Source organism: Hyla sarda, chromosome 1 (assembly GCF_029499605.1).
Source record: "Hyla sarda isolate aHylSar1 chromosome 1, aHylSar1.hap1, whole genome shotgun sequence".
Lineage (NCBI taxonomy): Eukaryota > Metazoa > Chordata > Amphibia > Anura > Hylidae > Hyla > Hyla sarda.
The window spans coordinates 46,940,958-47,013,046 of NC_079189.1; the positions used below are offsets into that span (position 1 = coordinate 46,940,958).

Sequence of the window (72,089 nt, forward strand, 5' to 3'; positions counted from 1 at the left end):
TACAGGACTTTAATATAAGGGTCCAAAAAGTACAAAAAATAGGAAGAACACACATTTAAAACCACTGTGTGCAGTTAACCACCAAGATCTTTGAATTAGTGGGCTCAACTGTCTCCATTATTGCTGGTTATATGTAGAGGACACTTCTGCAGTATATGTCCCTTCACTACTATTAGGTGTTGCACAGGGCTAATTAAAACAAGAAATTGACCCCCTCAATGTTTCACCACTTAAGTGGCTTTGTCAAGAGGCATGTGGGCAATGAGGTCCGAAAACGCTGACCAGAGGTTTTAAAACCTCCTCTAATGATGTCATCAAAAACTGAACCAATCTAATCAGACACCCATGAACCATTGTGGAAATTGCACTAATCATTACTGAGTATTGGGTGAATGGCATCTCTAGAATGCAATTACAACCCTCCACTGCACTTACCTATCTGAGAATGCCACGTCTATGTGCCTAATTGCTGTAATTACCAGATATCTAGTGATGACGTCGGGTGTAAACAATGTGCAGTACAAGCTGCATGTTGGTAATAAAACGGCATTTAGCCAGGCTATGCACGTGTCTGTGCACGATCACTGCTGCGGCGGCTCAGTGATAACTAATTTAAGCGCTTGCGCCTAACACCTGTGCAGCATACTGATGCGCCCAGACTTAGAAAAATACCCTTTACTCAAAACAGACAGGTAGTGCAGGAGGTGACTACTATAACTTTAATAGTAAAAAACTGAGAAATTAAAGCAGCAATTGGTGTTATTATAAAAATATAGGATTTATTAGGTAGGTTCCTATTTATATATTGTTCTATTTCTATGGATCCTAGTTAAGGCCATTACTATTATAATATTGGTACTATGGGTATGTAAATATATAACCTTTGTAAAGTAAGGTCGGCTGTGTTAAGACTTCCATGTGAATTAGTACAAAGCATAATGTTAATTATATTTAGTATTAGTAATAGCAGGTATATAGGATTCATAAAAAGGCAGAGAAAGTAAAACCTTCATTGAGTCCTTTAGGACTCAGACTTTGTAATTTGGAAATCCATCTTGCCCCGGTGTGCAGTAACAGTTTTTCCAGGTCTCCTTTCCTGGGACCCAGCTTACATTTGATACATCCCCAGAACTGTAACTGGGATATATCTCCATTGTGGATTTCCCATATATGTCTGGCTAATGGTGTGCCACTTCTATTCTTGATCATACTGAGGTGTTTAGATATTCTTCTGCAAAATTACTGGATGGTTTTTCCAACACAGATTTTGTGACAACCACATTCTTCAATGTATACTATCCCTGATGTCTGGCAATTTATAAATTCTCTTATTTCATATTGCTGGTTGGTTGTCCACTGAATTGATGAAATTTTTCTTTTTCGGGACAAACTTACAAAACGTGTATCTTCCACAAGGGAAGGAGCCCACAACTGGAGAGGCCAACCAGTTATCAGAGATTCTTGCCCCTTCTATAGATTACTAAAGGGTATGCGGTGATGACTTCCTGAATTTCCAGATCAGCCAGAAGTATCGGCCAATATTTTTGCAGTATACTTCTCACTTGTCTATTGTTTTGGTCAAAATTTCCAATACATCTGATGGTATGTTTTGTCATATTGGTACTGTTGTTTGTCAATAATTCTGACCTGTCTGTCGCTCTGGCCCTGGAATAAGCTCTATGCAGTGTTTTCTTAGGGTATCCTCGTTCTATAAACCTCAGTAGAAGGAAATTACTTACTTTCCGAAAAGTATCATCCTTAGAACAATGCACCTATGGTATTGGTGTTTAAGGTTATGACAAATTTGCGAAAAAGTGATTCAGTGCCATCCTAAAAAAGTAAAATATCTTCTATATACCGACCCCAAAATAAAATGTGCTTAGTGAATCTAGAAAAGTGCTCAGAAAAAAACAGTGGTATTTTCCCACCACTCTAAAAATACATTTGCGTAATTTGGTGCACACACCGTGCCCGTTGCTGTGCCTCTTCTCTGAAAATAAAAGTGCCTATCAAACATAAAGGAATTGTAAGTGAGCAAAAATTGTAATAGTGATAAATTGGTCCCATTAATTCAAAATCATTGTGCCTAGCGGAAAAGAAATTTCCTGGAGTCTGGTGACAGTGTCTTTGGTATATCTGAGAAAGGATGGTAAATAGCACCAAAGGGGCCAAAAACTGGTCAATGTATAAACCAATCCCCTGAGTTAGGTTACCATTCCCCAAAACAATGGGGCGACCAGGGACAGGGTGACAAGACTTATGTATCTTGGGCAAAGCGTAGAATGTTGTCACAGTTTGTTTAGCATTGTACAAGACACAAAACTCTTAATCAGTAATGAGATTTTGGCTTTTGGCTTTTTGTGGTAACCTATAGAGTTCAGCAAGAAAACGCTCAGTTGGATTCTCTTCCAATCTGGTATAAGTCTCTCGATCTCGAAGTAATCAAAGGAACATGGCTTTATAGGCACATTTATCCATCAAAACAATGTAACCCCCCTTATTGGAGGGATTTATGACAATTGTATCATTCGTCTCTATTACACATAATGCTTTTGTCTCATTGGATGTTAAGTTCATATCAGTCCTAGAGCTAGAGGGCTTTAATTGTGTAAATTCCCAATTACTTCGAGATTGAGAGACTTATACCAGATTGAAAGGGAATCCAACTGAGCTTTTTCTTGCTGAACTCTATAGGTTACTACAAGAAGCCAAAAGCCAAAATCTCATTACTGATGAAGAGTTTTGTGTCTTGTACAATGCTAAACCAACTGTGGCAACATTCTACACTTTGCCCAAGATACATAAGTCTTGTTGCCCTGTCCCTGGTTGCCCCATTGTTTTGAGGAATGATAACCTAACTAAGGGAATTAGTTTATACATTGACCAGTTGAAACTCTTCATGGAGCGAAACAGTGCTGTCACCTTGTGGTACCCCCCTTAGTCTGTCGTCCTGATGTATGTAATATGTGAGTATTGCAAATAAAGAAGTTAAGAACGGAAGATATGGTGAGTGCCGACATTCATTTTTCTTGGAACTGTATATGATACAATATTTTCAACATTAATTAATGTGCAAGTAGATGGACACCTAGGAAATAGTGATTATAATATAATACATTATAACATGTTCTTCAATAAGGGAATCTCTCGAGGGGCCACAAAAACAATGAACTTTAGGAAGGCAAAGTTCGATCAACTCAGAGAAGCCCTTAACAATATAAAATGGGACAATGTCCTCAAAAAGAACAATACTGACACTAAATGGGAAACTTTTAAAATATCTTAAATTTTCACTGTAAGATGTATCTACCTTATGGGAATAAAAGCGTCAGAAATAAAAGAAAACCAATATGGGTGAATAAAAATGTTAAGGGGGCAATAAATTACAAAAATAAAGCATTTCAATTACTAAAACAGGACAACAGTGAAGAAGCATTAAAAAGTTATAGAGAAAAATGTAAAATATGTCAAAAAACAGATAAAAGCTGCAAAAATAGAGACAGAAAGACTCATTACCAAAGAGAGTAAAACTAACCCCAAAATGTTCTTTAACTATATCAATAGCAAAAAGGTCAAAAATGAATGTGTAGGCCCTTTAAAAAATGATGAGGAAGAAATTATAAACGGGGGTCAGGAAAAAGGAAATATATAAAACAAATTCTTCTCCACTGTATTCACCGAGGAAAATGAAATGCCAGGTGATATACAGTGTGATAAGGTAAACTCCCCAGTACAGGTCACCTGTCTAACCCAGGAAGAAGTACAGTGCCGCATACAAAAAATCAAAATAGACAAATCTCCAGGTCCAGATGGCATTCACCCCCGTGTTCTAAAGGAATTAAGTAATGTAATAGACAGACCCCTATTTTTAATATTCAGGGACTCTATACTGACAAGGAGTGTTCCCCAGGACTGGCGCATGGCAAATGTGGTGCCAATATTTAAGAAGGGGTCAAAAGGTGACCCTGGGAATTATAGACCTGTTAGTTTAACCTCGGTTGTATGTAAATTGTTTGAGGGTTTCCTAAGAGATGCTATTTTGGAATATCTTGTTAAAAATAAATGTATGACCCCGTATCAGCATGACTTCATGAGAGATCGATCCTGTAAAACTACCCTGATCAGCTTTTATGAGGAGGTGAGCTCCAGACTGGACCAGGGGCAATTGCTGGATGTCGTATATCTGTATTTTTCCGAAGCATTTGATATGGTTCCAGATAAAAGGTTGGTGCATAAAATGAGAAGGATTGGGCTGGGGAGAATGTGTGCAAGTGGGTAAGTAACTGGCTCAATTATAGGAAACAGAGGGTGGTTATTAATGGTACTTATTCTGATTGGGTTACTGTTACTAGTGGGGTACCACAGGGGTCCATCTTGGGTCCTGTCCTATTTAATATATTCATTAATGACCTTGCAGAGGGGTTGAATAGTAAAGTAGCAATATTTGCAGATGATACTAAACTCTGTAAAGCGGTAAACACTATAGAGGACAGTGAACTGTTACAAATGGATCTGGATAGGTTGGAGGTTTGGGCTGGGAAGTGGCAGATGAGGTTCAACACTGATAAATGTAAGGTAATGCACATGGGGAAGAAAAATCCGGGCTGGGATTATGTATTAAATGGGAGAACACTTGGGACGACTGACATGGAAAAGGACTTAGGAGTCTTAGTTAACAGTAAATTTAGCTGTAGAGACCAGTGTCTGGTAGCTGCGGCCAAGGCAAATAAAATCATGGGGTGCATCAATAGGGGCATAGATGCCCACAACAAGGAAATAATTCTACTGCTGTACAAATCACTAGTCAGACCACACATGGAATACTGTGTACAGTACTGGGCACCAGTGTACAAGAAATATATAGTGAAGCTGGAGAGGATTCAAAGACGGGAAACCAGGGTAATACGGGGAATGGGAGTACCCAGAAAGATTATCAGAATTAGGGTTATTTAGATTCAAAAAAAGAAAGCTTAGGGGAGACCTAATAACTTCCGTATTTATCGGGGTATACCACGCACTGGCCTATAACACGCACCCTCATTTTACCAAGGATATTTGGGTAAAAAAAGTTTTTTAAAATGAGGGTGCGTGTGTGCGCGTGTATACCCCGATACACCCCCAGGAAAGGCAGGGGGAGAGAGGCCGTCGCTGCCCGCTTCTCTCCCCCTGCCTTTCCTGGGGTCTAGAGTCCTGCTGCCGGCCCTTCTCACCCCCTGGCTATCGGCGCCACTGCCCGTTCTGTCCCCCTGACTATCGGTGCCGGCGCCCCATTGCCGGCGCCGATAGCCAGGGGGAGAGAAGCGGCGCCGACAGCCAGGGGAAGAGAAGGGGCAGCAGCACCCATTGCCGACGCCGCTGCCCCGTTGCCTCCCCCCATCCCCGGTGGCATAATTACCTGTTGCCGGGGTCGGGTCCGCGCTACTGCAGGCCTCCGGCGTGCGTCCCCTGCGTCGTTGCTATGCACGGCGCGGCACACTGACGTCATGCGCCGCGCCGTGCAGCGCATAGCAAAGACGCAGGGGACGCACGCCGGAGGCCTGCAGCAGCGCGGACCCGACCCCGGCAACAAGTAAGTATGCCACCGGGGATGGGGGGGAGGCAACGGGGCAGCGGCGCCAGCAATGGGTGCCGCTGCCCCTTCTCTCCCCCTGGCTGTCGGCGCCGCTTCTCTCCCCCTGGCTATCGGCGCCAGCAATGGGGCGCTGGCACTGATAGTCAGGGGGACAGAACGGGCAGCGGCGCCGATAGCCAGGGGGTGAGAAGGGCCGGCAGCAGGACTCTAGACCCCAGGAAAGGCAGGGGGAGAGAAGCGGGCAGCGACGGACTCTCTCCCCCTGCCTTTCCTGGGGGTGTATCGGCGTATAACACGCACATAGACTTTAGGCTAAAAAATTTTGCCTAAAAAGTGCGTGTTATACGTCGATAAATACGGTATGTATAAATATATTAGGGAACAGTACAGAGATCTCTCCCATGATCTATTTATACCCAGGACTGTATCTATAAAAAGGGGCATCCTCTACGTCTAGAGGAAAGAAGGTTTCTACACCAGCACAGATGGGGATTCTTTACTGTAAAAGCAGTGAGACTGTGGAATTCTCTCCCGGAGGAGGTGGTCATGGTGAACTCTGTAATAGAGTTCAAAAAGGGTCTGGATGCATTTTTGGAGAGTAATAACATTACTGGTTATGGATACTAGATTTATAGGCACAGAAGGTTGATCCAGGGATTTATTCTGATGTCATATTTGGAGTCGGGAAGGAATTTTTACCTCTAGTAAGAGTTTTTTTTTTGCCTTCCTCTGGATCAACTCAACTCCATAGGGACTTATTTGGGTTATAGGTTGAACTTGATGGACTCTGGTCGTTTTTCAACCTTATGAACTATGTTACTATGTAACATACAATATGGTCTTTTCTGGACCGTTGTAACTTGAAACCAGACTCAACATACAATACAACAGACAGTCCAGGTCTGCAAAACGTGTCTAAGGCTGGAAGAACAGACCAATCGGAATGGGCATTATACTGGTAAAACACTTGTATTCATAAAGGGCATATAATGACTGGCTGTGTGGTAGCGCCCACTAAAGTACAGGAAGGTACTACATGTTCTGTACTACTCTTTACCTGTGCCAGGGATAGCTGCTCCAGGTGAGGGCGGCTCCATGTTACCTTTTTAGGACATTGCGTGTACTGTACAGGTCCCTGAAGAAGCTCCTGTGTGGTATCCGGGACCGTATTGCATACCGTACCTAGTGTGGCGGTCCCCAAAGTCAGAGTAACTACGCTCAAGTAGGGTCCCCCAGGTGGGACAGCCCCTAGTCGCCTCTTCTCTACTCTAATTCTACAATGTTGATATATGTACATATTTAGTAATAATGTATATTTAATATAATGTATAGTACTTACCTTGTTTAGCGTCGCATGACCGAAGGCCATGTGACCATGTTAATATCCTCTATGCTATGTTAGAGGACCTTTGGAGGTCCTTGGGTCACGTGTTACCCATAATCCTTTGTAATGGTGATTGACACAAGTATTGGACCAATTAGCACTAGTCCAGCCCCTGCCCATATGAGGGAGCTGTAGTCAATTATCGCTCTCTTGGGTTGCTGCTCTCGTGGATGCTGGACTAGCAAGATGGATCTGTGCAACTTGCAAAGACACGCTAGGCCTAAACACCTACCGGCCTCAGCGGAACTAAACCGTGAGTTCTAAACTACCCCTGCTAAAGCTAGCGTGATTACTGGACCGCAACTAAATCCCCTAAATCCAGTGGAACAGGGCATATTACCCTAAAGACTCTAAACTGCTAAAGTTCCAACCTTTGTCAATCTCCAAAGAAAGCTTGCATGTATAGCAACTGTTCCGGTTATGAAGCTTGCATAAAATCTTCAGTAAAAGTTACAACTGTTTCAGAAAACTCTCCGGTTGTGGACATTCCATTATTATCTACCTCCCTATCGCTCTTGGGAAGTGTGGCGGTAGGACAAGCATTACTGAGGAGCCCCCACCCTGGCGTCACGAATAGCAAGGGTTAACAAGCACCCTTTAGTCACTGCACAGCCACACTCCCCATACCCTACTCCCCCAAGCTATCACACCTGTCCTCTACATAGACAGTGATATACAGCTCCCAACAGATCTTTCTTATTTTTATATGTAAGGATTTGCTTTATCTATATTAGTTATCTACTTATTTTTGTTTAATCCTCACTTTTTCCTATTTCGGGATGACATTTTGGGGGCTTCAGAACCAATTATCAGGTTTTCATAGAGTTATGGTCTCAACATACAATAGTTTCAACATACAATGGTCGTCCTGGAACCAATTAATATTGTAACTTGAGGGACCGCTGTAGTAGTGAAGGGACATATACTGCAGAAATGTCCTCTACATATAACCAGCAATAATGGAGCCAGTTGAGCCCACTAATTCAAAGATCTTGGTGGTTAATTGCAAACAGTGGTTTTAAATGTGTGTTCTTCCTATTTTTTGCACTTTTTGGACCCTTATATTAAAGTCCTGTAAAAAGTTCATTTGTTCATGAAATGGTTGGGAACAAAGGGGGAGATTTATCAAAACCTGTGCAGAGGAAGAGTGGTGCAATTGCCCATAGCAGCCAATCAGATTGCTTCTTTCATTTTCCACAGGCCTCTAAAGAGGCCTGTGGAAAATGAAAGAAGCAATCTGATTGGTTGCTATGGGCAACTGCACCACTCTTCCTCTGCACAGGTTTTGATAAATCTCCCCAAAAGTTTTTTGACCACCTCTGCGTGTCCATACATTTAATTTACCCTCCAACCATTGGTCTCTCCCTCTTTTTCAATAGTTTCTGTATTTGGCTCACAAATTCCACCTGCTCAGGAAGGGGTGAGTCCAAGGCAAGCACTGAGTCCCCCCTTACTCACCATGCATTCCCTTCGCCTGCTGCGCTGGGTCATTTCATCCAATCACTGCAGGCTGCTATGTAACCCCCTCCTTTTTGTTTTCAGACAAGAGACTGATAGACAGGACAGGAGTGAGCACAGAGGAGCTAGTCCTGACCTCACTGGGACAGACCTTAGCTGGGACAGATGCTGCTGCAGCCAGACGGGAATGTTATGGATGGTATGGGGACTCCTAGTAGTCTTTTTTTTTATAAGCCATGACTATAAACAGAAAAAAAAAATTCTAGAAAGGTTAATGTTTTTCCAACATATAACAAGTTTTTGAACCTGAGAGTGCCGATTTGCCACTGGGCATAAATACATGAATGCCCTGCTTTGCGCCACCATCATATGGGTAACTGGTAATGGATTTCTCAAGGACTCTGAGGAAAGTGATCTGGATCTGGAAGGGTCTATTCCAGGGGTCCTCAAACTACGGCGCGCGGGCCACATGTGGCCCGCGGAGCGCATTTACCCGGCCCGCCGGGTGTTTTTGCCTTAGGACATCCCTGTGTTCCGAAAGATGCTTTCGGAACACAAGGATGCCTCTGAAGTCCCTGCGGCCCGCATTTACTTTAAAAACGCGGGGACCGCCGGGAGCAGGCGCACGCAGCGACGTCACTGACGTCCCATGCGTGCGCCCATGGCAACTGAGCGCGGAGCAGAAGAGAAGAAGCAAGGACGCGCGCGCTGGTAGTAGGTAAGTGTTTACCAGCGGCGCGTCCCTTCGGTGTTCTGACCACCGATCCTCCGGTCCTGCTATGGCCGGAGCGGTGGTCGGAACACTGAAATGGGGCAGTACACAGGCATACAGCCTCCAGCCATACTTTATGGCTGGAGGCTGTATGCCTGTGGGGGAACATACTGCCAACATAATTTGGGGGACTATACTGCCAGCCTAATGTGGGGGAACATACTGCACCTAATGTGGGGGAACATACTGCACATAATGTGGGGGAACATACTGCACCTAATGTGGGGGACTATACTGCACCTAATGTGGGGGAACATACTGCACCTAATGTGGGGGACTATATTGCACCTAATGTGGGGGAACATACTACACCTAATGTGGGGGACTATATTGCACCTAATGTGGGGGAACATACTGCACCTAATGTGGGGGACTATATTGCACCTAATGTGCGGGAACATACTGCAAGCCTAATGGTGGGGTACTATATTGCACCTAATGTGGGGGACTATATTGCACCCAATGTGGGGGAACATACTGCACCTAATGTGGAGGAACATACTGCACCTATTGTGGGGGAACTATACTGCACCTAATGTGGGCGAACTATACTCCACCTAATGTGGGGGACTATACTGCACCTAATGTGGGGGAACTATACTGCACCTAATGTGGGGGAACTATACTGCACCTAATGTGGGGGAACTATACTGCACCTAATGTGGGGGACTATATTGCACCTAATGTAAGGGACTATATTGCACCTAATGTGGGGGACTATATTGCACCTAATGTGGGGGAACATACTGTAAGCCTAATGTGGGGGACTATATTGCACCTAATGTGGGGGAACTATACTGCCAGCCTAATGTGGGGGACTATATTGCACCTAATGTGGGGGACTATACTGCCAGCCTAATGTGGGGACTATATTGCACCTAATGTGGGGGAACATACTGCCAACGTAATGTGGGGGGACTATATTGCACCTAATGTGGGGGAACATACTGCAAGCCTAATGTGGGGGACTATATTGCACCTAATGTGGGGGACTATATTGCACCCAATATGGGGGAACATACTGCACCTAATGTGGGGGAACATACTGCACCTATTGTGGGGGAACTATACTGCACCTAATGTGGGCGAACTATACTGCACCTAATGTGGGGGACTATACTGCACCTAATGTGGGGGAACTATACTGCACCTAATGTGGGGGAACTATACTGCACCTAATGTGGGGGACTATATTGCACCTAATGTGGGGGACAATATTGCACCTAATGTGGGGGACTATATTGCACCTAATGTGGGGGAACATACTGCAAGCCTAATGTGGGGGACTATATTGCACCTAATGTGGGGGAACTATACTGCCAGCCTAATGTGGGGGACTATATTGCACCTAATGTGGGGGAACTATACTGCCAGCCTAATGTGGGGGACTATATTGCACCTAATGTGGGGGACTATACTGCCAGCCTAATGTGGGGGACTATATTGCACCTAATGTGGGGGAACATGCTGCCAACGTAATGTGGGGGGATTATATTGCACCTAATGTGGGGGAACATACTGCAAGCCTAATGTGGGGGACTATATTGCACCTAATGTGGGGGAACTATACTGCCAGCCTAATGTGGGGGATTATATTGCACCTAATGTGGGGGAACTATACTGCCAGCCTAATGTGGGGGACTATATTGCACCTAATGTGGGGGACTATACTGCCAACGTAATGTGGGGGGACTATATTGCACCTAATGTGGGGGAACTATACTGCACCTAATGTGGGGGAACACACTGCACCTAATGTGGGGGAACATACTGCAAGCCTAATGTGGGGGACTATATTGCACCTAATGTGAGGGAACTATACTGCACCTAATGTGGGGGAACTACAACCTAATGTGGGTGAACTATACTGCACCTAATGTGGGGGAACTATACTGCACCTAATGTGGGGGGGGGGAACTACAACCTAATGTGGGTGAACTATACTGCACCTAATGTGGGGGGGGGGGGGGAACTGCTACCTAATGTGGGGGAACTATACTGCCAACCTAATGTGGGGGAAGTATACTGCACCTAATGTGGGGGAATTGTACTGCACCTAATGTGGGGGAACTGTACTGCCAACCCTAATGTGGGGGAACTGAACTGCCAACCCTAATGTGGGGGAACTACAACTGAATGTGGGGGGATCTATACTGCCAACCTAATGTGGGGGGAACTGTGATTAAACTGGCCCCCCATTTAAAAAGTTTGAGGACCCCTGGTCTATTCCATCAAGGCAATCTAATCCTAAATACAATTGTATCCAGAGACGTGTGACATTCTGATTATACTAAACCCCACTTCCTGGCATTTTAGGCAAGAAGCTCTTCCATATTTAATGAATGTTGAGGATGTGTTTATCTGCGGTAATTTTGTTAAATGTTGCGCAATCACATCTTGCTAAATATTACATATTCCTAATCAATCACAATTAGACTTTGATTCTGTTTAGGTTTAAAGATTCATAGGACTTGGATTAAATTGATGTTACTATCATGTGTTTCTATCTATTGATGCTTTCGGCAGTTGATTTCTCATCCTTACGATCACAGTAATGCAGAGCTAGGTTTTGCGCCATTCACGGCAAATACAGGCTTAGGCTACATGGTGACCATTCAAATCTGGTTGCATTGAGACCTAAAAGGGGATAAGTGTCTGATCTCAGGGGGTCTGGCTGCTGGGACCCCCTACAATCTGCTACCTGATGCCCGGCTCTCTGAGAGGAGTTCATGCTACAGACGGCACATGCCCCAATCGTTTTTTATGGGAGCACCAGAAAGGCCCCAGTGCTGTACTTGGGCATCTCCAGGCTCCCATAGAAATGAATGGAGCGTGTGGCATCTGTAGCATGCGCTCTTCTCAGAGAGCAGTAGATCGCGGAGGGGCCCAGCGGTCAAACCCCTGTGATCAGACACTTATCCCCTATCCTGTGGATAGACGATAAGTTATTTTTCACCGGATTACCCCTTTAATATAACCACAGCGCAACAGCTGGCAAAAGTTCATACTTGCTGGATTTTATTGCAGCCACATTCACTAGAATGATGTGCCTTTGTGATATTTAAGGGGTTTTGTCACTGTAGAATAGGGGATGACCACTGGGACTCCCATGATCTTAAGAAAGAGACTCCTAAAGATCCTGTCTGAGTGTGCAAACTCACCATTAACAGGGCTGAGTATGTGCCCTAGTGCTCCATTCAGAAGAGAGCTTTGGGAATCCCATTCTCCATATAGTGGGGGTTCCTCTGACCATTCTGCGGATTGCAGATTGGGGATAAGTGTCCATGGTGGTAAAAACCCTTTAATGTTGTATAGCCATGTCACCATGTTGTCCTATTTTTATGAGCATGTGTGGCACTCTCTTCAGTAGTGTTTGGAGAGGCACCCTGCATGCAGCTGCACATCACCATATTGCCTTACCCTTATGAGGATTTGTGGCACTCTCTTAAGTAGTGTTTGGAGATGCACCCTACATGCAGCCGCACATCACCATGTTGCCTCAGCCTTATGAGGATTTGTGGCACTCTCTTAAGTAGTGTTCGGAGATGCACCCTGCATGCAGCCGCACATCACAATGTCCCCCCTAGCCTTATGAGGATGTGTGGCACTCTCTTCAGTAGTGTTTGTGTTATGATTAGGCTAGCTGGATGTGGATCCTCTGTGTCAGCGAGGGATTGGCGTGGACCGTGTCGGTGGATCGGTTCTAAGTTGCTACTGGTTTTCACCAGAGCCCGCCGCAAAGCGGGATGGTCTTGCTGCGGCGGTAGCAACCAGGTCGTATCCACCGGCAACGGCTCAACCTCGCTGACTGCTAAGAAGGCGTGGGACAGAAGGACTAGGCAGAGGCAAGGTCAGACGTGGCAGAAGGTCGGGGCAGGCGGCAAGGTTCGTAGTCAATGGTGATAGCAAGAGGTCAGGAACACAGTAATGGCAAACACAATAGACGCTTTCTCCAGGCACAAAGGCAACAAGATCCAGCAAGGAAGGGAAGGGGAAGTGAGGTTAGATGGACAGGGAGCAGGTGGAAGCTAATTGGACTGCTTGGGCCAGGCACCAATCATTGGTGTACTGGCCCTTTAAATCTTAGAGAGCTGGCGCGCGTGCGCCCTAAGGAGCGGAGCCGCGCGCGCCAGGACGTGACAGCCGGGGACCGGGACAGGTGAGTGACTTGGGATGCGATTCGCGAGCGGGCGCGTCCCGCTATGCGAATCGCATCCCCGCCGGCAATGTCAGTGCAGCGCTCCCAGTCAGCGGGTCTGACCGGGGCACTGCAGAGAGAGAAACGCCGCGAGCGCTCCGGGGAGGAGCAGGGACCCGGAGCGCTCGGCGTAACAGTTTGGAGAGGCACCCTGCATGCAGCTGCACATCACCATGTCGCTCTAGCCTTATTAGGATGTGTGGCACTCTCTTCAGTAGTGGCTGGAGATGCACCCTGCATGCAGAGGCACGTCCTAATATGCTGCCTGCTAGTGAAAACTGGCAGGCAGCATATAACTGCAATGCTTTGGAATACTAAGTATTCCAAAGCATTAAAAAGTGTAAAAATAAATAAAATAAAAGTGTAAAAATAAATAAAAATGTAATAAAAGTGTAAAAAAAAAAATATATATTAAAAATACATTTATTAAATTAATCTAATAAAAAAAAATGCATAATATGTAGGATCGCATTGGCGGACATCCGCAGCATGTAATATGCTGCGGATGTCCACCATGTGATCCTACACATTATGCAGCAGTCACGGTAATGAGCTCCCTGCTGCGGCTGGGTAGCTTTGTGTGTCCACTCATAGCAGCGGATTTCCCGCCAGCAGTCATGAGCGGACACACTGAGCTACCCAGCCGCAGCAGTGATGGATATATTTGCCATGAGCGGGTGCTTATTCGCACAACATGGCGGATATATCCATTAGGAGCCTTAATTGTCACAGACAGACGCGTTATACTGACAGCCGACCAAGGACCAATCAGAGAGGTCCCTGGTCCAGCCAATAACTTGTAGGGGTGCGTTATATAAATGGGGTCACTTGTGGGGGTGGGGGTACTGTTCTGCCCTGAAAGCCAAATGGCACTCCTCTCCTTCTGAGTCCCACCACAAGGCCAAGGAACCATATATGGCCAAAGCGGGGGTATTTCCGAACATGGGACAAGCAGCTAAATAAAATATAGGGTGCATTTCTTTCAGTATCAGAAGTGATGTACAAAAAATATGTCCCCCCAAATGATGCATTTGTGAAAAATTGCAAATTTCGAATTTTTAACACTGACTTTGTAATAATTCCTGCCAAAAAACTATGGTGTTAAAATACTCACTGTACCCCCTAGCGAATACCTTAAGGGGTCTAGTTTTTAAAATGGGGTCATTTGGGGGGGGGGGGTTCCTATGTTCTACTACCTTTTAATTTCTGCAAACCTTGCATAGCACACAAAAAAAGATGTACTTTTCAAATTTTCTAAATTTTCTAAATTTCAAGTTAAATTGTTAGGCTTCTAACTAATTTAAAATGTTAATTAAAGACAAAAAATGACCTCAAAATAAAGTAGACATCTGAAAGTATAAGTTTCATAAACTATTTGGTCAGTATGTATAAATATATGCACCCTATTAGTGTTAAAATAGCAAAAAATCGTAATTTTTTGTAAAAATTTCATGATTTTTTGCATTGTAAAAAAAAACTACAAATGATATCGGCTTACTTTTACTATGTACATGAAGGACAACTTGTGACAAAAAAAACAATGTCAGAATTATCGTGATTGGCAAAATGTTACCAGAGTTATTCTCTAATAAAGACAGACATCCCCGATTTGAAAAAACAGGCCTGGTCTTTCAGGGGCGTACAGGTTTATTTGCATTGGTCCTTAAGGGGTTAATTGCGAATCTAGCAGAGTGCTTAGGGATTGACATACTCACGGTTTGGTAACGATCAGCCGTTGCCGCAAGGCTCAGGCCTAAACTGACTGATGACAGCAGCGCAGATCCTTCTCTTATGAAAGCCCGGGAACAAGAGAGCGAGCTATGGCCGCCACTCCCTTATATGGGCAGAGACAGGGCCGTTTTAATTGGTCCGAATATCTTTCACTCACTATTACAAGGAATTGTGGGCGCAATATGTCACAAGGACCTCCAAAGGTCCTCAAGCAAAAACCAGATCACGTGACCCGCAGGTCCTGCTACGCTCCGTACAGGTAATTAACCACTTATATACATTTGTACAATTATATTTATATAAATCCTGAGTAAACTGTAAGATAACTAATATCTAGATGAGAGTTGACAAGGGGTGGACTAAATAAGAAGGACCCCGACGTCCTAGGGACTCTGGCTATGGGGACCTATCTACAGGTACCGTATAGGATACGGTACCGGGACACCACACCCATATATCCTGTCATTACAACATATTGCATAATGTCATAAAGTGAAAATTTAGCTCCAGTGTGACATCTTTACTCTTCGATCTTCACTTTGCCTCATGAAAAGAGCTTATGCAACTTTGTCTTGGAAGACATTGTACGGTTTTAATGTGACTCAACAGACCTAGTCAGTGTTCTGGCTACAATGAGTAGACAGCTGACATTTGCCTGGTGACTAGTACCAAAGTGACGACAGATAATAAAAACATACAAAGGAGAAATTGTAAAAATATATAGAATGTCGCAACCATATACTAATGTGGTGTTTCCCAAACATGGTGCCTCCAGCTGTGGCAAACCAACTGGGAGTTGTAGTTTTTCCACAGTCAGAGGCACACTGGTTGGGAAGCACTGCTCTAGAGCCATATAAAATATTCCGTTACGCAATTTCTTGATGCAGAGACATGGCAAATTTATGCTGTAGAATCCAATGTTTCCGCCGTGTGCACATTGAAAACATTGAAAACAATGGGACTCTGCTGCAATTGAATTTCAAAGCTGAATTTTTCTGCCGGATTCTGTTTGGAAATTTAGCCTTGTAAATGGGGCCTTAGGGCTCACTCACACGGCTAAATTTCTACACGGAATTCAGCAGAAAAATAAAAAAATTCTGTTGCAGCGGCCTCCCATTGTTTTTAAAGGGATTTTGCTGCACCGCGCATAAACATCTGCCACGGAAATTCTAATCCCGTACTCCACATTTCCGATTGGCCCTAGTGCCATCTTGTTCTGCCATCCCCTGCTGTCCATGCAATGTCATTTCCTTGTGGGTAGGGTCACACGTAGGGTATATGCTGCATATTTTGCTGCGTATTTCTGTGTATTTAATTTTAATGGGTTGGAAAAGACGCAGCAAAATACACAGCGTATACCTTATGTGTAACCCTACTCTAAAGGGGTAGTCCAGTGAAAAACAACTTATCTGCTACAGATGGCACATGCTCCATTCATTCTCTATGTGTTGTACTTGGGCATCTCCGGTGCTCTCATAGAAAAGAATGCTGTCTGTAACACAAGCATGCGCTCCTCTCAGAGATCTGGGGAGATAAGGAGAGAAGTTGTTTTTCCCCAGACTACCCCTTTAAAGGGGTACTCCGGTGGGAATTTTTAAAACATTTTTTTAACCAACTGGTGCCAGAAAGTTAAACAGATTTGGAAATTACTTCTATTTAAAAATCTTAATCCTTCCAGTACTTATCAGCTGCTGTATGCTACACAGGAAGTTGTGTAGTTATTTTCGTCTGACCACAGTGCTCTCTGCTGACACCTCTGTCCATGTCATGAACTGTTCAGAGTAGAAGAAAATCCCCATAGCAAAACTCTCCTGCTCTGGACAGTTCCCTTACATGGACAGAGGTGTCAGCAGAGAGCACTGTAGTAAGACAGAAAAGAACTACACAACTTCCTCTGTAGCATACAGCAGCTGATAAGTACTGGAAGGATTAAGATTTTTAAATAGAAGTAATTTACAAATCTGTATAATTTTCCAGCACCAGTTCATTAAAAAAAATTGTTTTCCAGCAGAGTAATCCTTTAAAGGTCTCACTTGCTTAGATTTCTTTGTTCCTTCGCACCCGTATATGCAGAAATCTTAACTGCCTGTCGCCACCACTAGGAGGCAGTCTGTATGTGGCTGTCAATATGAGCCATATACAAGTGGAAACAGATTGCCCCCCTAGTGGTGACAACAAGCATTGAGGAAGAACTGTGCAAGAAAACCATAATATAATTATTTAGTCTAACGATTGGCACAAACTAGTATTTACTTTATTAGGGGGGGAGGGAAATGTTCCTAAAGTCAAAAAATGGATTATAAAAAAATGGGGAACCCGAATATTTCGGCATGTATGCCTTTGTTGCCCCACAAGGCCGGGATGCAGATCCTGGATTCATCTCTCATTCTCTGTCCCTTCTGCAAGAAACATATTTAATGCCTTAAAATAAATCCGCACTCCCACCACCCCTTGCCCTTCATCATATCAGTCGTCTTAGGAGCACCATTGCGGAGACGGCTCGGTTGCTATGACGGCTCGCCATGGTAACAAGCATCACCTAATTTACTGCGCACACAGCACTTGCTCTCAAATGCTGAGCTGCTAGCAGATCGGAGCAGCCATTTCTGATACTCAGAAGACAAAAGAAAAGCAGGGGACAGGTACAATGCATGAAACCTCATCCTCCATCGCTGCAGATCCTCACGGATTTCACATATCATTGCGCTTTGCATGCTGACAACAACAGCTTTTATATAGAACGTGTAGATCTATAGTGTATGACCTACCTATAAGGGGTTACAATGTCACTACCAACCTGAGCTGATGTTATCGGCAAAGGAATAGGCTGGGATGATGCAATGAACAATATATATATATATACACACACACACATATTTATATAGTATACATAGGCAGACGGGCCTTATAGTGCATTGTGGTGATGAAGAGTTAACATACATTGTTGGCTTACTGCCAAACCTATGTGAAAATTACTGATAACACATTGTTACGCTATTGTATACTATTGACAAATTACAAACTCAGCACTGCTCCACCATACAGACTCAGCACTGCTCCACCATACAGACTCAGCACTGCTCCACCATACAGACTCAGCACTGCTCCACCATACAGACTCAGCTCTGCTCCACCATACAGACTCAGCACTGCTCCACCGTACAGACTCAGCCCTGCTCCACCATACAGACTCAGCTCTGCTCCACCATACAGACTCAGCACTGCTCCACCATACAGACTCAGCACTGCTCCACCATACAGACTCAGCACTGCTCCACCATACAGACTCAGCACTGCTCCACCATACAGACTCAGCACTGCTCCACCATACAGACTCAGCACTGCTCCACCATACAGACTCAGCCCTGCTCCACCATACAGACTCAGCCCTGCTCCACCATACAGACTCAGCAGTGCTCCACCATACAGACTCAGCACTGCTCCACCATACAGACTCAGCACTGCTCCACCATACAGACTCAGCACTGCTCCACCATACAGACTCAGCACTGCTCCACCGTACAGACTCAGCACTGCTCCACCATACAGACTCAGCCCTGCTCCACCATACAGACTCAGCCCTGCTCCACCGTACAGACTCAGCCCTGCTCCACCATACAGACTCAGCACTGCTCCACCATACAGACTCAGCACTGCTCCACCATACAGACTCAGCCCTGCTCCACCATACAGACTCAGCCCTGCTCCACCGTACAGACTCAGCCCTGCTCCACCATACAGACTCAGCACTGCTCCACCATACAGACTCAGCACTGCTCCACCGTACAGACTCAGCACTGCTCCACCGTACAGACTCAGCACTGCTCCACCATACAGACTCAGCCCTGCTCCACCATACAGACTCAGCCCTGCTCCACCATACAGACTCAGCCCTGCTCCACCATACAGTCTCGGCCCTGCTCCACCATACAGACTCAGCACTGCTCCACCGTACAGACTCAGCACTGCTCCACCATACAGACTCAGCCCTGCTCCACCATACAGACTCAGCACTGCTCCACCATAGACTCAGCCCTGCTCCATCATACAGTCTCAGCACTGCTCCACCATACAGACTCAGCACTGCTCCACCATACAGACTCAGCACTGCTCCACCATACAGACTCAGCACTGCTCCACCATACAGACTCAGCTCTGCTCCACCATACAGACTCAGCACTGCTCCACCATACAGACTCAGCACTGCTCCACCGTACAGACTCAGCACTGCTCCACCATACAGTCTCAGCCCTGCTCCACCATACAGACTCAGCACTGCTCCACCGTACAGACTCAGCACTGCTCCACCGTACAGACTCAGCCCTGCTCCACCATACAGACTCAGCACTGCTCCACCATACAGACTCAGCACTGCTCCACCATACAGACTCAGCCCTGCTCCACCATACAGTCTCAGCACTGCTCCACCATACAGACTCAGCACTGCTCCACCATACAGACTCAGCACTGCTCCACCATACAGACTCAGCACTGCTCCACCATACAGACTCAGCTCTGCTCCACCATACAGACTCAGCACTGCTCCACCATACAGACTCAGCACTGCTCCACCATACAGACTCAGCCCTGCTCCACCATACAGACTCAGCCCTGCTCCACCGTACAGACTCAGCCCTGCTCCACCGTACAGACTCAGCCCTGCTCCACCATACAGACTCAGCACTGCTCCACCATACAGACTCAGCACTGCTCCACCATACAGACTCAGCCCTGCTCCACCATACAGACTCAGCCCTGCTCCACCGTACAGACTCAGCCCTGCTCCACCATACAGACTCAGCACTGCTCCACCATACAGACTCAGCACTGCTCCACCGTACAGACTCAGCACTGCTCCACCGTACAGACTCAGCACTGCTCCACCATACAGACTCAGCCCTGCTCCACCATACAGACTCAGCCCTGCTCCACCATACAGACTCAGCCCTGCTCCACCATACAGTCTCGGCCCTGCTCCACCATACAGACTCAGCACTGCTCCACCGTACAGACTCAGCACTGCTCCACCATACAGACTCAGCCCTGCTCCACCATACAGACTCAGCACTGCTCCACCATAGACTCAGCCCTGCTCCATCATACAGTCTCAGCACTGCTCCACCATACAGACTCAGCACTGCTCCACCATACAGACTCAGCACTGCTCCACCATACAGACTCAGCACTGCTCCACCATACAGACTCAGCTCTGCTCCACCATACAGACTCAGCACTGCTCCACCATACAGACTCAGCACTGCTCCACCGTACAGACTCAGCACTGCTCCACCATACAGTCTCAGCCCTGCTCCACCATACAGACTCAGCACTGCTCCACCGTACAGACTCAGCACTGCTCCACCGTACAGACTCAGCCCTGCTCCACCATACAGACTCAGCACTGCTCCACCATACAGACTCAGCACTGCTCCACCATACAGACTCAGCCCTGCTCCACCATACAGTCTCAGCACTGCTCCACCATACAGACTCAGCACTGCTCCACCATACAGACTCAGCACTGCTCCACCATACAGACTCAGCACTGCTCCACCATACAGACTCAGCTCTGCTCCACCATACAGACTCAGCACTGCTCCACCATACAGACTCAGCACTGCTCCACCATACAGACTCAGCCCTGCTCCACCATACAGACTCAGCACTGCTCCACCATACAGACTCAGCACTGCTCCACCATACAGACTCAGCACTGCTCCACCATACAGACTCAGCACTGCTCCACCATACAGACTCAACACTGCTCCACCGTACAGACTCAGCACTGCTCCACCATACAGTCTCAGCCCTGCTCCACCATACAGTCTCAGCCCTGCTCCACCATACAAACTCAGCACTGCTCCACCATACAGACTCAGCCCTGCTCCACCATACAGACTCAGCACTGCTCCACCATACAGACTCAGCACTGCTCCACCATACAGACTCAGCACTGCTCCACCATACAGACTCAGCACTGCTCCACCATACAGACTCAGCCCTGCTCCACCATACAGTCTCAGCCCTGCTCCACCATACAAACTCAGCACTGCTCCACCGTACAGACTCAGCACTGCTCCACCATACAGACTCAGCCCTGCTCCACCATACAGACTCAGCACTGCTCCACCATACAGACTCAGCACTGCTCCACCATACAGACTCAGCACTGCTCCACCATACAGACTCAGCCCTGCTCCACCATACAGTCTCAGCCCTGCTCCACCATACAGACTCAGCCCTGCTCCACCATACAGACTCAGAACTGCTCCACCATACAGACTCAGCCCTGCTCCACCATACAGACTCAGCACTGCTCCACCATACAGACTCAGCACTGCTCCACCATACAGACTCAGCACTGCTCCACCATACAGACTCAGCACTGCTCCACCATACAGACTCAGCACTGCTCCACCATACAGACTCAGCCCTGCTCCACCATACAGACTCAGCACTGCTCCACCATACAGACTCAGCACTGCTCCACCATACAGACTCAGCACTGCTCCACCATACAGACTCAGCCCTGCTCCACCATACAGACTTAGCCCTGCTCCACCATACAGACTCAGCACTGCTCCACCATACAGACTCAGCACTGCTCCACCATACAGACTCAGCCCTGCTCCACCATACAGACTTAGCCCTGCTCCACCATACAGACTCAGCACTGCTCCACCATACAGACTCAGCACTGCTCCACCATACAGACTCAGCCCTGCTCCACCATACAGACTCAGCCCTGCTGCATCACGTTTCATTGCCTTTTATCGCAGATTTGTTATATCACGGACATGACGGTGATATGTATAAATGGTAGGCGATTGTTAGGGTTTAGGCCCTAAAAGTCACTATGGGGTTAAGGAGTGATGCTCTGCGGTGACTGGCAGAGCGGTGTTCACACTGCAGAAAGGCGACTTAGTGATATTTCCTGCAGAGGGTTCAGTAGGAGCACTTTAGGAGCTAAGGTTTTGGCTGCCTGGTCTATGGGTAACATTACACGTCATGAATAAGTCATGAGCAGAATGGCCGCCTGCTATTTATTTTTGCCTCCAGTGTAAAGATTTTCATGTTTGTTTGGTTAGTGGAGAATTATTAGTCTCTGAATTGTGAAGGAGTACTCATCTATCTATCTTCTATGCATCGCTCTATCTATCTATCTATCTATCTATCTATATATATATAATATCTTCTATCTATCTCATATCTATCTATCTATCTATCTATCTCATATCTATCTATCTATCTATCTATCTATCTCATATCTATCTATCTATCTATCTATCTATCTCATATCTATCTCTCTCATATCTATCTCTCTCATATCTATCTATCTCATATCTATCTCATATCTATCTATCTATCTATCTATCTCATATCTATCTATCTCATATCTATCTATCTCATATCCATCTCCTATTAGTGTTGCTCGCGAATATTCGCAATTCGAATATTATTCGCGAATATCGCATATTCGCGAATTCACCAATATAGCGCTATATATTCGTAATTACGAATATTCGTTTTTATTTTTATTTTTTTTATTTTTTTCTTCACAGTACACATCACAGTGATCACCCCTCTCTGCTTCCAGCTTGTGTGGTGTAAAGAAGGCTCTAATACTACTGTGTGAGACTGGCGCGCGAAAATTCGCATATGCTAATTTTCGCATATGCGAATATTCGCATATGCTAATTCTGTATATGCTAATATTCACATATGGTAACTTTCGCATACGCGAATATTCGCATATGCGAAAATAAACCGAGAATATAACGAATATGCGAATATACGCGAATATATGACGAATATTCGTCCATATATTCGCGAATATTCGCGAATTCGAATATGGCCTATGCCGCTCAACACTATCTCCTATATATCTATCTCATATCTATCTCTCTCATATCTATCTATCTCATATCTATCTATCTATCTCATATCTATCTATCTATCTCCTATCTATCTATCTATCTATCTATCTCCTATCTATCTCCTATCTATCTATCTCCTATCTATCTATCTCATATCTATCTATCTATCTATCTATCTATCTCCTATCTATCTCCTATCTATCTATCTATCTATCTATCTATCTATCTCCTATCTATCTCCTATCTATCTCCTATCTATCTCCTATCTATCTCCTATCTATCTATCTCATATCTATCTATCTATCTATCTCATATCTATCTATCTATCTATCTCCTATCTATCTATCTCATATCTGTCTATCTATTCGTTTATGCCTCACATCTATTTATCAGATATCTATCTATCTATCTGAGGATATTTTTGCAACTTCCTGACATTTTCACGCCATACTTTCTTCTTTAAAAGTGTTTGTGGTGTAGTGAGAAGGACCTTAGTCTCCGGCAGCCGACACTCTTACGTTAATTTACTAAAGAAATTCACATAAATTGTAGAGGAGATCTGCACCCATCATAGGGGACCTTTGTAAAGATTTATCAAAACCTATGTAGCGGATGAGTAGTGCAGTTGCCCATAGCAACCTATCAGATCGCTTCTTTAGAGGCCTTTTTAACCCCTCAAGGACTCATGACGTACCGGTACGTCATGAGTCCGCTCCGATCTATAACGCGGGGCCACGGCGGGTCGGGCCTGGCCTCTAACAACGGCCGGGACCCGTGGCTAATAGCGCGCGGCACTTATTGCAGTGCAGCGCGCTATTAACCCTTTAGACACCGCGTCTAAAGTGAAAGTGAAACCATGCCGGTTAGCTCAGGGAGCTGTTCGGGATCGCCGCGGCGAAATTGCGGCGTTCCGAAGAGCTGCTGGACACGAGGAGGGTCTCCTACCTGCCTCCTGGTGTCTGATCGCCGAATGACTGCTCAGTGCCTGAGATCCAGGCATGAGCAGTCAAGAGGCAGAATCATCGATCACTGGTTTCCTATGAGAAACCACTGATCAATGTAAAAGATCAGTGTGTGCAGTGTTTTAGGTCCCTACGGGAGCTATAACACTGCAAAAAAAAGTTAAAAAAAAGTGAATAAAGATCATTTAACCCCTCCCCTATTAAAAGTTTGAATCATCCCCCTTTTCCCATAAAAAAAAAAACAGTGTAAATAAAAATAAACATATATGGTATCGCCGCATTCGGAAAGGTCCGAATTATAAAAATATATTGTTAATTAAACTGCACGGTCAATGGCGTGCGCGCAAAAAAATTCCAAAGCCCAAAATAGTGCATTTTTGGTCACTTTTTATATCATGATCAATAAGTCCTATCAATGCAAAAATGGTACCGTTAAAAACTTCAGATCATGGCGCAAAAAATGAGCCCTCATACCGCCCCATACACGGAAAAATCTAAAAGTTATAGGGGTCAGAAGAGGACAATTTTAAACGTATACATTTTCCTGCATGTAGTTATGATTTTTCCAGACGTGTGACAAAATCAAACCTATATAAGTAGGGTATCATTTTAATTGTATGGACCTACAGAATAAAGATAAGGTGTCATTTTTACCGAAAAATATACTGTGTAGAAACAGAAGCCCCCAAAAGTTACAAAATGCCATTTTTTCCAATTTTGTCTCACAATGATTTTTTTTTCCGTTTCGTCGTAGATTTTTGGGTAAAATGACTGATGTCATTACAAAGTAGAATTGGTGTCGCAAAAAATAAGCCATCATATGGATTTTTAGGTGCAAAATTGAAAGAGTTATGATTTTTTAAAGGTAATGGGGAAAAAACGAAAATGCAAAAACGGAAAAACCCAGAGTCCTTAAGGGGTTAAAAATGAAAGAAGCAATCTGATTGGTTGCTATGGGTAACTGCACCACTCTTCCTCTATAAATCTTCCCCCGGAGTACAGTTTGTGGCACATGGACAGCCATGTGCACCTCTTAATAAATTTGGCGCATCTTACTGCAGCTTAATATTCATTTGCATTGACAAAAAAAAAAAACTATAATCATGTCACCTCATTGCATTGCGATTGCACAGCATGAAATGTTATCTGCCTCCAGTAGCCACCAGCAGGCACTCAGGAGCTAACAGTATATTGTTATACAGGGATGTGCATTAATCTTCTCCTGGGTAGAGCAGCCGCATGGAATCCAATTCTAATATTATTACTATTATAATATCTCCTTCTTGAAAGGTTTTGATAAATAGACATATTGTATGGAGCTGCTACAACAGTGTTTTCCAAACAGTGTGTCTCCAGCTGTTGCAAAACTACAACTTCCAGCATGTCTTGATAGCCAAAGGCGGTCCTCGGCATGCTGAGAGTTGTAGTTTTGTATTTCCTCAAAGTGGGGGTGTCTCAGTAAATGGGTGTCTCAGTAGCTAAACACCCAGCAACAGACGCATACCTAGTTCCCCTTGCACCCCTGACAAGGTCCTGTATCAGCGCCCCAGCAAAAGCACCCCCCCCCCTTTCTTCCAATACATATAAATCAAATGACTCACAATTGATGTCTTCTCTCCTCCTTTTTTCTCCATCCGGCTCAGACCGCCATGATGACTTCTTCCTGCCAAAACTTCATCTCTTCTGCATCTGCAGGACCAACGTGTTAAGCTCCAGTGCCCTCCCCATCTCTACACAATCTCCCCATCTATAGGCCCCCAAACTGTAATAAATGCACAGTAAAAGTGTGTAGAATAGTACCCACTATATCCTCTCCCCACAGTAGGCAGGAAAATATATCCCACAGCAGTTTGTTCACTTAGTCCCTCTTAGGCAGGTATATAAGCTTGTAGGTAAATACATCCTTAGGTAGGTAGATGAATCCCCTCCCCCACCCCACATAGATAAATATGTTGGTAGGCAGGTAGCCAAGTAGGTAGCTACTTAGATGGATAGGTAGCCAGGTTTGTAGTTAAGTAGGTAGCCAGGTGGGTAACTCTCTTTGTAGGTAAGTAGGTATGTAGCTAGCTAGGTAAGTAGGCAGGAAGCCAAGTAGTTAGGTAAATAAATATTTAGATAAGTAGTTGTTACGCCTAGCGCTCCGGGTCCCCGCTCCTCCCCGGAGCGCTCACGGCGTCTTTCTCCCTGCAGCGCCCCGGTCAGTCCCGCTGACCGGGAGCGCTGCACTGTCATGGCCGTTGGGGATGCGATTCGCACAGCGGGACGCGCCCGCTCGCGAATCGCATCCCAGGTCACTTACCCGTCCCGGTCCCCTGCTGTCATGTGCTGGCGCGCGCGGCTCCGCTCTCTAGGGCGCGCGCGCGCCAGCTCTCTGAGACTTAAAGGGCCAGTGCACCAATGATTGGTGCCTGGCCCAATTAGCTTAATTGGCTTCCACCTGGTCCCTGACTATATCTGACCTCCTCCCATGCACTCCCTTGCCGGATCTTGTTGCCTTGTGCCAGTGAAAGCGTTTAGTGTGTCCAAAGCCTGTGTACCTGAACTTCTGCTACCCATCCTGACTACGAACCTTGCCGCCTGCCCCCGACCTTCTGCTACGTCTGACCTTGCCTCTGCCTAGTCCTTCTGTCCCACGCCTTCTCAGCAGTCAGCGAGGTAGAGCCGTTGCTAGTGGATACGACCTGGTTGCTACTGCCGCAGCAAGACCATCCCGCTTTGCGGCGGGCTCTGGTGAAAACCAGTAGCCTCTTAGAACCGGTCCACTAGCACGGTCCACGCCAATCCCTCGCTGACACAGAGGATCCACTACCTGGAAGCCGAATCGTGACAGTAGATCCGGCCATGGATCCCGCTGAGGTGCCGCTGCCAAGTCTCGCTGATCTTCCCACGGTGGTCGCTCAGCAATCGCAGCAGATTGCCCAACAAGGACAGCAGCTGTCGCAGTTGACCGCCATGTTACAGCAACTTCTGCCTCTGCTACAGCAGCAACCATCTCCTCCGCCAGCTCCTGCACCTCCTCCGCAGCGAGTGGCCGCTCCTAACCTCCGCTTGTCCCTGCCGGACAAATTTGATGGGGACTCCAGACTCTGCCGTGGATTTTTGTCTCAGTGTTCCCTGCATATGGAGATGTTGTCAGACTTGTTTCCTACAGAACGGTCTAAGGTGGCGTTCGTAGTAAGCCTTCTTTCAGGAAAGGCCTTGTCCTGGGCCACACCGCTCTGGGACCGCAATGATCCTGCCACAGCCACAGTCCAGTCCTTCTTCGCTGAAGTCCGAAGTGTCTTTGAGGAACCTGCCCGAGCCTCTTCTGCTGAGACTGCCTTGCTGAACCTGGTCCAGGGTAATTCTTCCGTTGGCGAGTACGCCATACAATTCCGTACTCTTGCTTCTGAACTATCCTGGAATAACGAGGCTCTCTGCGCGACCTTTAAAAAAGGCCTATCCAGTCGCATCAAGGATGTGCTGGCCGCACGAGAGATTCCTGCCAACCTCCAAGAACTCATCCATTTGGCTACCCGCATTGACATGCGTTTTTCTGAGCGACACCAAGAGCTCCGCCAGGAAAAAGACTTTGATCTCTGGGCACCTCTCCCACAGCATCCTTTGCAGTCTACGCCTGGGCCTCCCGCCGAGGAGGCCATGCAAGTGGATCGGTCTCGCCTGACCCAGGAAGAGAGGAATCGCCGTAGAGAAGAAAATCTCTGTCTGTACTGTGCCAGTACTGAGCATTTCTTGGTGGATTGCCCTATCCGTCCTCCACGCCTGGGAAACGCACGCACGCACCCAGCTCACGTGGGTGTGGCATCTTTTGGTTCTAAGTCTTCTTCTCCACGTCTCACGGTGCCCGTGCGGATTTCTCCTACAGCCAACTCCTCCATCTCGGCCGTGGCCTGCTTGGACTCTGGTGCCTCCGGGAATTTTATTTTGGAGTCCTTTGTTAATAAATTCAGCATCCCGGTGACCCGTCTCGTCAAGCCGCTCTACATTTCCGCGGTCAACGGAGCCAGATTGGACTGCACCGTGCGTTACCGCACAGAACCCCTCCTCATGTCTATTGGACCCCACCTCGAGAGGATTGAGCTATTCGTTCTCCCCGGCTGTACCTCTGAGGTCCTCCTCGGTCTGCCTTGGCTCCGGCTTCATTCCCCCACCATTGATTGGACCACCGGGGAGATCAGGAACTGGGACTCTGCCTGCCACAGGAAGTGCCTCTCCCCCCCTCCCAGTCCCGTCAGGCAAGCCTCGGTGCCTCCCCATGGCCCCCGTCCTGGTGTCACACTGCCCCGTGCCAGGCCTCGCCCTCTGCCCTCCCTCCCCATTCCCACTCCTGCTGTACTGCCTGCCGTTGAGGAAACCCTCCGTTCTTTCCCGGTGTCCTCATCCCAGGGGAGGCAGTTACCGGACAAAGAGAAGGGGAGACCTAAGGGGGGGGGGTACTGTTACGCCTAGCGCTCCGGGTCCCCGCTCCTCCCCGGAGCGCTCACGGCGTCTTTCTCCCTGCAGCGCCCCGGTCAGTCCCGCTGACCGGGAGCGCTGCACTGTCATGGCCGTTGGGGATGCGATTCGCACAGCGGGACGCGCCCGCTCGCGAATCGCATCCCAGGTCACTTACCCGTCCCGGTCCCCTGCTGTCATGTGCTGGCGCGCGCGGCTCCGCTCTCTAGGGCGCGCGCGCGCCAGCTCTCTGAGACTTAAAGGGCCAGTGCACCAATGATTGGTGCCTGGCCCAATTAGCTTAATTGGCTTCCACCTGGTCCCTGACTATATCTGACCTCCTCCCATGCACTCCCTTGCCGGATCTTGTTGCCTTGTGCCAGTGAAAGCGTTTAGTGTGTCCAAAGCCTGTGTACCTGAACTTCTGCTACCCATCCTGACTACGAACCTTGCCGCCTGCCCCCGACCTTCTGCTACGTCTGACCTTGCCTCTGCCTAGTCCTTCTGTCCCACGCCTTCTCAGCAGTCAGCGAGGTAGAGCCGTTGCTAGTGGATACGACCTGGTTGCTACTGCCGCAGCAAGACCATCCCGCTTTGCGGCGGGCTCTGGTGAAAACCAGTAGCCTCTTAGAACCGGTCCACTAGCACGGTCCACGCCAATCCCTCGCTGACACAGAGGATCCACTACCTGGAAGCCGAATCGTGACAGTAGTTAGATAAATTAGCAGGTAGATAGCTATGAAGGTAGGTGGCCTGGTGGCTAGGTAAGTAGCTATGTAGGTAAGTAGGTAGGTAGCTAGCTAAGTAGGTAAGGAGGTAAGTAGCCAGGTAGGTAGGTAGCTATGTAGGTAGATAGCTAGGTAAGTTTCTATGTAGATAGGTAGGTACATAGATAGGTAGGTAGCTATGTTGGTAGGTAGTCAGACAAGTAGGTAGTTTAGAAAATTAGCAGGTAGGTAGCTTTGCAGGTTGGTAGTCAGGTAGCCAGGTGGCTAGGTAAGTAGCTATGTAGGTAGGTAGCCAGCTATGTAGGTAAGTAGCTATGCAGATAGATAGGTAGGTAAGTACATAAGTAGGTAAATAGCTAGCTAGGTATGTGTGTAGGTATGTAGGCAGGTAAATAAGCAGGTAGGCAGACAAATAAGTAGGTAGCCAGGTAGGTAGCTATGTAGGTGGCTAGGTAGGAAACAGTCAAAATGGTAGTGTCCAGCTACCCAAAAAAAGTTTTAAAACAACAAAATGTATTAAATCATCTACAATCAAAAAACATGACAAGAAATGTCTCTAGCCTGACAGCTCTTAATTATGGCATATGTAGCTAGGTAAGTAGCTATGTACATAGGTAGGAAGATATATAGGTGTGTAGGGATCTAGGTAAGTAAGTAGAAAGCTAGGTAGGTAAGAAGGTGGCCCTGTAGGTATGTAGCCAGGTAGCTAGGTAAGTAGCTATGTTGATATGTAGGTAGGTACATAAGTAGTTAGGTAGGTAGCTAGTTATGTAAGTAGGTATTTAGGTAAATAAGCAGGTAGGCAGGTAAATAAGTAGGTAGGTAGCTAGGTATGTGGCTATGTAGGTAGGTAGCAGTCAAAATGGTACTGTCCAGTGTTTTAAAACAACAAAATGTATTAAAACTTTTTAAATCCAAAAGCATGAAAAGACAAGTCTCTAGCCTTGCAGCTCTTCAAAATGGTACATGTAAGTAGGTAGCCAGGTAGTTATGCAGGTAGGTAGGTTGCCACTTAGCAAAGTAAGTAGATATGTATGTGTAGGTAGGTAGCTAGCTAGCTAAGTAGGTAAGAAGGTATGTAGCCAAGTAGCTAGGTAGATAAATAGGTAGCTATGTGGGTAAGTAGCCAGATACCTTGGTAAGTATCTAAGTAGATAGGTAAGTAGGTACATAGATATGTAGGTAGCGAGGTACGCAAGTAGGTAGGTAGATAAATAAGTAAGTAGGTAGGTAGCTTGATAGATTGCTATGTAGGTAGATAGCTATGTAGAAAGGTAGACAGGTAGCTAGCTATGTAGGTCGGTTGGTAGCCAGGTAGGTAGCTATGTAGGTAGGTAGCCAGGTAGCTATGTAGGTATGTAGCTAGGTAGGTAGTCAGGTAGCTGGCCTGGCCATGTCTTCCTTCCTCCACAGTACAGGTGCTAATGAGTGATGTAATTGGCGCCTACACTGCATGGGGGCAGAGGTCACGGTCCTCTCTCAGTGTAGGCCACAGGTCCTGCAGTAAACAATGAGAAGCATTAAAACTGTATGTGCAAATGCCCATACAGCTAAAAGGGGCTCTCGTTCGCCTGGGAATCCTGGATAAGTGTCCTTGATCTCTATTAGTGAGCTAGTGTGCGCCTGTGCAAAATAGGCCCCTGTGCCGTACTTATGCTTTACCATTTACCCTTAAAAAAATTCCCATATTCATTATAATTTTAGGACATTTTAGAAAAATGCTTTAAAGGAATTGTTTTACCTGGATAATGCTGAACCTTTACCTATTGTCTTTTAACAAATTTTTTTAATGTTCATTTGTATTTCCTGGAGATCACCGGGCAGCGATTGGAGCTAAATTTTCCCTGTCACTAGCATGAGTTAAAGGGGTATTCCTGGCCAAAACTTTTTTTTAAATATCAACTGGCTCCGGAAAGTTTAACAGATTTGTAAATTACTTCTTTTAAAAAATCTTAATCCTTCCAATAGTTATTAGCTTCTGAAGTGGAGTTGTTGTTTTCTGTCTAACTGCTCTCTGATGACTCACGTCCTGGGAGCTGTGCAGTTCCTATGGGGATATTTTCTCATCATGCACAGCTCCCGGGACGTGACATCATCATTGAGCAGTTAGACAGAAAACTTCAGAAGCTAATAACTATTGGAAGGATTAAGATTTTTTAATAGAAGTAATTTACAAATCTGTTTAACTTTCCGAAGCCAGTTGATATATATATATATATATATATATATATAAAAAGGTTTGGCCTGGAATACCCCTTTAATGGCAACAAAAGCCTTTTCTCTCCTTAGAACCACACAAGGACAGTATTTTATACCCTGGCCGCTATAGATGACCTGCTCTTCGTGTGGGGGACAAGTAAGGGAACTGTATGTCCTTTTTCCTGCTATCTGAATGATAATCTCACTAATCTTTCATTCCTAGTGATGAGCACACAACAAGGGTCTCTTTTTTGGACCTTTATCTATATGGAATTGTTGGTGGGGGTCATGTCATTTCCTTTTTTGCAGAGAGTCATCTGTTATTGGAAATGTGCCATCAATTCCATATCATAGAGGACCTTCCTATCAGTGGGGCTGTAAAGGCCCGTTGTAATTTTTGCTGTGAAAAACCCAAAGTGGATATACCAGTCGGACTCGTGACAATGCCATTGTATCTTGTATGGATAGATATGATCTTATTTTCATTTCCTCAGTCTATTTTGATTAGTATGTTTAGTTTTTTTTTAGATGTATATGTTTATACCTGTGTGCTGCCTATCTGTATTATGAGTGTAAGGTACAGTTCGTGACACCAGGGTAACGTTAACCTCCATATTTCAAGGTTGACATAGGGAGGGTAATTCCTCAATAGTATAAATTGATGCAGGGGAAGGGCAGCATGACCCCGTGAAGCCTATTGCCTTGCTGTGACTTCTAGTCATTTGCACTCAACTGAATGGTGACTGATTTGAAATTGATATCAACCCACACTGACTTTAAGACTGTAGACTGACTGACTGATAATTATTATTCCCCCAGAGTGTTGAGCTTACCACCAGGCTTGAATTTCACCTATGCGATGGAGTTCCTGAGAGCAAATTTTAGACTTTAGACTTCTCCTCTTTTAAGGCCTTCTCAGATCACCTCAGACTTCTCCACACACTTCTCCACACTGTACCTCAGCTAGAACTGAACTCCTCCAACTCAAACTCTAGACTGAGGCTCCTCCCCCCCCTACACTACATAAGGATTAAGGTGGGGGCATCCCATTGGGGCATCAGGATCACCTGGTTCACTCTGCGATGCTTCCCATAAAGTAACAATAACACTGGAAATGATAATTTAACACAAAATGGCAACATGCCGTATACCCTGGAGCAGTAGGCCCAGAACAGAGACACCAGACTTGCCTGAAGCAACATTTAGCCGACAGGACAACATCCTGCACTGGAACACCACACTAGTCCTGTCACATGACATTATTTAAGAAAACAAAATTTCAGGTAGAAACCTGAAACGCATGACTCTGTAGTGCACCACTTGTATCACTGATTTTTATGGAATAAAAGGACTCATTCATTGCATTAATCCTGCCCAGGATCTCTCTTTTCTTCAGGATTTATAATTCCATCACTTATCTTATCAGTAATCTATGCTTTCTTCTAACATACTATCTGGGCCCAGTCTGCTGCTTCTTATCCGATTATTGGAAAGTTCCGTGCAGGGTACGGGGGCCAGACTATCAGATCTGCGGGATTGTTGGAGCAGAACTAAATGAATTTTACTGTACATACTTTGATCTTCAGTCTGATAAGAGACATAGCTTTATGGAAATATAATGGATGAAGCATACACACTAAAATGTGTAAATTATGCTGAAAACAATTATCTACAAACCCTGCTACCTCATGAATTTCTATCCTTTCTGGTTTTCAATTTATCTCAGAGGAGCACATGGATACTAAAGCATCATCATGTATCCATCACTATTGCATATATTTTTAGAACATTAAAGAAAACGCCAATGCATTTTGGGCAAGTTCCAATGTCCTTATTCATGGCTATTCAACATAAAATCTCAACAACTATTTGCCCACACCATGGGCCAGACTTTGACCGAGGAGAGCGCTCCTAGAGGAGCATATCCATATGCTTGGTGCCACTGAAATGCCAAAGTAATCATAGTTACTTAGTTACATAGTTCATACGGTTGAAAAAGACCAGAGTCCATAGAGTCCATCAAGTTCAACCTATATCCCTATTGTGTCCCTACTGTGTTGATCCAGAAGAAGGCCAAAAAAACCTTATGAGGCTGATGCCAATTGCCTCATACCAGGGAAAAAATTCCTTCCTGACTACAAATACGGCATCAGAATAAATCACTGGATCTCTGTTCTGTCCCTATAAATCAAATATTCATATCTTGTAATGTTATTACTCTCCAGAAACACTTCCAGACCTCTTTTATACTTATTTATTGAGTTACAATGACCACCTCCTCAAACAGAGAATTCCACAGTCTCACTGCTCTTACAGTAAAGAACCCCCATGTGCTGGTGTACAACCCTTCTTTCCTCTAAACGTAGAGGATGCCCTTTTGTTATAGATATAGTCCTGGGTATAAATAGATCATGGGAGAGATCTCTGTACTGTCCCCTGATATATTTATACATAGTTATTAGGTCTCCCTAAGCCTTCTTTTTTTCTAAACTAAATAACCCTAATTCTGATACTCTTTCTGGGTACTGTAGTCCTCCCATTCCCCATATTACCCTGGTTGCCTGTCTTTGAACCCTCTCCAGCTCCTCTATATGTTTCTTGTATACTGGTGCCCAGTACTGTACACAGTATTCTATGTGTGGTCTGACTAGTGATTTGTACAGCGGTAGAATTATTTCCTTGTCGTGGGCATCTATGCCCCTATTTATGCACTCCATGATTTATTTGCCTTAGCAGCAGCTGCCCGACACTGGTCACTACAGCAAAATTTACTGTCAACTAAAACTCCTAAGTTCTTTCCCATGTCAGTCGTCCCGAGTGTTTTCCCTTTTAATACATAATCCCAGCCTGGATTTTTCCTCCCCATGGGCATAACATTACATTTATCAGTGTTAATTCTCATCTGCCACTTCTCAGTAGTGTTGAGCGGCATAGGCCATATTTGAATTCGTGAATATTCGCGAATATATGGAGGAATATTCGTCATATATTCGCGTATATTCGCATATTCGTTATATTCTCGGTTTATTTTCGCATATGCGAATATTCGCGTATGCGAAAGTTACCATATGTGAATATTAGCATATACAGAATTAGCATACGCGAAAATTCGCGTATGCGAAAATTCGAATATGCTAATTTTCGCATATGCGAATGTTTGCATGCCAATCTCACACAGTAGTATTAGAGCCTTCTTTACATCACACAAGCTGGAAGCAGAGAGGGATGATCACTGTGATGTGTACTGTGAACAAAAAAACAAAACAAAAAAAAACAATATGCGATATTCGCGAATAATATTCGAATTGCGAATATTCGCGAGCAACACTACTTCTCAGCCCAAAACCTCCAACCTGTCCATATCCTATTGTGTTATCTTCTATACACAGTGCACTGTCCTCTATTGTGTCATCTACTATACACTGTATACTGTCCTCTGTTGTGTTATCTACTATACACAGTGCACTGTCTTCTACTGTGCTATCTACTATACAGAGTGCATTTTCCTCTGTTGTGTTATCTGCTATATACAGTACACTGTCCTCTATTGTGTTATCTCCTATAAACAGCACACTGTCCTCTATTGTGTTATCTACATACACAGTACATTGTCCTATATTGTGCTATCTACTATACACAATGCACTGGCCTCTATTGTGTTATATACTATACACTGCCCTCTATTGTGTCATCTACTATACATTGTATACTGTCCTCTGTTTTGTTATCTACTATACACAGTGTACTGTCTTCTACTGTGCTATCTACTGTACACAGTGCACTGTCCTCTGTTGTGTTATCTGCTATATACAGTACACTGTCCTCTATTGTGTTATCTTCTATATACCGTGCACTGTCCTCTATTGTGTTATCTACTATACACAGTACACTGCCCTCTATTGTGCTATCTACTATACACAGTGCACTGTCCTCTGTTGTGTTATCTGCTATATACAATACACTGTCTGATATTGTGTTATCTTCTATATGCAGTGCATTGTCCTCTATTTTGTTATCTACTATACACAGTACACTGTCCTCTATTGTGTTATCTACTATACACAATGCGCTGTCTTCTATTGTGTTATCTACTATACACTTTACACTGTCCTCTATAGTGTTTTCTACTATGCACAGTACACTGTCCTCTATTGTGTTCTCTACTAGACACAGAGCATTGGCCTCTGTTGTGTTATCTGCTATATATGGTGCACTGTCCTCTATTGTGTGATCTACTATACACAGTGCACTGTCCTCTAGTGTGTTATCTACTATATACAGTGCACTGTCCTCTATTGTGTTATCTGCTACAGTAGAATCTCCCAATAGCAGATACTCACGGGGAATAAAAAAGTGTCCGCTTTTGAGAGATGTCCCCTATAGGGAAAAAAGGCTCAAAAATCTTTCTAAATGGCCGAAGACTGTACTGTACTCACTCCAGAGTGTAATTACCTATAAAACACGATAAAAAGCAATATTACAGTAGAATCTCCCAATGCCGTGTAATAACCTCTTATCCCTCCCCCTTATCATTTTAAATCTCTTTTTATACCCCGTGCCACCTTATTCCCTTGTGCTTTGTGCCAAATTATCCCTCTTACCCCCTGTGCCTCATCATTTTCTCTTGATACCCCTGTGCCATGTCATTCCCCCTTTATTACCCTCTGTGTAGTTTTATCATCCCCCCCCCCTTATGAAGTGGCACAGGGGGATAAAAGGGGAATGAAATGGCACAGGGGGGGGGGGAAGAGGGGGTGCTCAATATGCACAAAGGCTAATAAGGAAAGAAATAGCATTCTCCCTGATCAAGGGGAAATGATGTGGCACAGGGGGTAATAAAGAGGGGGATGATTTGGCACAGTGGAAATAAAGTGGCACAGGGGGATCAGGGAAGGAGAGGGGTGAATGATGTGGCCATTGGAGGTACAGAAGCAGGAGACCACTGTTTAAACAGGCGTCTTCTGCTTCTGTGTTGGGGCTTCTGCAGGGGGGCGCAGCAAGGGCCTGGGCTCCTTACTGGGTTATTGGCTGTACCCCCTGACAGCGGCCCTGTGTAAGAGGTACGGCAGGCACATGACCTTGGTTGTCCCCTATTGGGAGTGTTTTATCCTCTAATGGGAGTGTTTTGTACCCTATTGGAAGTGTTTTGTCCCCTAATTGGAGTGTTTTGTCCCCTATTGTCCCATATTGGTAGTGTTTTGTCCCCTATTGGGAATGTTTTGTCCACTTTCGGGTGTGTCTGCGACCGCTATTGGGAATGTCCCCTATTTGGAGGGTGAAAATACATTAAGTCTTATGAGACTCTGCAAGGGAATAAAAAATTGCCCTATCCTAAACTGTCTATTGTGTTATCTACTATACGCTGTCCTCTATTGCGTTATCTACTATACACAGTGCACTGTCCTCTATTGTGTTATCTACTATAAACAGTCCACTGTCCTCGATTGTGTCATCTACTATACACTGTCCTCTATTGTGTTATCTACTATACACAATACACTGTCCTCTATTGTGCTATCTAATAAAAACTGTCCTCTATTGCGTTATCTACTATACACAGTGCACTGTCCTCTCTTGTGCTATCTACTATACACTGTCCTCTATTGCGTTATCTACTATACACAGTGCACTGTCCTTTATTGCGTTATCTACTATACACAGTGCACTGTCCTCTATTGTGCTATCTACTATGCACTGTCCTCATCTGCAACAATTGTCACTTTACCATACAATGTCTCTACAAGATCATTAATTAATTTATTAAAAAGTATAGGACCCAAATCTCACCCTTGTGGTCCCCACTAGTCTCACCCAATCCGTATAATAACCACCCTCTGTTTCCTACCCCTGAGCCAGTTACTTGTCCGCTATTGGGAGGTGTCCACTAAGGGAGATTTTACTATATATACAGTACAGTGAACTGTCCTCTATTGTGTTATCTACTATACACAGTGTACTGTCTTCTATTGTCCTATCTACAATACACAATGCACTGTCCTCTATTGTGTTATCTACTATACACTGTCCTCTATTGTGTTATCTACTATAAACAATACACTGTCCTCTATTATGCTATCTACGATAATCTGTCCTCTATTGCGTTATCTACTATACACAGTGCACTGTCCTCTCTTGTGTTATCTACTATACACTGTCCTCTATTGCGTTATCTACTATACACAGTGCACTGTCCTCTATTGCGTTATCTACTATACACAGTGCACTGTCCTCTATTGCGTTATCTACTATACACAGTGCACTGTCCTCTATTGCGTTATCTACTATACACTGTCCTCATCTGCAACAATTGTCACTTTACCATACAATCTCTCTACAAGATCATTAATTAATTTGTTAAAAAGAATAGGACCCAAATCTCACCCTTGTGGTCCCCACTAGTCTCCCCCAATCCGTATAATAACCACCCTCTGTTTCCTACCCCTGAGCCAGTTACTTACCCACTTACACACATTTCCCCCAGCCCAAGCATTCTCATTCTATGTACCAACCTTTGATGCGGCACCGTATTAAATGCTTTGGAAAAATCCAGATACACAACAAACACATACGACATCAAATAGATACAGAAGGATTTTTCCTCCCTGAGTGGAGTCTCCCTTTAAGATTTTAAGCTGCTCAGTTATTCCCTAGATATCCTATAGCGAGAGGATATACAGAACACTCCTGGTGATATCGGCATCTGACCTACATATAAAATGAGACATTTGAACGCAGGCTTTCATGTATCTGCTGCTGTACAGCCTATGATCTTACAAACTACCCTGAGATGCATTATTAATGGCGCCCGGGCAGCCATTTTTTTTTTATTAATCGCAGGCTTTGCAGAGGTGGCAGCTGTGTTTATTCACTTGCTCTCGGTGTTTAACAAGATAAATCATCCTGTTTCCTTGCAGGGGGACTAGTCACACAGATAACGCGCCATGTCGTATAGAAACACAACAACCAGGATCTACGCCTTGTTCTTTTTGATGATAACGCTAGGCCTGCCGTTCACCAAGCTCGCCCGAGCAGAGGAGCTGTCTGGTACCACCATTCCTCCAGAAAGTATGTACTCGTATTATATTAGGGCATTTGTCTGGGTAATTGCATAAGATATCCTTATTTGTTATATACAGAGACTGAACAGCTCTAATACTTCTCATAGAGCAGTGATCTCCAAACTATAGACCTCCAGATGTTGTAAAACTACAACTTCCAGCATGCCCGGACAGCCAACGGCTGTCCGGGCATGCTGGTAGTTGTAGTTTTACAACATCTGGAGGTCCACAGTTTGGAGATCACTGCTCTATGAGAAGTATTAGAGTTTAAAGGGGTTATCCAGGAAGTATCTATGAGAAGTATTAGAGTTTAAAGGGGTTATCCAGGAAAAAAAACTTTTTTTTTAATATATATATCAACTGGCTCCAGAAAGATAAACAGATTTGTAAATTACTTTTATTAAAAAAAAAATATTAATCCTTTCAGTACTTATGAGCTGCTGAAGTTGAGTTGTTCTTTTCCAGCTAAGTGATCTCTGATGACACGTGTCTCGGGAACCGCCCAGTTTTGAAGCAAATACCCATAGCCAACCTCTTCTACTCTGTGCAGTTCCCGAGACATGCAGAGATGTCAGCAGAGAGCACTGTTGCCAGACAGAAAACAACAACTCAACTTTAGCAGCTGATAATTATTGAAAGGATTAAGATTTTTTAATAAAAGTAATTTACAAATTTGTTTAACTTTCTGGAGCTAGTTGATATATATATATATATATATATATATATATATATATATATAAAAAGTTTTTTCCAGGAATACCCCTGTTGGGTGCGAATATTCGCATTTATCGCCAATATCGCAAATTCGCGAATATTGCAAATATATTCGCTATTTATTTGAAATTACGAATATTCACTTTTTTCCACATATTTGCATATGTGAATATTCGGTTATTCCCTGATGCGCATATTCGTATATGTGAATATTCGCATATTCCTTCTTTTCACTTGTGGGCCAATTAGAATAATGCAAATACACTTGTCAGCGGTTACAACATTATATGGGACCTCCTACCCTTGTGACACATTATTGATATGCTGAGGATAGGGGTCCAGTGCCTTTATTTCCTGTATAACTGGTATTATCCACAAGCAGGTTATCATACCTGCCAGGGATCTGTATCTGTATAATTGACTATATAGCTGATAATTGATTTATAATATGATTGGGCTTACTGCTGCTCTGTTGTGACTGGTTCTTACACCTATGCCTATTATTGTACATCTCTAGTGTCACCTTTGCTTTTTGATACACCCCTGATGAAGTTCTCCATGAACAGAAACACGTTGGGTACTTAGCTAGAAAGGGGTTCTTTGTTTGTAGCATTTGGTGTACAGAAACTCATACTTGTCATGCGATAACCGGGGAGTTGCATCTTTGTTCCCCTTTTAGTTTTTTCCTATTTTGGTGATAGGTTCACCTTTGTACACATACCTTAGTCTTTATTATTTGGTGTGTATGTTAATATATTGGATTAAAAGTTATATTTTAGGGCACCTACTAAGTTGTTGCACAACAACATCCCTAGCAACCAATACTAAATTTGCCCACCCCCTCACTGTTCTTCCTCGAATATGCGAATATAACAAATGCGAAATTTGCAAATATAGGACGAATATTCGTCTATATATTTGCGAAATATCGCGAATTCGAATATGGCCCATGCCGCTCATCACTATAAAGGACTACTCCGGTGGAAAACAATTAAAAAAAATAAAATAAACTGGTGCCAGAAAGTTAAACAGATTTGTAAATTACTTCTATTTAAAAATCTAAATCCTTCCAGTACTTATCAGTTGTTGTATGTTCCACAGGAAGTACTTTTCTCTTTGAATTTATTTTCTGTCTGACCACAGTGCTCTCTACTGACACCTCTGTTCATCTCAAGAACTGTCCAGAGCAGGATAGGTTTGCTATGGGGATTTGCTCCTGCTCTGGACAGTTCCTGACATGGACAGAGGTGTCAGCAGAGAGCACTGTGGTCCAACAGAAAAGAAATTCAAAAAGAAAAAGAACTTCCTGTGGAATATACAGCAGCTGATAAGTACTGGAAGGATAAAAACTTTTTTTAATAGAAGTAATTTACAATTCTGTTTAACTTTCTGGCACCACTTGATTAAAAAAAAAATAATTTTCCACCTGAGTACCCCTTTAATGCAATTGTACAATAATGCATCTATTCTTTACATGTCTAAATTCTGTATTTTGCTCACAAATCCCTCTGTTCTGCTCACTCATTCTGACATCCACTGCTCAGGAAGAGGAGTGTTCGAGGTAAGCGCGGAGCCCGTCCTCACTCACAATGCATTTAATTCCTCCCTGAGTCTGCTTTGCTGTGCTGGGTCTCCTCATCCAATCACTGCGGGCTGGTCTGTAACCCCCTCCTCTCTGTTTTTAGACAGGACTCTGATAGACCGGACAGATGTGAGCACAGTCCGGCCCTTACTTCCTGGACTTTGTCCCAGCCGGTGCTTCAGCTGGGACAAAAATGATGCCGAACAGGATAATGTTCTGGTTGGTATGGGGACCCCTAGTGGCCTTTTTTTTTATGTGCCATGATTTCTAATATATCATTTTTTTTTAAATTAAGTATATTAGGTTCATGTTTTGCCAAGATATAAAACATATGGAAAGGTTTTGATTATGTGCCCATTTATGAAAATTAAAAAAGACATGTTAAAAGTTTTGTTCGGTCAGGGTCTCAGTGCTAAAACCCTCCCCGATCAGGAAAACTGGAGAGTCTGGCTCGCAGCAATCTTCTGCTTGAGGCCCCATTATAAAACTACTAGGTCCTCTAGAAAAGCTGGATGGAGATTACTGCAATTGGGGAGTAAAGTTCTACCAGCTTATTCTCTTGATTTGTGGGGGTTTCCACCCTGAGACCCCAACTCATCAAAACTTTATACATGCCTCTGAGACCTGTCAAAAGTTTTTCTAAATGACAGGGACACTTTAAGCCGTTGTAGGTAATTGATTAGGATACAAAATGGAAGGTGAAGGGTTCTTTTTGAAGAGACCCTTTTTAGGGATTTAAAGGGATACTCCGGCGCTTAGACATCTTATCCCCTATCCAAAGGATAGGGGATAAGATGCCTGATCGCGGGGGTCCCGCCGCTGGGGACCCCCGTGATCTTGCATGCAGCACCCCAGTTAAAATCAGCCCCTGGAGCATGTTCGCTCCGGGTCTGATTACCGGCAACCACAGGGCCGACGGCGTGTGATGTCACGCCTCCACCTCCAGGTGACGTCACGCTCCGCCCCTCAATGCAAGCCTATGGGAGGGGGCGTGACAGCTGTCACGCCCCCTCCCATAGGCTTGCATTGAGGGGCAGAGCGTGACGTCACACGCTGGAAGCCCTGTGGTTGTCGGTAATCAGACCCGGAGCATGTTCGCCATGTACCCCTTTAATGGGTGGAGGGAGGGGTCCTCTGTTCAGAACCCTAATTTCCTGATCAGACTAAAAAGCAGTTACAAGAATGCCTCTTGCTCTGGAAGACCAGGGGAGACCGGGGGAGATCCGGAGATTCAAGAACGCTGTATGCCCATCACACCCATAGACATGAATGGAGGGGGCATGTCGACCATGGCTGCTCTAAAGCTTGGCGCATAAATGTTCAGAACGCTGGGGTTCTGGCCGGGAGATTGCGGTGGTCCCAGCAGTCAGATCCCCGTGATCAGACATCTAATCCCTTATTCCTTGGATAGGGGATAAGGGTGGGAGATTCATCAAGACCCGTTCAGAGGAAAAGTTAACCAGTTGCCCATAGCAACCAATCAGATCGCTTATTTTATTTTTTAGAGGCCTTTTCAAAAATGAAAGAAGCGATCTGATTGGTTGCTATGGGTACCTGGCCAACTTTTCCTCTGCACTGGAGTTCCTCTTTAATTTCTCCTGAGTTTCTCCTGCATACGATGACCAATGGTCACACGATGTTGCTGCAATATCAGCTACATTGGGTGGCCATTATTATTGAATTTGCGTGCAATTTTGTGATAAATTAAACTGAGATGTACCAAGATGAGCCAAGTCCTCTTTAAGGCATCCTTTGCACTTTGCAAATATTTCCAGTATTTTCATCAGAATATATATCTAGCTTATAACCAAGAATGGATCTTTTAGTCATGTGTTTTTTTTTTTTCATCTCATTTTAAAATAAACCTAAAATCTTGCAGTTCCTACTCTGGTCACTTAGCCTAATAATAAGCTGATACTTCTGTTCTGTAGACAAAACATTCCAGCAGTCTCCTCTTTCTCATCACCACAAGCAGGATCCTAGTATTAGTGATGAGCGGCATAGGCCACATCGAATTCGCGAATTTCGCATATTCGTTGCCTTTTTTTCTCATGCGAAATTTGTAATGAATTTTATCTTTCAACTGACTACTTTCCTATTGGTTGATAACCTCTGACAACTGTATTTGCTTCCTTCTCATTGGCCCACAAGCTGAAAGAAGGGAGGTATCAGTGGCATCTGGAAGTGCCGATATTCATATGTGGTAGCCCTTGGGGGGTATAGTGTAGTTGGGGTGTTGCTTCAGAATATAAGGGGTTAATTTAACCCCTGTCACTCGTGACGCCAGGGTGAGGGTTAATACGCTGAGGTAAATCTCCGGCCTATCGCCACCCTTCCCAGGAGCGATAGGTGCATGCTTAAATGAATGAAGGTCCACAATGGAGATGAACTTGAACTTGCATAAACTTTACTGAAGTACTTGCGGTACATCCAATTAACAGCAACAGTCTTAGTAATACAGTCTCTATATAGCACGGCAGTGATTGACAGATGCTGAGGACCATTGACTTATCCAAAGAGTTATTAGATTTAGGATTTTTGCAGAGATCCGTCCGGATTTAGGGGAATATTTAGGTCCGGTGATCTTGCTGAGGTAATAGGGATTGAAGTAACTCACAGTTTTTTAGAGATGACCGTTGACGCAAGGCTTAGGCCTGGTTATTGCTGATGACAGCTGTGCAGATCCGTCCTCATCAGCAGCTCACGAGGAAAAAAGAGCTAGTAATGGCCGCCACTCCCTTATATGGGCAGGGGCAGGGCCGTCCTGGATTGGTCCGCGCCAGCTGCCACCCACCGCCACAAGGCATGGTGGGCGAACACGTCACGGGGACTTCCAAAGGTCCCTAACCAAAACCACAGAGCTTCTACACGATCACGTGACCTGCAGGTCCTGCCACGCTCCATACAGGTAAATAACCAAATATATACAGTTTTATATACCTATAGCTATACAAATATCAAATAGAACCACTATATATCTACTGACTAAGGGAGAGGTGACAAGGGGAAGACTAGACAAGAGGGACCCCGACGTCCTAGGGCTCTGGCTATGGGGGCCTCTATACAGGTAACGTATAGGATATGGTACCGGGACACCACAAACCCCCTTACTTAAAATAAGTCGACCTCGACGCCTGTCCCCTAAGGCAGAGGAACTAGGACTAAAACAGGATTATACCAATAAATTTGCTATACATCCTAAGTAAACATTGAACACATTTACATTCTCTGATACTCTTACTAGTATCTGGACTAGACAATAGGAATCTATCTAGTCACCCCTCGGCCTGTGAGACTAAGGTAGTTTTTACATCAGATTCTAGCCTTCTGCTTGTGGTTTATGTGGGCATGCAGATCTATAAATGCTCTGCACAAAACATATAAGGTCGCTGAGCAGCAGCAACGCCAAAGAATGGTTAAATATAGGATCTCATTATAACACAGTGGTCTCAAACTGTGGCTCTCCAGATGTTGCAAAACTTCAACTCCCAGCATGCCCGGACAGCCAACGGCTGTCCGGGCATGCTGGGAGTTAAAGTTTTGCAACATCTGGAGGGCCACAGTTTGAGACCACTGTTATAACAGAAGTGTTACTTTTTACAAGAGCAAAATGCTAAGGCTTTGGGTACATGGCAAAGCGCAGAAGGTGTTACATAGAGCTGTACATAATGCCAAAAACCACCATATTGTGCTCCATTTGGGAGCTGTTAAAAACAGAGCTATCATCTTACTAGCAGCCTAGTGTAGGATAGCTGTGCACATATGGCATGCCAGGGAGTACGCCACGATTGTTTTTCTATCACACTTGTACAGAATGTGACAGAAGAATCCTCAGTATATCTTTGCATTCAGATTAGGGCTTGAGACACTTATATCAGTGCCCTAGTATTACCCAAAATAGAGCTGTTATATGGTTAATGATGTGCTCAAGGCCTTAGGGTCTATGGTCATGTTCACTTAGCCTAAGGTTCAAAAAATCTTAAAAAGAGCACCTGTCAAACTAAATTTTTAATATATTGTTCCTTATGTAATTATAAGACACTTTGCTTTTTTTTTTGCTGTTAAAATTCTCAAACTTTATATGTTTTCAATGTGGTAGAAAAAATGGCCACTAGGTGGCTCTGTTCTGTTCCCTGCGCAAGCCAAACAGTTAGTATGGTCTCCTCCCGGCCTGGCAGGAGACCAAACTCAGGAAGTGCGTGCAGGGCATGGCGGGGCACAGCTCTCGCAGGCTTCAGTGACGTCGCGCCTGCTGGGGAACGCCCACTTTCTCCTGCCGGGAGATCACACAATGTGAGAAGGGGGAGTGGTATGATGCAGAGCTTTTTAAAGCTCGGAATTATTTTTTAAGGGCAGGAGGGGTGTTAGGAGTATTTAGGGAATATAATCTTAGTTAGTTTCGAAAATATGGTTTGTTGACAGGTACTCTTTAATCCTTCTTGTACTTATCAGCTGTATGATCCACAGGAAGTTCTTTTCTTTTTGACTCCTCTGTCCATGTCAGAAACTGTCCACAGAGCACAGTGCTCCTGACATGGACAGAGGTGTCAGCAGAGAGCACTGTGGCAGAAATGTATTATAGCTGTGAACTAAGTTTCCTTCTGTGCTGGGATAGTAGAGACTTTGCAGTTTGCTAAGATGGTGGCCACAGTTCTTCAGTTCATCAACACACCACAGGTATGGGTTGGCAAATTCTTACAAATCATGTGTTCTAGGCTGTAGATTGAGGGTTGGAGTATGTACAGACTTGTGCTGTATTGAGCCCTGTAGCATGAGCTAAGGGGCTTTTTTCCCATGACTACTGTACATTGCAACCCTTGGCAAAACATTGAGGACTTATTGGAAACTACTTTTAAAGGAATGTATGATAACCTATAGTGAACTAACCTATTCTGCTTGAGAAGAGATAATAGAATACTGGCTAAATGTGAAATGTTCCCATGTGGGATATCACAGGATATGCCATAAATGTCCCCTAGATGCGGGTCCTACCTCTGGGACCTACACGTATGTTGAGCTCAAGGGCTTCCCTGCCCCCTCCGGATTTTGTGAGTACCTGAGGTGGTTGGGAAGCCAAAAACAGATAAATAAACAGGGGAAATTTAATAGGAGTAGTGCAAATGGCATGGCTGTGAGCTATGCAGTTTACATAATTCCGGGACTCAAAATAGGTACCCAAAAGTGAGACCCGCATCTTTGGGACATATATGACATATCTCGATATGCCATATGTTTTCCATCTAGGGATACCCCCTCAAGGCTTTTGGACCTCCTGCACCTTGTGCAACTTAGACTCAGGCTCACACATGTCCAGTGATTGGACCAACCTTGATGGGAACAGAAAGTTGGTTGGATAAAATTCACCTAGTGTCCCACAGTTGAGATATGGTGGAACTATACGTTAAAAATGCCCTCAGAAACCTCCTATCCATCACTGATTTGTCAATTGACTTGGGTAGGCTTAGAATCAGCAGGGGGCTAGGAGCTGGTAGAAAATGAAAGGTAAGTTTATTCTTTTAAAGCTTATATAAGATTATTTTTCCTGACAGGGAAGTCAGCATTGATGAACCTGAAGGATGTAGTTATAGGGGGTACAGAGGTAGTAGTAAGGCCCAGGCCCTGGTGCTCAAGTGGACCCAGAGTTTCCTCTGCCCTATAACAAAATACCAGGTATATATACTGTACATGGTAGATGGGGGCGCTGTTACAGATATAGCAGCTTTGATTGAAGCCTCTGCCTTTATATAGAAAATGGGGGGAAAAAGTATTTAATCAGCCACCAATTGTGCTCCCACTTAAAAAGATGAGAGAGGTCTGTAATTTTGATCATAGATATACCTCAACTATGAGAGACATAATGAGAAAAAAAAATCCATAAAATCACATTGTCTGATTTTTAAAGAATTTATTTGCAAATTATGGTGGGAAATAAGTATTTGGTCACCTACAAACAAGAAAGATTTCTGGCTCTCACAGACCTGTAACTTCTTCTTTATGTGTCTCCTCTGTCCTCCACTTGTTACCTGTATTAATGGCACCTGTTTGAACTTGTTATCAGTATAAAAGACACCTGTCCACAACCTCAAACAGTGACACTCCAAACTCCACTATAGCCAAGACCAAAGAGCTGTGAAAGGACACCAGAAACAAAATTATAGACCCGTATCAGGCTGGGAAGACTAAATCTGCAATAGGCAAGCAGCTTGGTGTGAAGAAATCAACTGTGGGAGCAATAATTTGAAAATGGAAGACATATAAAACCACTGATAATCTCCCTCGATCTGGGGCTCCATGCAAGATCTCACCCTGTGGCGTTAAAATGATCACAAGAACAGTGAGCAAAAATCCCAGAACCACACGGGGGGACCTAGTGAATGACCTGCAGAGAGCTGGGACCAAAGTAACAAAGGCTACCATCAGTAACACACTATGCCGCCAGGGACTCAAATCATGCAGTGCCAGATGTGTCCCCCTGCTTAAGCCAGTACATGTCCGGGCCCGTCTGAAGTTTGCTAGAGAGCATTTGGATGATCCAGAAGAGTATTGGGAGAATGTCATATGGTCAGATGAAACCAAAGTAGAACTTTTTAGTAAAAACTCAACCTGTCGTGTTTGGAGGAGAAAGAATGCTGAGTTGCATCCAAAGAACACCATTCGGGTGGAAAAATCCTCATAGGGGCTGTTTTTCTGCTATGGGACCAGGACGACTGATCCGTGTAAAGGAAAGAATGAATGGGGCCATGTATCGTGAGATTTTGAGTGAAAAAATCCTTCCATCAGCAAGGGCATTGAAAATGAAATGTGGACGGGTCTTTCAGCATGACAATGATCCCAAACACACCACCTGGGCAATGAAGGAGTGGCTTTTTAAGAAGCATTTCAAGGTCCTGGAGTGGCCTAGCAAATTCTCCAGATCTCAACCCCATAGAAGACCTTTGGAGGGAGTTGAAAGTCTGTGTTGCCCAGTGACAGCCACAAAACATCACTGCTCTAGAGGAGATCTGCATGGAGGAATCAGCCAAAATACCAGCAACTGTGTGTGAAAACCTTGTGAAGACTTACAGAAAACGTTTAACCTCTGTCATTGCCAACAAAGGGTATATAACAAAGTATTGAGATGAACATTTGTTATTGACCAAATACTTATTTTCCACCATAATTTGCAAATAAATTCTTAAAAAAATCAGACAATGTGATTTTATGGATTTTTTTTCTCATTATGTCTCTCATAGTTGAGGTATACCTATGATGAAAATTACAGGCCTCTCATCTTTTTAAGTGTGAGAACTTGCACAATTGGTGGCTGTCGAAATCCTTTTTTGCCCCACTGTATATGTAGATCTCGGTGTTTCATTGTTGAGTAGATGATCCAGGTTTTTCTCTTCATAATCTGGGAATAGGAGATAAAACCCAAACATTGAGAATTCATTGTCATAAATTTCATATTTTTCAGGTCGCCCCTGTGTGGATTGCCATGCCTTTGAATTTATGCAGAGAGCTCTGCAAGACCTCAAAAAGACAGCATACAACCTGGACTCTCGGGTATGTACCGTATGACAGAGGAAAATCCTGTGCAAAAAAAGTTGTGTGCTCCAACATCTAGGACCCATTCACATACACTTCAAACCCATAGCAATGAACACAGTCCACTGATATATATGTTCCTTAAGCTGGTGTATACAAAAAGAGGTAAAACAGCAGAAGTTACAGGTAGCTTGTTTTCTGATTCGCTTTTCTAGTTTTTTTTATATCCAACCCAGACAACCATGAAGACTTCTTCCAGCACAAACATCTTAGGCTTTTGTTTCTAACACCCTCCCTACCTTAGCCCCACCTCTATGTATATGCCCCATCCATAATGCTCCAGATGGTACTATTGCTCCAAATACAGTAACAATGTCCCCCCCAAACAGTAGCAGTGCCCCCTCTTGTACCCTAAACACTAATAATGTGCCCTTTGTGCCCAAACACAGTAATAGGACCCCTTGCATGCTTCCTAAACAGAAGTTATGTCCCATCCCTGCCATGGTACCATACTATAATAATGTTCCCCGTTGTGCCCCCCCATACAGTCATAGTCTTCTTTAGTAGGTACTTTGTAGATAGACATCCCCCCCCATTTATTAGGTTTATAGTAGGTAGGCAGATATAGTTAAAAAGCAGTGATCACTTGGGGATTCGGGGCATGTGCCATGAATTCCAGGTGTAAGTAACCGCTGGCTTCCTTTGGATGATCCAGACACTTTTTTATTTTTTTACCAAAATGGCACCCTTTCTTGAAGCCCTTTGATTGTAGTGTACCCACTGATTCCCTTAAAAGTTTTGTGTATCCCTTGAATCCAGTTATTCTTATGGGCTTAAAAGGGATTTAAAAGTGCATGTTTTAGTCCTTTATTTGAGGATCAATTGGCAACTTGATCAGTGTCCAGAACTTGGAAAGTGAAGGTCCCTCTGCATAGATTAGAAGTAAATCCTGATCTGAGGAAGGGAGGGATCCTCCCGAAACGCGTAATCTTGTCCATTTTATTGTTTTTTTAATAAAATGTCCTGCTGAGGACTTTCCTATTACCTTTGGCATCCGCCTCATCTGTCTACAAGAGTCTGCAGCGCCATACCTGAGGGTTTTTTCCTGCTTTACTTCTAATATTGACTCCCAGGAAGACTTGTTTCCTCCTGCAACCCATCGGCATAGCAGCGACTCGTACTACAGTACCCAGATTATATCGTGGGTGATATGCTTTTTTGCATAGATCTCAAGGTGAGCGGCCATCTATAAGCCCCGTGGGGTTGCCCCCCCACCCACCACCCGATCTATTGAGGGTAAATACACGAGGCGCCGTCCGTCGGTCCTTTCTTTTCTCTACAGATTCCTCTGCATAGATGTCATGGATGTAAGCCTCTGTATTTGGCGCTGTGCCTTGTCAGGTATTGACTCCCACGGTAGAAAAGACATATATAGTACCATGGAGTTTTATAGGTTTTATGTCGGGTCCCGCAGGATCCCAATCCTACAGCAGATCTTAAGTGTATGTCTTGTTCCACTGTATAGGACAGCATATTGGACTGTGCTTTACTATGAAGGGAAGGCATGTATTGGACTGACAGAGGCCAAGAGAAGACATGGTTGGCATACTCTGGGTGCATGAGGCGCCTTTGGACATGTTTAAAGCGTACCTGTCAGATCCAACAAAAAAACTTTTTTTTACATATATCACTCAGTACCTAATCCTGACCATGTACATCACATTTTTATGTTTCTAGCACCTTTATTTATTTTTTATTACACTTTTAATTTAGCTCACTAGTCTGAATTTCTCTCAAAGGGAGGGGGCGTGGCCTCATTGTGCAGGTCTCCACCCCCTCCCTCAGTATGCTGTCTGCTCACATCTCCCCTAGCATTAGCAAAACTACAACTCCCAACTTGTCCTCACTGACAGTATCGGGACACAAGATGACAGTGGGAGGATTTTTCCTCTAGCTGTGAGCCCTGCGCTCACAGCTGTCAATCAAGGAAGTGTGTCCATGACATAGGTGATGATGCATGGACCCAGCAGGACTAGTATGTGTCCAAGCAGGCAGGGGGGGGGGGGGCAGTTGTTTGACTGGATTTTTCAGTATGAAATACTGAAATGTTTCTGATGAAAGCAATTGCAAAACCTATTGGTGCATGCTTTACAACATATCAAAAGTTTTTGTATCTGACAGTGCCCATTTAAAGTAAATGTTAGGAGCGTCCCTGGTGTCTGTCCAGCAATAGACCCTACAGTAATACTTGGTGAATTTAGAATTCTGTACATCTATTGGAACTGAGAGTGAAAAGTTTTTCTTAGGGTTTCCATCCTTAAGGTCCCTCTAAAAATTGGGGACCTCAAGCAGCAGCCAAGTTTTCCACCCCTTGAAGGGGTATTCCACCCCTAGACATCTTATCCCCTATCCAAAGGACAGGGGATAAGATGTCTGATCGCGGGGGTCCCGCCGCTAGGGACCCGCCGCTGGGAACCCATGAGATCTCCCTGCTGCACCCCACATTCGTTTAGAGCGTCAGGTGCAGCGTTGGAGGCTTGTGACGTCATGGCTGCGCCCCCCCCCCCCCGTGACATCACGGCCACGCCCCCTCAATTATAGTCTATGGGAGACTTGCATTGAGGGGGCATGGCCGTGACATCACGAACAGGGTGTGACTTTGACGTCACGAGCCTCCGCCCCGCATAGCAAGTCATCAGGCACGGAGCGAAGTTCGCTCCATGCACCGGATGTCTGGGATGCCACAGCCGAGTTTGCGGGGGGTCCCCAGCGGCGGAACCCCTGCGATCAGACATCTTATCCCCTATCCTTTGGATAGGGGACAAGATGTCTAGGGGTGGAGTACCCCTTTAAACCAGCTCTGGTCATTCTGTTTCCGCCTTGCTATACCCATCAAGGATTACTAACACATGACGTCTTTCTTCTATCTTCTTATTTTCAGACAGAGACACTTCTTCTCAAGGTGGAGCGGAGAACCCTGTGTGACTGCATATCTGTGGAGGGTTTGAGTTGAAGATGGACGACATTTCCTAAGGACATCCCCCTTAACTCTTCTGCTGCTGGTCCGAGTCTGGCAATGCATTGTTTTGCAGTGTGGACGGACTTCCTCTGGCAGCCTAAGTGTTAAACATGCAGCTCATCTCATGTATTATGAATACACTTGACAAATCCATTCCAACACTGATCCGTGCATGTGTGCGAGGAGACATTATGGCTGGAAGACATTCTCAATAAAATTACAGGATTTTTTTTTATTGCATTAATTTTTTGGGGGTTTTCACACTTTTGATTAGAATTGCATTTTATTGAAATACTGAACACTGTCATCAATAGCACCCTGTGTCCGTCTATCCATACGTAAATAAATTTATTTTCCTACAGCCATTGGGAGAATGACTCAACACAACCATACTATGTCTTTATTTACATGTCTCAAAGGGCATTTACTGCGTAATATGAACACCGGTAAAAAAAAAAAAAGTCATTGGGGGAGATTTATCAAGGGCAAAATGGCAAATATTTTACTCTTCTTCGGGGCCTGGTTTTGAATTTTCATGTGTTTTCGTATGATTTATTAACTGCAAATTTTTTTTAAATTGCACAAAGATTTTCGCATCTATACTCCACCTCTGACCAAGTTCAGGTTTTACATACTCAACCAAAAAGGTTCAGGAGTGAATTTTTGTAAACAAAATATATCAAAAAGTTTGCACATTTTAATGAATTTTGTACAGAAACTGCATAGGCAATAACAGTAAACAAAAAGCAAAACAACAACAACAAAAAGACCACAAATGATACATTTTCCCCTTTAAGAGCCATGTTCTTAGCAGGGTTTTCTCAAGAAGTCAGACTCTTCCCATATAACTAATTAGAACATGTGCATTTTATGGAGGGGTAGTCTGCCAGTGGATAGTGGGTGGTCATGTGTTTCCCCTTAATGGTGAATTCACACGTACAGCATCCTACGCGGATTTTATGCAGCAGAATTTAAAATAAGCAAAATGACTGAAGTATTTCAAATACTGTGCATCAAATATGCGCATGATACTGTACGTGTGACTAGACCCTAAAGGGGTATCCCAGGCTTTTTTTTTATTTTTTTTATTTGTGCTGTAAAGTTAGTGTAGTTCATCATATAGTGTCTGTACCTGTGTTTGATGGCTGTTTTCGCAATTCTTTTGTGATCTTTTCCCCGATGTTAATTTTTAGCAGCATACAAAATGAGTGTTGTCTCAGCTTTTCCCAGGTTGCAATGCTGCCTTTCTGAGATTCAATGGGGGGAGTGACCGCTGGGTGGGAGGGAGATCATTATCCAAAGGGCTGCAGGGAATTGTAGTTTACAGCACAGCATGGAAGGCATGGGTGGAAGAAAAGTGCCTATGGTAGTTGGAGGCAGGGAACCCCAACAGGAAATAGTCATTTCACCAAAAAGAAAAGAGCAGTGTTAGGGTATGTTCACACTGAGGAATTGGGGCGGAAATCAAGCAGAAATTTTCTGCCTCAAAATATTGTTACTTTTCCACAAGAACTCACAGAGATTTCGCGCGGAAATCACGCGGAATTGGCGCGGAAATTGCACGCAATTCCACGCGGAAATGCAGGTTTCATTCAGAGGAGGAGTATTAAGTATTTCTATTCATAACATTTTTTTTTTTCATGCGGAAATTCCGCGCAAATTCCGCGCCAATTCCGTGCCAATTCCGCGCAAATTCCGTGCGGATTCCGCGTGGAAATGCTTCTGACAAAAAAAAATAAAAAATAACATTAATCTCTATGGGAGAACGATGCTGATTCCGCCTGAAAGAAAGAACATGTTCTTTCTTCAAGCGGAACAGACTTCCTCGTCAGAATTCTGCCTGAGGAAATTCCTCAGTGTGAACTGAGGGGCAGAAATTCTGCACAGCTCTATGGGGATTTTCACTGCTGAATGAATTGGAGAGGAAAAAGCGAGCAGAATTACTCGTGGAAATTCCTCTCCAATTCCTCAGTGTGAACATACCCTTACGGTAATCTCACAACATAGCCATATAGCCCCAAGACAAGCACGGATCCTTCCTAAGCATGCCCATTACTGTCTGGCAGGAAAGTACTAAAATCACCTTATGGTGGAGAACCCCTTGAAGACCTTAAATTTAAGATCTTAAATTTTTTACTATTCCTTCCTTCAGATAACAGTGGCATCTGAATTCTAAATTCTTGATTGCAGCTAGTCTCATATGAAGGACAGAAGCTTGGTGACTATGGTTTATTTTATGTGACACCCAACAATTTAAAGTGTTACTGTTATTTATATAAACTGATGTTGTTCAGCCAGGTCATTCAGCCAAAAGTTTAGATCGTACCGGGTCTCAGGACTGAGACTCACTTCAATCATGAGTTTTAATAAGAGTTAGTGATAACTCTTAACTAATGTGTACCCCTATAGCGCTCTTGGAGGCCCATTTAACAGCACGTCCATAGGCCCATTTTACTCTTTTCTGGGCCTCCAGGCGACAGACTCTTCTGCAGTGAACAAGCTATTCCAACCTCCTGCCCACAGACATTACCGTAATGTAATTACCAGTGGCCTTTAGCCCATCATTATCCCCTAATTAACAAGCCCAATCTGGCTGCAGTTCACCACTACTCTTCTGATGAACAGGCCCCAGGCCTAACCGTTATCACAGGCCACAAGGAGTTACTGATACACTGGCTTTGCAAGGTGTAATGTGAGCAGAAATTAATCAAACAGCAGCGGCACTGCCAGGGAGGGGTTGTACTGAGCATTGAACTGCTGCTGTGATAGATCCTGGTTGTACCCAGTGAAAATCTGCCCCCTTCCTGATTAGTTTTATCAGATGAGGTGCGCACGCTAGAAAGACCACCCTGACATAGTGTCAGTTGAAATGATACTTTCTTTATTAACTCCAAAAAGGACTACACAGGGGTTATATATATGGTTATACAATGCCGTGTGCAAAAGGTTACGTGAATTGGGTGTTAAAAGCAGCCAATTGGTTAAATCTCCTTCCATGTATTTCTTCTCTAGCTTATCTCTCCCACATTCCAATCCAGGACGCCATCTTTGATTTTCGATGGGAGGGAGGAAGCAAACAGGTGGGAGGAGGTCAGCCTAGCTAAGCGAGGATCTTAGTATGCAATTTAGGAAAATAGACATTTTAGTAACTATTTATGTAGTACATACCAATCCACTACACTGCTACGGAGAGGTATGCCTAGGTTTATGTTTCACTGACAGTATGGATCATTTGTCAAGTTTCTTTTTATTGAATTATTCAAAGCTTAAAACTCATCATATCGTCATGTGACAATGCAAATGTGGATCCTCTGGAGGAAGGAGACAGGCTCACAGATTGCAGGTACATAGCCCAGATTTTAGTCTCTCTCCTGAACAATACCTATGCTTATCTGTTATTACTGAGCCTAACAACAGGCAGTAAATGGCAGATTGCAGGGAAGGAGACACCTAGTGATTGCCCTAGGAGTTGCAAAGCAAAACTTTTTTTCATAAATGTGCCCAAGCTATGTGTAAATGAGGGAAATCATAAGAACACTGTTATAATTGTGCTGGGTTATGGAATTGCAGTAATAATTTAATGTCTCTGCTGGAGTTGCTCTTTTGTGTTTTATTATAAACTCAATAGAGACTTAAAATGTAATAAAATAGAAAAAAAGCTCAATCTGAATCTGAAAACAAGGGCATAAATTCTCATTTTACTGTGTTTGGATTTTCCTTTAAACGTGGAGAAGAATAACGTGATGAGATAAACAGCAGCTGTGTTTACATGTCTGCGGCTTAATCTGTAAAGCGTAATTGTATGTCTCGGTAAGCACAATAGCTGAAATGAGGCATAAACTCACTAAATAAGGATCGTCAATAATTGTACACAAAAATATTGTGCTTTTTGAAATAGCAGCAACAAGATGGCCAAAGAGGAGAAAAACTGGGATATCCAATAGCAGCAACAAGATGGCAAAAAGGAGAAAAAGTGGGATATCCAATAACAGCAACAAGATGGCAAAAAGGAGAAAAAGTGGGATATCCAATAACAGCAACAAGATGGCAAAAAGGAGAAAAAGTGGGATATCCAATAACAGCAACAAGATGGCAAAAAGGAGAAAAAGTGGGATATCCAATAGTAGCAACTGCTGTAGTGCAATAATCTGCGGCTCACCAAGCACCATTTTAACAATATACGCTATTACAATAATGATTAAAAAAAAGGAGTCACATGTATGGTTATAGTAGCACTACTACTGTCTAGGTAGAGAATGTGACTGATGTGGCCCTACTGTCTAGCAAGAGGGGGTCAAACACTGAATGGCTCCTCCGGCATAGTGTGTGTATATTCTCTGGTCACAAAATCTATAGAGGCACGGTAATATGAATGGCAAATTTTGTGACCCTAAGAATTTAAAGGGGTACTCCCGTGCCCCAGTGTTCTGAACATTTTGTGTTCATTGTTCATTGTGTGACATTATGCCATGCCCCCTCCATTCATGGGAGGGGGGGTGTCGGCTGTCTCGCCCCCTTCCATAGACATGAATGGAGGGGGTGTGGCATGATGTGACGGCAACTGCTGCCGGAACCCGGCGTTTGTTTAGAACACCGGGTGCTGCGAGAGATCGCGGGGCCCCAGCGGCGGGACCCCTGAAATTAGACACCCTTTGGATAGGGGATAAGATGTCTAGCAGCGGAGTACCCCTTTAACTACTTCCCCTGGCATGCCTTTTGGGACTTAAAGGCATACTCCACTGGGAAAAAAAAAATTATCAACTGGTGCCAGAAAGTTAAACAGAATTGTGAATTACTTCTGTCTACCTTCCAGTACTTATAAGCTGCTGTATGATCCACAGGAAGTTCTTTTCTTTTTTAATTTCCTTTCTGTCAGACCACAGTGCTCTCTGCTGACACCTCTGTTCATTTTAGGAACTACCCAGAGTAGGAGCAAATGCACATAGAAAACCTATCCTGCTCTGGGCAGTTCCTGACATGGGCAGAGGTGTCAGCAGAGAGCACTGTGGTCAGACAGAAAGGAAATTCAAAAAGAAAAGAACTGTGGTATGCAGCAGCTGATAAGTACTGGAAGGATTAAGATTTTTTTAGTAGAAGTAATTTACAAATCTGTTTAATTTGCTGGCACCATTTGATGTAAAAAAAATTCTCCAGTAGAGTAGCCTTTTAAAATTTCCAAAGAATTTCCTTCCAAGTGACTTTTTTCTTGACAAAGCCATATGAGGTCTTGTGTTTTGCATGACATGTTATACTTTTTATTGCCAACATTTTGGGGGTCAATATGTTTTAATGGTTTATTTTTATTAACTCTTTTTTTTGCTGGTGAAATAGAAAAAAAAGGTGACCTTGTCATTCCTTTTTTATTTTTTTGCATTTTATATCCATATAGCTTTATTCTGGGAGTCTGTACAAAAACCATACTAAATTTATATAGTTATTTTTCCTACTATATTGCCAGAATAGAAAAAAATACAATCAGTTTTACCACACTACAAGGTCCAAGACTATTTTATTTTTCATCTGATGGGGCTCATTATTTACAGGAACAGTTGTTCTTATTGGTACTTTTATTAAATTGTGCATGACTTTGTGAACATTTTCTTTTCTGTTATCAACACTGCATGTTTTTTTTCTTTGTTTTATGTTCAAGAAGGGAATATAAAGGGAAAATCTGTATATATATATATATATATATATATATATATATATATATATATATATATTGGAGGGGGAGGGTTCAGGAGATTTTTTATGTTATATTTTATTTTATGTGCTGCACAGCATTACCAGGTATCAGGCATCCATGGCGGGCCTTGGGGCCTTCACAAGACTGACATGGAAAACCATGGCTGAGGATCGCAGGGGCTGATGCTGGAGGTAAGTAGCATTCTTCACACGGCATGTGTAAGGGATAGATTTATTATTAAGCACAGTATCATCTTTTTAATAATAAACACATAATACTGATGGCCGAGCTCCAGCGATCCCTGCACGGGAGAGTCCAGCCGTGATAACACAAGTAGCAGGCCAGGGGAATTTCTGCTTTACACGAAGCTGGTGTTACATTCTTGACTCTAATGGTGCCTGTTCAACCTTTTATTGTATAAAGAAAACACATGGGAAAGGTAAGTGTTAAGGATGTGCACTAAAACCTAACTTTTATTTACTTGTCATAGAATAAAAAATTTAGAACAACAAAAACCTGTGTCCAAGTGTGAATGCAAATTTACACCACAAAAACTCGGTCCAAAAGTATTGCTTCTTTTAGTCAAGTATCTTGGCACACTTTGGGTTTTGCAGGGCCCTGCCAGCCCAGAGGAGCCTCAATCCTGGGGCCCGATAGCAATTAAGCCACTCTGCTTGAAAAATAGTTAAATACACCACCAGCGCGTTTCTGCCAACAGGTAAGTGTTGGTTTCATCAGGGGGTAGATTTATGAAAAACAGAATAAAGACCGACCTACAAAATAATACAATGCAGCAGGTATAATATGCGATCATGTACCCCTGTATTCATCATATACAGCAAGGACCTGTGGTTCAGCAGAGCAATTATACTGAGAGACATTCATATGTATAATGGAAATGTGACCAGGACCTGCAAAATAAAGGAACTAGCCCTATATAGTTTGTATTTATTATAGGTAGTCCACCTAGATAAGGAAAAGAACAACTGCACTGTCCATAAGGGTCACATAAGTAATGCTCTCCACTTTTCAGCAATGCACCAAGTCCACCTGTGAATAAAGAAAGGAACTTGGTTCAGAACTTGGACCTCTATAAGGGTGCGTTCACACGTACATATTTTTGCTGCAGATCTGTTGCAGATTTGCTTCAGCAGATTTTTCTGCCCATTGAAGTCAATGGGCAGCAAAATCTGCAGTAGCAAATCTGCAACAGATCTGCAGCACAAATATGCACGTGTGAACGCACTGTAAGGGAGAAAACACAGAGCTGTGCTCTCAAGGTTTACTCACGTTTAGCTGCAATGTACGGGCATACGACGCGTGCCTGCTAGTATGCAGGGAACCGGAGATGTCCGGCCTCACTCACTCAGTACAGCGAGGAATCGGCGTCTGACGTCACATCCACTCAGCTGATAGTCTTATACAGCGTGGACGGCCGCCTCCCCTGTGAGGCCAGAGGAGGGCGTGTCCACCATAGTATTGTACACGGCCGCACTGTTATAGCTGACAGCAGAGCGATCGGAGTGAAGATTCAGAGATATAGAATTAGACTGTAGCTTAGGTAGGATAGTCTGGATACACATAACATGGCTAATATATATAAATGGCAAAAGAGAAGGTAAGTATATGCCCTGCGTCTAATTGTGGAATATAGAAACCCTGGTTATAGGCACATAGCTAAATAATGTTTATACATAAGTAAATTAATTGAGATTATTAATGGAATAGATATTCCAGTGCTGCACAACCATGAATGATATTTGCATGGGTGCAATAGAGAAGCATATATCGGGGAACCTATATATACCAGAAGGCATAACCCAGGGAGGCTGTATCAACAACCATTGGCTTGACACGGAATAACCATCTACATAAGAAAGAGAGTGCATTAGAAGATTACATGAAGATTAATAATTCACAGCACGCCAGTCGTGACTGACCATTGGGGGCAGGGGGAGGGCAGTAACCTATTTAAATGGGGATAGGGGATAACAGGGTCCTAGGGAGCATAGTCTGGCCCTGATTGGCCCTCCTCATGAGTACCTAGGCCTAGGCGGGGTGGCTGCCCTAAAAAGGGCGGTCCCGCACAGGAACCTCCTATATAGGTCCTATTATACCCTATACAAAAATGGGGGGTGACTCAGAGAGTCCCTGACTGCCTAATAGAGTCACCAATTGGCCATTGTCACTATAGGAAACAGGCAAATTGAAGTTGCTCATTCAGGCCATGAGGCGAAATGTTATTGAGAAGGTATATCCAACGACACTCCTTTTGAAGGAGTAGTCTATTAATATCTCCCCCTCTTTGGAGCTATCCTCTCTATACCTATGAAACTGATGTTAAATAAATTTCCCCCATGCACTGAATTAACATGTTGAGCCAAGGGTGTTTCACGAGAGTGTCTAATGTCCCCTAAGTGTTCCAAGGCCAAGGGTGTTTCACGAGAGAGTCTAATGTCCCCTAAGTGTTTTCTTAAGTTGGCAGATGGTCTTCCCTACATAAAGTAGTGGACATGTACAGACTGCCACATATATGACTGCTGTGGCAGAGCAGTTAATGAATTGTTTAATGGAAAGTGAAATGTTAGGGATCATGGAAGTCTTGGTGAAATATGGGCACGCTTGGCAATGGCCACATCTGTAACATCCAGTTGGTAGTGTAGAATTACCTAACCAAGTTCGAGTAGCTGGGTTAGAACTAGAGAGATGACTTTGGACCATTAGGTCACCAAGACTCTTGCCACGTCTTTATGTAATCTGTGGTCTTTCGCCTATAAGGTCTCGTAAATTGGGGTAAATTTTGAGTATGTCCCAGTGTTGCAAAATGATGTTCCGAATAGGGCCTACAAGTTTATCAAAAGTAGTTATAATTCTAGCGGGCTGTGAATTATCCATCGCACTCTCTCTGGGTTTTGGAATAAGAAGTTCACTCCGTGTTTTAACAGCTGCCTCCCTGTATGCCCTTTTTATGCTATAATTCGGGTATCCCCTCTCCTGAAACCTTTGTTTCATGGTCTGAGCTTCCTTCTTAAAGTCCTCATGTTTTGAAAAATTTTTCCTGAGGCGGAAGAACTGCCCCTTTGGGATCCCCCTTTTTTGGAGACCCGGGTGGCAGCTCTCCCACCTCAGGAGGCTATTTGTGGATGTCTTCTTATGAAAAATAGTACTCTGTAATGTTTTATCAGAATCAATAAAAACTTTAATATCCAAGAAAGCAAGTTCTTTTTCTTGGACCTCGTAAGTAAAGAAGAGACCCAAATCATTCTCATTAATGGCCTGCACCAATTGGTCAAATTCATCTGACGTGCCGTTCAATAGGACAAAGACGTCATCGATAAAGCGCAGCCAAATCAGGACTGACTTGCTGAAGCTTTCCCTCTCATCATTAAAGAGGGTGGTCGCCTACCACCAGCCCAGGGTGAGATTCGCATTACTGGGGGAACAAGGGCTCCCCATAGCGGTCCTCCTGAGCTGGTGGTAAAAACGGCCTTGGAAAAGAAAAAAATTCCTAGTGAGAACAAGTAATTGAAGTATGAATTGATTGCATTCATGATAATGTGAGCCTCTAGTACTCAAGAAGTATTCCACTGCCCTTAATCCTACTGATTGCCAAATTGAGGAATAAAGGGCCTCTGCATCTATGCTTGCCAGCATAGTGTTGGCGCTCACGGTTATTCCTTCAATGCGTTTGAGTAGGTCCATTGTATCCCTCGAATCGCCTCATGGCCTGAATGAGAAATTTCAATTTGCCTGTTTCCTATAGTGACAATGGCCAATTGGTGACTCTATTAGGCAATCAGTGACGGCTGTAGTCAGCCGAACAGGAGTTCTCTGAGTCACCCACCATTTTTGTATAAGATATAATAGGACCTATATACGAGGTTCCTGTGCGGGACCGCCTTTTTTAGGGCGGCCACCCCGCCTAAGCTTAGGTACTCATGAGGAGGGCCAATCAGGGCCTGACTAGGCTCCCTAGGACCCTGTTATCCCCTTTCCCCATTTAAATAGGTTACTGCCCTCCCCCTGCCCCATTGGTCAGTAGCGACTGGCGTGCTGTGAATTATTAATCTTTATGTAATCTTCTAATGCACTCTCTTTCTTATGTGGATGGTTATTCCGTGTCAAGCCAATGGTTGTTGATACAGCCTGACTGGGTTATACCTTCTATAGGTTCCCCGATATATGCTTCTCTATTGCACCCATGCTAATATCGTTCATGGTTGTGCAGCACTGGAATATTTATTCCATTAATAATCTCAATTCATTTACTTATGTATAAATATTATTTAGCTATGTGCCTATAACCAGGGTTTCTATATTCCACAATTAGACGCAGGGCAAATACGTACCTTCTCTTTTGCCATTTATATATATTAGCCATGTTATGTGTATCCAGACTATCCTACCTAAGCTACAGTCTAATTCTATATCTCTGAATTTTCACTCCGCTCGCTATGCTGCCAGCTATGACAGTGCGGGCATGTGCGATACTTTGGTGGACACGCCCCCCTCTGGCCTCACAGGGGAGGCGGCCGTCCGCGCTGTATAAGACTATCAGCTGAGCGGATGTGACGTCAGACGCTGATTCCTCGCTGTACTGAACGAGTGAGACCGGACATCTCCGGCTCCCTGCATACTAGCAGGCACGCGTCGTTAGCCCGTACATTGCAGCTAATCAAGAGTAAACCTTGAGAGCCCAGCTCTGTGTTTTCTCCCCTATATAGGTCAAAGTTCTGAACCACGTTCCTTTATTTACAGGTGGACGTGGTGCATTGCTGAACAGTGGAGAGCATTACTTATGTGACCCTTAGGGACAGTGCAGTTGTTCTTTTCCTTATCTAGGTGGACTCCCTATAATAAATAGAAACTATATAGGGCTAGTTTTTTTTATTTGGCAAGTCCTGGTCACATTTCCATAATACATATGAATGTCTCTCAGTATAATTGCTCTGCTGAACCACAGATCCTTGCTGTATATGATGAATACAGGGGTGCATGATTGCATATTAAACCTGCTGCATTGTATTATTTTGTAGCTCGGTCTTTATTCTGTTTTTTATGAATCTACCCCCTGATGAAACCAACACTTACCTGTTGGCAGAAACGCGTTGGTGGTGTATTTAATTATTTTTCCACCAGAGTGGCTTAGTTGCTATAGGGCCCCTGGATTGAGGCTCCTCTGGGCTGGCAGAGCCCCACAAAACCCAAAGTGTGCCAAGATACTTGACTAAAAGAAGTGATACTTTTGGACCGAGTTTTTGTGGTGTAAATTTGTATTCACACTTGGACACAGGTTTTTGTTGTTATACATTTTTTATTCTATGACATGTAAATAAAAGTTAGGTTTTAGTGCACATCCCTAACACTTACTTTTCCCAAGTGTTTTCTTTATATATAATTTATGCTGGATATATATACTTCCAATTTGCTTCTAATTTACGTGGAACCCAGACTTCCAACCACGGTTCTTTGTCAACCCTTTATTGGCCTCCTCCTATAGATTTAAAAAAATTTCATGTACCCACATCAGCCTCCACATTATATATGGCTTACTGCTACTTATGTACAGTATGTCCTGATGGTGAAGCGCTAGCCTCATCGCTGCCTGTGACCTTCCCACAGCTTCTGGTCATAAGCGATACTGGAAGGGGCCACAATACTGAGCACAATGACAATGGAGACCACATTTCCTTTTTCACATTTCGGGGGAGATACTTTGAGTCTGATCCATGGATTTACCTAATAACTGGGTTATCCATGACTATGGGAGATTCTAGCTGCCTGGTCTCAGCACCCTAAACCCTTTACCCAACCATCCCCCACCATTAAAGACAGACACATATTTATGGTGCAAAAAGGCCACAGCAGCCCAATTTTTATTTCCAACAATTAAAACATTGCAACTTCTATAAATAACTCTGTATGAACATCATACAACAATGAACTTGAACAACCCCATTTGAAACATAAATATAGAAGAGGACGCAGAGGCACCATCCACACCAGTTTCCAAATCCATCCATTAACTTCCTGGGGCGTCCTACTTTTACCCCCTGCCGTCCAACACCTAGCCTGGGAGCACCCCTTCAGAGCCCCATATCCTCTCTGGGCCCCCCTTGCCACAGAGACAGTGCCACCAGTGCCTGTACCTCCACTCCCCCTTTTACCTTTCAAATTACCTTTACCGTACAGTGATGCCTCTAGGTCCTTCTCCTGCCCCTTCCACAACGCAGGCGGGTGACCCCTTACCCGACTGCGTTCCGCCACACAGACACTGCGCGACCTACCACCTCCTTGATCTCCATCAACCAGAGATCCATCCCGAACACATTAAGGTGAACCCCGTCCAGGTCCATGGACTCGGGCTCCCCCTTCTCCAACTCCCTGTGGCGAACCACAATACCTCCATTACGGGCAACAAACTGACCAATAGCCCTGTTCACTTTGGCCCTAGCCCTGTTCAACCCAGCCACCAACCTAGCTCTCCTCCACTTCTTCCTCGGGACCATGTCCGACCAAATCACTATTAGCCCCGGCATTGCCGACCACAACCGAAGCAGATCAAGCTTCATGTCCCTCAACAACACCCTCGAAGACCGAAAACCCAACTCGTTACCCCCAAGGTGCACCACCACAATGTCAGGATCCCTATCCATCCTAGCAAAATAGTGTATGCAAGGCAACAGCTCTGGCCACCTCATGCCACCTTGCCCCAACCACCGTACCTCCACCTCCCCCCGAGGAAACCCCAGTTGCCGACCAGCAGGCCGGACAGCAGCACGTGACTCCCCTCTGGACACATAAGAGTGCCCCACGATCCAGACCAAGCAGTTCACTGAACCTGAAAGAAAGAAAAACAGATACCAGCCACGGAACAAACAGTACAATCACAACAAATGAGGCCGCACATACAGTTTAAAGCGATCAGAATCCCATCTCCCAATGCGCTTAATCAATTCAGGCCCCAACCCTCACCGAGATGCTTTGGTCGCAGCGCCAATTCTAAAGGAATGAGAGCTGTATTCCTCTGCCCCATGGCCAGCCTCCCACAAGCACTTGCGGAAGACCGCCGTGAACTGAAAGCGGGACAAAAAAACCCCATCAGCATGCACTAAAAGAGGACCCAAAACTGGCGGACGCACAGCCAAGAATTCCCGGTGGCAAGCCACCGGGCACACCCCCGAACCTTCCAACGAAGCCAACCTTACCATTTTCCCCTTGCGCACCTGATCCATCTTTGAACGGCGCAGCAGACATTCCAAAACCCCATTCACCAGTCGGGTGTCCGCAAAAAGCAGCCCCCCAGACCGAGTTTTACTGGGAGCCACCAGCTCCGAAATCCGAATCGCCCCAAAAAACGCCAGGGCGAAAGCCAACTTAAACAAAAGAACTTCATAACGGGAAGTACCCACCCCTTCCAAACGCCGCCCCAACTCCACTAACATTGAAAAAGACACCGACTTCCTGGTATCCCTATGTACGGCCCCCTTCCGAAAACCCTTAACCGCCTGCCGAACCAGAAAGCATTTCGTAGCGTCCGGAAGCCCTTTCGCCTTTAACCAAAAGGCAAGGGCCGACAGCCCAGCACAGAAGGGGATATCCCCTCCCAAAATGCCCTGCCCACATAAAAAAGAACAGCCGCCTCCCATTCCGAGTCTGCCGCCCCCAAACGCTTAACCAACGCCTCCCAATCCACCCACCAGCGACGGTACGCCGCCCAAGTATCCCCACTCACGGACCGGCTGACCAGACCCATGGCCAACGCTACACCAGATTCCACAGCCAGTCGGGACAGGGGACCGACCCCATCGCAGCCTCCGGCGCCAACTCTTGGAAACGCTCCCACTGAAAACGAGAGAGAGCATCAGCGACATCATTAGCAACCCCAGGGACATGCACAGCGACAAAGTGCGAATTCAGCTCGAGCCCCTTCAGCACTAGCCTACGCAGCAAACTAACCACGGGTGGCGAATTCGCCGTCTGACCATTAATGGCTTGGACCACCCCCATATTGTCGCAGTGGAAACACACCTTCTTGCCTCACAATAAATCACCCCAAATCTCCACTGCGACAATAATGGGAAACAGTTCCAATAACACCAGATTCCTCGTCAGCCCGGCCGTCTTCCAAGCCTCAGGCCACACCTTCGACCCCCCCAAGTAAGCTCCAAACCCACAACTACCAGCAGCGTCTGTACAGAGATCCAGGTCCCCATTAGAAACCGGCTTGTCCATGATGAGCGACCGGCCATTATAACGGCTTAAAAAATCGCCCCAAATACCCACATCCTCCCGCAATTCTGCGGAAAGGCGAATGAAGTGGTGTGGCCGCACCACCCCAGCCGCGGCAGAACACCCTCCCCATAGGCATTATCCTACAGGCAAAGTTCAACCTCCCCAAGAGCACCTGAACCTCCCGCAGCCTCAACTTCCGTGCCCGGCGCCCATGCTCAACCGCCAGCCGCAGCTCCCCCATCTTGTCCGCAGGCAACCTGCATTCCATCGCCACCGTGTCTATAACTATCCCTAAAAACTTAACAACTGTCGCGGGCCCCTACGTCTTATCTGGGGCCAGCGGAACCCCAATCAAAGCCGCCACCCGCTCCATGGCTTGCAGCAAGAAAGCGCAAACCAGGGATCCTGCAGGACCGACAAACAAGAAGTCATCCAGGTAATGCAGCACCAAATTAACCCCGGATTCCCTCTTAACTACCCACTCCAAAAACGAACTGAAGTGCTCAAAATAGGAGCAGGAAACAGAACACCCCATTGGGAGGCAAAGGTCAACAAAATATTGCCCCTCTAAACAGCAACCCAACAGGTGAAAACTATCCTGATGAACCGGAAGAAGGCGGAAAGCGGCCTCGATGTCCGTCTTTGCCAGCAACGCCCCCGCACCGTGTCGCCGCACCCACACCAGGGCGGCATCAAACGATGTATACGACACGGCGCAAAGAGCCGGATCAATACAGTCATTAACTGACTCGCCCGCCGGATAAGAGAGGTGGTGGATGAGTCTAAACTTATTGGGTTCCTTCTTAGGCACCAGCCCCAATGGTGAAACCCGCAAGTCAGGCAATGGCGGGGAACCAAAGGGCCCAGCCATGCGGCCCAACCGCACCTCCTTAAACAATTTCTCCGCAACCAACCATGGACAGAGAGGGGTGGAAACCAAATTCCGCACTACCCCAACCGAAACACCCACAACACTGGGAATACGGAAACCCTCCGAGAACCCTTTACGCAGCAGTTCAGCCGAGGCCCTATTTGGGTAACTGTCGAGAAAGGGCGCCATCTTTTCCACCGCCACCGGCGTCGCCCCTCTTGAAGTCAGCATCGCCGACCTTCCCGCCACCCTTCCTGAAACATTGTGACAGGCCGTGGGCCCCGCCACATCCGGAACACTCGTGCCGAAAATGGCACTCCGTCCCAAATTTACAGTTCCCTTCATTAAACTGCCAGCACACCCCTTTCGCTCCACCCCCTGACGGGACCGGACCCCCCGCCGCCCTCACGAAAGGACTGCTGACCCGTCCGCGGACCGGCCATAAGCTGCATCCACAAGCCAAGGTCCTTGTGGTCCCACCGCAAAGAGGGGCGCACTGCCATCCTCTGCCGAAATTGTTCATCATATCGTAGCCAGGCGGTTCCGCCATAGGTACGATACGCCTCCCCAATAGCATCCATGTAGCAGAAAAGACCAGAACACTGTTCTGGCACTTTTTCCCCCACAATGCTGGCCAGAATGGCGAACGCCTGCAGCCAGTTAGCAAAAGAGCGCGGAATCAAGCGATACCGCCTCCTTTCCTCCTCTTCTTCCTTAAGCCTCTTCTTGCCCTCATCTAACCTAATCTTATCCAGATTACATTTTTCCAAGGGGAGAAGGGAGAAAATCTCCACATACTCCCCTTTCCAAATTTTTTCCCGCACTTCCGCCTTAAGATGCGCCCCTAACGGGCCCTCATAACAGACATATACCTCTCCCCTCGCCCGGTCAGCCAAACGCATGTCCCCGCCAGCCCCAGATGCAGGCAACACCTCCGATGACCCCCCCAGCCGGAGCGCCCATGGGGGCTGCACCGCTCGACACTTCGGCCCCCACAACCCCCGCAGAAGGCAACATGTTCACCCCAGACCCCCTCATCGGATCCATCCCTCCCACTGAGCCCACACTGGGCGAGCCACTCGCCAGGGCCAGGCCCTGCGCTACACTGCCAGCCCCCCAGACTGACGCAGGCGACCCCCCAGCCCCCAAACCCCCTCCTGACACTAACGCCTGCAACCCGCTAAGCAACATTTGAATACCCGACAACCCACCACCCACAACCCCTGGCCCAAAGGAGAAGGTGGATGACTCACCGGACCCAGCCGTCGCAGTACCACCGGTCGTAACTCCCGTCCCAGAAGATATGCGCTGATCCAAAGAAGGTGCAGAGGCCGCCAAGCCCGTGGAAGCAGCTGGAACATTTGTAGCAGGCACAGGCCCGAAAGAGGACGAATCCCGGGACATCTGTGAAGGAGGGGGCTGCGGCCCACCCCTCCCGCCGTCCAGCAGCAACGGAGCCCCTGCGGTCGCAGAGGCCGACTTCTCCCCGCCCAATTCCAGCAGGATCTCGTCATCACTGATGTCACTGGGAGCAGGGGCCTCAACCCCCCCCCGTCCAAGGGACCGATCATCTTGCGGTAGGTAAGTGGCCTCGCCGTCCTCCTCTCCCCCAGACCCAGCCGGGTCCGTATCCACCGCAGCCTGAAAGCTACCAAGGCCTGAAGAGACACGCCTCCCCTCCTGGGGAGCGGACGTATCAGCCACACTGCTGGCAGTAGTGCTCAGGCCCCGCCCCTCAACAGCAGCAGGGTGATTATTCCGGGCCACCTCTTGCCCCACGTTGCACCGAGAGCCAGCAGGGACCCCACGCTGGGCTCTCTGTACCGCTGTGCCCGCACGACCGCTGGCAGCCCCCCGGACCTGCCCCCCCCGACCTGCCGGAACGGGAAGCAGAGGGACCCGGCCGAGGACTTACCCTGCGGCGGCGAGCACGCGGCGATGTTCCAGGAGAAAGCCTCACTGGCGGGCGGGAGCGCCGACCGCTAGAACGGGCCCCCGACCCACCAGCCGGCCGCAGCACCCCCCGGGAAAGGGCTGAAAACTGTTCCTCCAACCACCTGGGTCTGCGCCTCAGAGCCTCCTCCCGCATTCTCCTCAGCACCTCTTCCACGGGGGACGCCATCTCAGGTAGGAGCGCAGGGTCCATCTTCCTCCGTCACCTCACCAACTGCCTTGTTCTCTTCCTGCCCGGGCTTGACTTCCTTGTCTGCTCCTCCCCTTACTCCCCCCAGTCAATCCCTGCTGCTCAGCTAACCTCCCCCTTAACCCCTTCACTGCCGGCCATCATCCCCCTGTCATGTGCCCTACGGTCCAATGCTTTCCCCTCCAGGGCTTACTGGAATAGAAAAGCAAAACTAATTTCTTTCAAAAACAGCTCCAAGTCTGTCCACAGGTTGGCTGTGGTATTACAACTTGGCTCCATTCATTTCAATGGATCTGAGCTGCAGAACCACACCCAACCTGGAGACAGACAGGGAGAGGTTTGAAAGAAATTAGCTCTGTTCAGGACTCGAGTCCTGCAGGAACGCACAGGAACGGCGTTCCTTTGCTTTTTCCAGAGGAGGAACGCCGTCCCTGTTACATTAGTCCTGCAGGACCTCTGAATATTCCTACCCTCCCTCCGTCTCCTCCCCTGGCCCGGACTGCTAGATGCTGGAGTTGTAGGACCTGTAGGACCTTTGATGATGTCACCATGATATGTTGGGGGCGGAGCTTAGCTGTGGAGGAGAAAAAAGATCGTGGCTGAAGGACCTGTGTGATGCTGTGGAGGAGGCGGGGATGAGCTGGAGGAGAGGTCACATGTCACCCCAGTAAGGTAATTACATGGAAGGAGATTTGTTACAGTGTGTCACCACAGTAGTAAGGAGATTACATGAGGAGGAGGTTTGTTACAGTGTGTCACCCCAGTAGTAAGGTAATTACATGAGGAGGAGGTTTGTTACAGTGTGTCACCCCAGTAGTAAGGTAATTACATGAGGAGGAGGTTTGTTACAGTGTGTCACCCCAGTAGTAAGGTGATTACATGTGGAGGAGATTTGTTACAGTGTGGCACCCCAGTAGTAAGGAGATTATATGAGGAGGGGGTTTGTTACAGTGTGTCACCCCAGTAAGGTAATTACATGGAAGTAGATTTGTTACAGTGTGTCACCCCAGTAGTAAGGAGATTACATGAGGAGTGGGTTTGTTACAGTGTGTCACCCCAGTAGTAAGGAGATTACATGAGGAGGAGGTTTGTTACAGTGTGTCACCCCAGTAGTAAGGAGATTACATGAGAAAGAGGTTTGTTACAGTGTGTCACCCCAGTAGTAAGGAGATTACATGTGGAGGAGGTTTGTTACAGTGTGTCACCCCAGTAGTAAGGTAATTACATGAGGAGGAGGTTTGTTACAGTGTGTCACCCCAGTAGTAAGGAGATTACATGAGGAGGGGTTTGTTACAGTGTGTCACCCCAGTAGTAAGGAGATTACATGAGGAGGAGGTTTGTTACAGTGTGTCACCCCAGTAGTAAGGTAATTACATGGAAGGAGATTTGTTACAGTGTGTCACTCTTATACTCCGTAGTCAGCTGTATGCCTGCGGCCTGTAAGAATCCTGGAACTGTGCAGGATCTCAAGTTTTAGCTTGGACATTTTCATTTTTCTTTTGCGCAAACTGTGTGTGTGTGTGTGTGTGTGGGGGGGGGGGGGGGGGGGTTGTATTAGAAATCTTGGGTGAGTTCCCACACTTTTTCTCGAGGACTCGAACCCTGGCTCTGTTTTTCTATTTCTGGATGACCCCTTTAAATCATCTGCATTAGATTTATTATGCCGACACATGAGAAGCTACATGAGGTTAGCTACAATATTAGGCAGGCCTTATTGTTATGGGTAATAGGTGTATATTCTGAACCTTAAACCAAAGGGGTACTCCACTAGTAAACATCTTATAGCCTATTCAAAGGATAGGGGATAAGTTGTCTAATCGCTGGGGTCCTGCCGCTGGACATCCCCGCTGCGGCACCCCAGTCATCTGGTTCATGGAGCAAACTCCCCTCCATGCCGGATGACTGGCTACTACAGCTGCCACGCCCCCTCCATTCATGTCTGTGGGAGGAGGCGTGACGGCTACGTTGTAGCCGTCACGCCTCCTCCCATAGACTTGAATGGAGGGGGCGTGGCGTGACGTCACAAACACTGAAGCTCCAAGCTTCCGTGTTCCTGATGCCGCCACCGCTGGCCCGGAGATCGCGGGGGTCCCCCCCCCCCCCCCCCGTGATCAGACATCTTATCCTTTGGATAGGGGATAAGATGTTCTCCAGCGGAGTACCTCTTTAACTTTAATAAGAGTGTAGTATAAAACATTTGGTGGAACCACTATGCTGCCTATTCTGATTACGGCTTTGGGCCCCGGTTGGAATGGAAACCTTGTCTCACATCCTGGTTCACTTATGGGGGTTACACGTCAGAATATCGTTTTATCAGAAAACTCTGGAATGCTTCCATCTTAGAATAATGTATGATGGAACATTAAAGGGGTACTCCGGTGAAAACCTTTTTTCTTTTAAATCAACTGGTGGCAGAAAGTTAAACATATTTGTAAATTACTTCTATTAAAAAATCTTAATCCTTCCTGTACTTATTAGCTGCTGAATACTACAGAGGAAAATATTTTCTTTTTGGAATGCTCTCTGATGACATCACGAGCCCAATTCTCTCTGCTGACTTTATTATAATGCTGCTTTATTTATTGTTGTCCTTAGTGAGATTTGAACCCAAGGCAGCAGTGCTAACCACTGAGCCACCATGCTGCCCTTAGCATACATCTGCTATGCACGGTTGCTAAAATGGACAGAGATGTCAGCAGAGAGCACTGTGCTTGTGATGTCATCAGTGTTCCAAAAAGAAAGGAATTTCCTCTGTAGCATTCAGCAGCTAATAAGTACTGGAAGGAATAAGATTTTTTAATAGGAGTAATTTACAAATATGTTTAACTTTCTGCTACCAGTTGTTTTAAAAGAAAAAAGGTTTTCACCGGAGTACCCCTTTAAATGTCTGTATTTAGCAAACAGAATTCCAATAGAGGGAGCGTCAGCAGGAAAGCGATTATGCATTAATTCAGCCCCACGCATTGTCAGTGCTGACAAGGCGTGAATACCGAAGGCTTGTATATTTATTGTAATGATAATCTGCAAAAACCTGACAGCTTGTCTCCAAGACATATTCTATTGATCTCTCGTACTCCTTCCCACCAGAACATTCATTGATGGAGATCCCTGAATGGGCCCCAATGCCTCCCGTGATGAATGAATCAATTCTGCTTTAGAGCCTGATAACGTAATAACATTTATAATTCATTACCCAGGACTCTTGCTTGAATAACACATGTAAGGTTTTCTATCAGTATACATCAGCAAGAACACATAGCCACAATATGAGACAATGGCGGCGATACTGGTTATTTATTATTATGTTCTGTAGCTCCTGAGAAATAATAGATTCAGTCCATGGTTAAAGGGGTTCTCCACCATAAGATGATTTTAGTACTTACCTGCCAGACAGTAATGAACATGCTTAGTAAGTATCCGTGCTTGTCTTAGAGCTAAATGGCAGTGTTGTGAGTCAACCATAACTTTGCTTCTATCTTTTTTTGTGGAAACGTTGTGTCCTGTTGGAGTTCCCTCCCTTAAACTACAAGTCCCATGATTCCTTGTTTGTAAATTTTGGGTCACTTTTCTCACTCCCACACAGCAGCCACCCCACCCATTGAAGCACACATGTGCTCCCTATCATGCCGTGCTGTAAACAATAGACCAGTATTTTATAACCAGGGTGCCTCCAGCTTTTGCAAAACTACAATTCCCTGCAGAATGATCTCCCTTCCAGCCAGCGGCCGCTCCATTGAAGCACAGAGCAGTGATGTAATGTCTCGGGCCACACTGCAACCTGGGAAAACCTAAGACGACACTCATTTTGTATGGTATTAAAAATAAACATCACAGAAGATTTGTGAGACCAGTCATCAAACACAGGTACAGACACTATATTATGAACTACACCAACTTTAAAGCCCCTGAAGAATAGTCAAATTTAAAAAAATCCTGGAATTC

General features: G+C 45.2%; 1 protein-coding gene across 2 annotated transcripts; it reads left to right on the forward strand.

Moving 5' to 3' along the window:
• Positions 1 to 8,345: 8,345 nt before the first annotated feature.
• C1H4orf48 (chromosome 1 C4orf48 homolog) lies at positions 8,346 to 51,599 on the forward strand. 2 transcript variants are annotated; one of them, XM_056554945.1, is made up of 5 exons: positions 8,346 to 8,376; positions 8,499 to 8,613; positions 38,230 to 38,380; positions 48,123 to 48,211; positions 51,135 to 51,599. In XM_056554945.1, the coding sequence occupies exons 3-5, from the start codon at positions 38,257 to 38,259 to the stop codon at positions 51,204 to 51,206; spliced, it is 285 nt and encodes a 94-aa protein (XP_056410920.1). In that variant the 5' UTR covers positions 8,346 to 8,376; positions 8,499 to 8,613; positions 38,230 to 38,256; the 3' UTR covers positions 51,207 to 51,599. The 2 variants fall into 2 exon arrangements, with proteins under 2 accessions (XP_056410920.1, XP_056410919.1); XM_056554944.1 differs by lacking the exons at positions 8,346 to 8,376; positions 8,499 to 8,613 and adding an exon at positions 17,601 to 17,757.
• Positions 51,600 to 72,089: the final 20,490 nt, after the last annotated feature.

Coding starts and splice junctions, on each gene's coding strand:
- C1H4orf48 (XM_056554945.1), top strand. CDS start 38,257: ATGTCGTATAGAAACACAACAACCAGGATCTACGCCTTGTTCTTTTTG. Junction 38,381..48,122: donor TACCACCATTCCTCCAGAAA/GTATGTACTCGT, acceptor CATATTTTTCAG/GTCGCCCCTGTGTGGATTGC. Junction 48,212..51,134: donor CATACAACCTGGACTCTCGG/GTATGTACCGTA, acceptor TCTTATTTTCAG/ACAGAGACACTTCTTCTCAA.